We start from the raw sequence: 69,740 nt of genomic DNA on the forward strand, positions 1-69,740 counted from the left end.
CAAGATTAGACCCATTAGTTTAATAATATCCGAAATAGGACTTTTGGACACTTTTCGGACAAAAATGCCCCTGCAAGTCCATATATATAAAAAGCATCGGATTTCATCGGATTTTGGCGGATTTCATCGGATTTTGAACACAGATTTTGGGTTGAAGGTCATCAGAAAAATCCGATGAATCTCATCGGAGATCATCAGATTTCATCGGATTCCGATGAAATCCGATGATCTCCGATGAGATTCATCGGATTTTTCCAAGTTTTTTTTATCTCCGATGAGATTCATCGGATTTTTCCATAGTGAGAGTTTAGAAACTCTAACTATGGAATTTTCCCAAAAACGATGTGAAACCCTCAAAATCGAAGCTGAAACGACCACCGAAAGTTCTAACCCTAGCACAACCAATTCAAACGTGACAAGACTTGTGATGAAGAGGGTTTGAAATGAGAGAGGAAAATGGGTTATTTGAATTTCGGGGGCATTTTTGTCCGAAAAGTGTCCAAAAGTCCAATTTCGGATATTATTAGACTAATGGGTCTAGTCTTGATGTTTTGATAGTTTTTAGGTCTACAAAATGAAATTTCTCAAACAAAAACTAACAGTTAAATGAACATCTCCTTATAATTTGAAAAAAAAAATTTGCTAACAAGGTTCTCGGTATTATGAAAATCCGCCGAAATGAGCAATCACAATTTGGACGTATTTGATTCTTTTCTTTGTGACTAAATTATTGTCATTTTATTCTCAATTGTTTTAAACTCTTATCTATTACTTTTGATAAATACGATGTCGTTTTCAACTTCCAATTGTTGTTTCTATGATTCTATTAAAAAGATATTTCAAATTTTTCCTATTTTTGAAGAAGATATTTTTGTTTTTTGTCAAAAATATTTCAAATTTTTAATCGATAGTGCTTATTGTTTCTTCTGTACTTGATTTTCTCGGTGATCAGACAGAGTCAAAGCAGAGACTTAACAGAAAAAACAGAGATATTTATGCTTTTAATTTTTAAAATCTCAACTTAAACAATTTGAATAATTCAGAAGGCTTCTATTCTATGAATCATAAATTGATGGAACCTATATTTCACAGTCCTGACAAAACAATACCAAAACAATACCTTAAGCTTATTCGAATAACAACTTTGACTCTGTCTGAAACTTGTTTTTAAGTGTCATATTTGTTGATTTTGGAGTTGATCTCATCTTCATGATGAAGCCAAGTCAGCAGTGAAGCCACATCAGCAAATTTGTTAGTTAGTTAGTTTGTCAGGAGTGATTACTTGTGCATGAAGTAATCTGAGTGTATAGGTTCTATCGTGTAAATTGATTATGCTATGGTTTATAAATAACAAGGCAATGTACATTAGAGTCTAAGAAATAAAAAGAAAAGCTAATTAGAGACTTGAGAGAAGAGAGATTGGGAAAAACACTTTTGAGAGAATCTTTGTGCGGGTTTGGGAAAATGAGGAATCTAAAGAGAGAAGATTTTCTTGTATTGTTGATTTTGTTTTCATATAGTGGATCATCGTGACAGAGAGGCTGGACGTAGGCAATTGGCTGAACCGGGATAAATTCTGAGTATTCTTGTTTGTGTTCTTTCTTTTTGATCAGTTGTGTGCATCCTAAGAAATCTGTTCTTGGCTAGGTTGAAGAACTGGTTTGCTGCAACAATTGGTGATGTGGCATTCACTTGTCTAAGCACCAGGTTTTTCATGAGAGGTCTAAACACATTGATGTTAAGATGCACTTTGTGAGAGACGTAGTGAACAACGGAGACGTGAAAATACAGAAGATTTCTACTGAGCACAACCCTGCAGATATGTTGACTAAACCAGTTCCAAGCAATAAGTTCATACATTGCTTAGAGCTGGTTCAAGTCACACAACAAGGGGCTAAGGCCTAAGAACAGTTCTGTTGATCTACAGGGAAGTGAAGACGAGCTCAAGGTGGAGAATTTTTGGAGTTGATCTCATCTTCATGATGAAGCCAAGTCAGCAGTGAAGCCACATCACCAAAATTTGTTAGTTAGTTAGTTTGTTAAGAGTGATTACTTGTGCAGGAAGTAATCTGAGTGTATAGGTTCTATAGTGTAAATTGCTTATGCTATGGTTTATAAATAGCAAGGCAATGTAGATTAGAGTCTAAGAAAAAAAAAAACAAACTGAAAAACAAATTAGAGACTTGAGAGAAGAGAGATTGGGAAAAATACTTTTGAGAGAATCTTTGTACGGATTGGGGAAAGTGAGGAATCTCGAGAGAGAAGATCTTCTTGTATTGTTGATTTTTTTTTCATATAGTGGATCACCATGACAGAGAGGCTGGACGTAGGCAATTTTCCGGACCATGATAAATTCTGAGTGTTCTTGCATGTGTTCTTTCTTTTTGATCAGTTGCATGAATCCTAAGAAATATGTTCTTGGCTAGATTGAAGAACTGGTTTGTTTTAATAGTTGCTTTATATCCAAATACTCTGAGACGTGTTATTACTTTGTGAAAATGATGGAAATACAATCCCGAGTATTTCCCTTTGTAGTTGTGATGAGAATATCAATCAATGTGATGGTTAGTAAAATCGGATTTCTGTGAAGAATGTGTTCTAGGAAAATCTGTCAGGGCTAGCTTCATCCGGGGTGTCCATAGAACTGAGGCTGTGTTGGAATATGTCCATTCTGATTTGTGGGGTCGCTCAAGGATTCCATCACATGGAGGAAACAAATACTTTATGTCCTTGGTAGATGATTATTCAAGAAAAGTGTGGGTGTTTATGATGAAACAGAAGAATGAAGCTCTACAAGTTTTCAAAGACTAGAAGATCAAAGTTGAAAATCAGACAGGGAACAAAGTCAAATGTCTCATAACTGATAATGGACTGGAGTTTTGTTCTGAAGAATTCAATTAGTTCTGTAGAGATCATGGCATTTCTAGACACCTAACTGTTGCTGAAACTCCTCAACAAAATGGTCTCGCTGAGAGATTCAACATGATCATCATGGAGAGGGTTAGGTGTATGTTGATCCATGCCAAGTTGCCTAATTGTTTATGGGGTGAAGCTACTTCAACAGCCTGCTACCTGATAAAGCGGTGTCCTTCTACAACTCTTTGCCTCAAAACACCCATGGAGATGTGGTTTGATCACGAGGTCAATTACAATTGGCTCAAGGTGTTTGGATGCGTTACTTATGCATATATCAAGCAAGGAAAATTAGAGCGAATGGCTTTTAAGTGCATTTTCATTGGTTATCCTAAAGGAGTCAAAGGGTATACTTTGTGTGCACTGAAATGGGTCACAAGAAGGTGTTCATTAGTAGAGATGTTGTGTTCAAGGAAGACGATTTCCTGGGAAGAACTGTGCATGCTGAAAAAGAGTCCTTACTTGAGTCTAAAGATACCAAGATGCGAACATTGAGGTGGAGCTTGGTGGAGTTGACCAGCCTCAGGAGAACCACCTTCACCCTCAAGATGATCATGAAGACATTCAAGTTCAAGCACACCATGAAGGTATGCTCATGCTGATCTGATTTCTTTTGCTCTAATGGTTGCTTGTGAGATTGATGCAGAAGAGCCAAAGACTGTAAAGGAAGCTCTGATATGCAAGGATAGTGGAAAGTGGAAAAAAGGCCATGCAAGAGGAAATGGACTCACTTGCTGAAAACAAGACCTAGGAAATGGTTCAAGCTCGAAAGGGTCATAAACTTGTAGGGTCCAAGTGGATCTTCAAAGTGAAAGATGGAATCACTGGAGTAGAAAAGCAGAGTTACAAGGCAAGGCTTGTGGCAAAAGGGTTTACTCAGAGGGAGGGAATTGACTACAGTGAAATCTACTCCCCGGTGGTCAAGCATATATCAATCAGAGCTCTCATTGCTCTCAATGTTCAGTTCAACTGGGAAATGGAACAACTTGATGTCAAGACAGCTTTTCTCTATAGAGAGCTGGATGAAAAAATCTACATGAGGCCTCCTGAAGGATATGATCAAGCAGATGGAAAAGTTTGCTTGCTGAAGAAGTCTCTGTATGGGTTGAAGCAATCACCAAGGCAATGGTACCTTAAATTTGATCAGTTCATGGTCACAAATGGTTTTTCCAGGAGTGATTATGAATGGTGTGTGTATTTGAAGAAGATTGGTGAAGATCATTTATACCTACTCCTATATGAAGATGATATGCTTCTTATCAGTCCCAACAAAGGAGAAATTGAGAAACTGAAAGGACAATTGAGTCAGTTTTTTAGATGAAGGATCTTGTTGTAGCTCAGAAGATCCTAGGCATGGAAATTTCTAGAGATAGGAAGTTGGGAAAGCTCAAGCTTCTTCAGAGACAATACTTGTCCAAGGTAATGAACAGGTTTGACATGGAATCAGCCAAGGCAGTCTCTACACCTTTGGCACAGCATTTCAAGCTTAGCTCTTCTCAGAAACCTGCCACAGAAGAAGACAAAGCCAAGATGGAAGGAATACCCTATGCTAGTGCAGTTGGTAGTCTCATTTACTCCATGATCAGCTCAAGACCAGACCTTGCTCATGTTGTGAGTGTAGTCAGCAGATACATGTCAGAACCAAGGAAAGAGCATTGGAATGCAGTCAAGTGGATTCTCAGATACTTGAGAGGATCTCTTGAAACTGGCTTGATGTATGAAAGGAAGGATATTACTGAAGTTAAGTGGATTCTCAGATACTTGAGAGGATCTCTTGAAACTGGCTTGATGTATGAAAGGAAGGATATTACTGAAGTCAAGGTAGAAGGGTGTGTTGATTCAGATTATGTAGGATATCTTGACTCAAGGAAGTCTCTAACAGGGTATATCTTCACAATTTATGGTGGAGCTATGAGTTGGAAGTCATCACTTCAATCAGTGGTTGCATTGTCCACCACTGAGGCTGAGTACATGGCCATTATTGAGGCTATTAAAGAGGCCATTTGGATGAAGGGATTGATTATATAATTGGGGTTCCCACAAGATCAAGTGGTGGTTCATTGTGAAAGTCAAAATGCCATTCACTAGTCTAAGCACCAGGTTTTTCATGAGAAGTCTAAACATATTGATGTTAAGATGCACTTTGTGAGAGACGTGGTGAACAACGGAGACGTGAAAATACAGAAGATTTCTACTGAGCACAACCCTGCAGATATGTTGACTAAACCAGTTCCAAGCAATAAGTTCATACATTGCTTAGAGCTGGTTCAAGTCACACAACAAGGGGCTAAGGCCTAAGAACAGTTCCGTTGATCTACATGGAAGTGAAAACGAGCTAAAGGTGGAGAATTTTTGGAGTTGATCTCATCTTCATGATGAAGCCAAGTCAGCAATGAAGCCACATAAGCAAAATTTGTTAGTTAGTTAGTTTGTTAGGAGTGATTACTTGTGCAGGAAGTAATCTGAGTGTATAGGTTCTATAGTGTAAATTGCTTATGCTATGGTTTATAAATAGCAAGGCAATGTAGATTAGAGTCTAAGGAAAAAATAAAAACAAACTGAAAACAAATTAGAGACTTGAGAGAAGAGAGATTGGGAAAAATACTTTTGAGAGAATCTTTGTACGGGTCTGAGAAAGTGAGGAATCTCGAGAGAGAAGATCTTCTTGTTTTGTTGATTTTGTTTTCATATAGTGGATCACCATGACAGAGAGGCTGGACGTAGGCAATTTGCCGAACCAGGATAAATTCGGAGTATTCTTGTTTGTGTTCTTTCTTTTTGATCAGTTGCGTGAATCCTAAGAAATCTGTTCTTGGCTAGATTGAAGAACTGGTTTGTTGTAATAGTTGCTTTATATCCAAATACTCCGAGACGTGTGATTACTTTGTGAAAATGATGGAAATACAATCCCAAGTATTTCCCTTTGTAGTTGTGATGAGAATATAAATCAATGTGATGGTCATGAACTCTCAAACCATCTTTGATTTGTTCAAGTTAGTGTGCTCTCGGACCCAAAGACTCGATCATTCTTGTGCAGTCTCTTCGCGGTGACTTCTTTGGAAACTGTAACATTTTATTACAAAGCAACTAGAAGTATATGGTATCAAATTGTGTTGCATGGTTTCTTGGTGGAATCAAAGGCATCAACTTTTATGGTAAGTTTGCAAAATTTAATTTCATACATGTTATGGGAATAGTTTAAAAGACTTGTTATTAACATGCGCGATGAGTGGATTGGCATAGCTTCTCTAATAATTATCAAAATTTGAATTCATATTGGACACTGGTTTTTTTTTTTGTAGTGGATCATTTAATATAGTATTAGTTGTGACTTGTGACTATGTCATGTCTGCCTCATTTTCTAAAACGATTACTTATTTGATCGTAAAGGCTCATTTGTTCGTTTTTTGTTTGACAAACTATCGATGTTTATTGCTATTATATCATGAGTTTGCATGAGATAGTAGCTATATGTTATTTAAGGGTAGTTTAGTCTTTTTAGCTCTTTTCTTAGTTGTATTATTCCAAATCTGAGGAACTCTCAATCATAATAACTTGGTTAAAAGAGTGTCTCAAATCTCATCTCTCTTTACTTAGAAGCTAACACCAACAAGTGTCAAAAAGAAGAAAATACACATCAAATGAAGAATAAAAAAATACCACAGGAATAATTATAGAGAATATCCAAAATATGCAACAGTAGTCATTCGAATATAATATCTTGATCTATTTTAAAATAATAATATTTTAAATCAAAAATTTTAAGTAGGGGTATTGCCATTTTCTGCTTCCACAATGTATGGTTGTTGGTCAACCCACAAGATCCCCTATACTCTTTCCTAATAATTGGAATGTTTCTTTTATTTCCTCATCAACTCAACTAGATCTAAGCTTCTGTTTTATTGTTTTTCGGGAAATGATCTCAAAAGTACTAGCAATTGTGCTGGTGGTTGGACATTTATTTGGCCCCTGAAATGCCTCCAACGATCACTTCTCCAAGAATCAGATTGAGTGATGGCAGGTTTTTAGCTTACACGGAAAAAGGGGTTCCAATAAACAGGTCAAACTACAGGATCATTATTGTCCATGGCTTTGGTAGCTCCAAGGAGATGAGCTTTCATGTTCCACAGGTACTAATATTTCAATTCAACAGACATGTCCTTTCATTTGCAATGTCGTAGAAGCGATTGAGTAATACTGGGTTAGCTTTTAGGAGCTCATACATGAACTGGGCATATATTTCCTGATGTATGATCGAGCCGGCTATGGCGAGAGCGATCCCAATCCTAACCGGACGGTCAAGAACGAAGCATCCGATATCGAAGAATTGGCTGATCAATTACAGATTGGACCCAAGTTTTATGTGATTGGAGTCTCAATGGGGTCATATCCCACTTGGGGTTGCCTCAGATACATTCCAAACAGGCTAGCCAAAAACAACTCAACACTGATTGGAATGTTAAGAGTGACAAAGTTACATATAATGAGAAAGTATTCTCTTTTGTGCTTTGCTTACAGGCTGTTGGGCGTGGCTTTCGTTGTCCCAGTCGTGAATTATCGGTGGCCTTCGATTCCTCCGAGCCTTGTGAGGAAGGACTACAGACCAAAACTCATCCACTGCGCCGTATTGCTGGCGAAGCACGCTCCGAGCTTGCTCTACTGGCTTGTCACTCGAAAATGGCTTCCTTCCGCATCCGTCGCGCAAAAGAACCCTGTGCTGTTCTTCAACGCCAGAGACTTAGAGGCCCTCAAAACAACACAAGGATTCCCAATGCTCACTCGGGTACTCAAAGCCATTCTGATTATTTATTTACTATGATATATATATAATTTTTTTTATTAATTGGATTGGTCGTAATCTATGTGTTTGGAGCAACAGGATTTGTTACGACAAAGAGGCGTTTTCGATACGCTGCGTGAAGATTTCACGGCTGCTTTCGGGAGCTGGGAGTTCAATCCGATGGAGCTGAAAAATCCTTTTGTGGACAACAAAAGGCATGTCCACATCTGGCAGGGCTACGAGGACAAGGTCGTGCCATTTGAGATTCAGAGGTATATTTCGAGCAAGTTGCCGTGGATAAAGTACCACGAGGTTCCCGACGGAGGGCATTTGATCATTCATTACGATGGTGTGTGCGAGAAGATTCTCAGGGCGCTTTTGCTCGGTGAAGAGCCTCTCATGTACAAACCTAGTGTCCCCACATAATTCTTTTATTTTCACGTTACACATTCATAGATAGGGGTTTGAAATTGTACAATTAGATTTTTGGTCTGAAAATTGGCTCCATGAATAAATGAATAAATAAACCAATTTGGTTCCTCATATTTCAATGCCAATTGTTTGTTTCTATAACTCTATTAAGAAGATATTTCAAATTTTTCCTTTTTGTGAAGAAGAGATTTTTGTTTTTTGTCAAAAATATTTCAAATTTTTAATCTATAGTGCTTATTGTTTCTTCTGTACTTGATTTTCTCGGTGACCAGACAGAGTCGAAGCAGAGACTTAACAGGAAAAAAAAAAAAAAAAAAAAAAAAGAGAGAGAGATTTATGCTTTCAATTTTTAAAATCTCAACTTAAACAATTTGAATAATTCAGAAGGCTTCTATTCTATGAATCATAAATTGATGGAACCTATATTTCACAGTTTTGACAAAACAATACCAAAACAATACCTTGAGCTTATTCGAATAACAGCTTTGAATCTGTCTAACTATTTTTTCTGTAGAATTGGGAAACTTCTTTTTAAATGTCATATTTGTTGCTTTATATCCAAATACTCCGAGACGTGTGATTACTTTGTGGAAATGATGGAAATACAATCCCGAGTATTTCCCTTTGTAGTTGTGATGAGAATATCAATCAATGTGATGGTCATGAACTCTCAAACCATCTTTGATTTGTTCAGGCTAGTGTGCTCTCGGACCCAAAGACTCGGTCATTCTTGTGCAGTCTCTTCGCCGTGACTTCTTTGATTTTCGGCGCTAATTTCATTGGCAGCGCTGTCATCGAAAAGGAATACAAAGAAGTACGTATTTTCTCTATTTCGGTGCAATTCATTTATCCTTATTCAAGTTCTGTGTTTTTGTTGCAGCAAACCAGTTCTTCAACCTAGCAAAGAACAGATTTCTTAGGATTCACGCAACTGATCAAAGGTAAGAACACAAACAAGAACACTCAGAATTATCCTGGTTCGGAAAATTGCCTACGTCCAGCCTCTATGTCACGATGATCCACTATATGAAAACAAATCAACAATACAAGAAGATCTTCTCTCTCGAGATTCCTCACTTTCCCAAACCCGTACAAGTTTCTCTCAAAAGTGTTTTCCCAATCTCTCCTCTTAAGTCTCTATTTTGTTATTCAGATTGTTTTTCTTTTTCCTTAGACTCTAATCTACACCGCCTTGCTGTTTATAAACCATAGCATGAGCAATTTACACGATAGAACCTATACACTCCAATTACTTCCTGCACAAGTAATCACTCCTAACAAACTAACAGATTTTGCTGATGTGGCTTCACTGCTGACTTGGCTTCATCATGAAGATGAGATCAACTCCAACAGTTTTGCAGAGACTTACAAGATGGGGATTAATAAACGGTTTGAGAAATGCCAAAAAACACCTGAATGCCAGGTTCGTCTATGTTGTACTAAAACCTATTTTTGTTCTCCAAATTTATTTATTTCGATGAGACTTTGATCTTTCCTCAGGATCAATGTTTGCCTTTGGGAACCGAGCCACTTCCGGGAGGAATTATCGTCGGAACGTCAAACTTGAAAATGCAACCTTTATGGGGATCCACCGATAAAAACAACAATGTTATTGAAAGAAAATGGGATAATGCTGTGAAGAACGATAGGTGTTGGGATAATGTAAACAACAATGACCTGTGGTGTTTCAGGTCAGGTTTCAGTCCAGCATTGAAATGAAAATGTTCAAGGAAAGATGGGATAATGCTGTGAAGAACGATAGGTGTTGGGTCGATCCCTTCCGACTACCATCGAACCAAACTCGCTGATTCTTGTTTTCTTTTGGGCTCGCTTTTTTGGCAGAAACACAATAGTTTGCTGATACTCGCCATCGCAAATAAACCACAGAAATATGCAAAGTTTACATAATCATTTATACATACATTTTTTTTTCTCACATAAGCTGTCAAAAGTACCTGATAAACAAAGGACATGGAAGACCAAGAATAAGTAAGTTTGCGAGGAATAACGACCAGAGGGTTGGACCTAAAATTATAGTAATTTTTTTTTATAACTGTATATGATATTACATGCTTTGTGTACCGTTGTAATTTACAGATTGCTTGGCAAGCGCTCAAACGATTGTATGTACAGCTTCTGTTTTATCTCAGAAGGATTTCATTTTTTAAAAGTGTAAAATATAGTGGACCTGGTCTGTTTACCAATTTTGCTTCTATTTGTATTGTATACATTTTGTTGTTAGAGTGGATAAATCTGTGTTTATCTACACTATCGAATTATGAATCAAACCAAGGGTTAATTCAGTCACTTGGTTTTTTTATAAATAAGAGAGCTAGCGTTTCCTCAATTTGCCTGAAGATTTTGGTCGCTATCATCTGCAACACACGATGGCATGAAGAATATAAAAGAAGCAACAGAAACAAGCTTGTAACGTTCCAGCTTTACAACTACCTTCTGTAACCAAATTATCCTCGTATATATTATTGTGGAAGCAAAACTTACAACACCATGAACATATAAATTATAATAAAACTCGCAAAACAATTTGTTTCTTTAATCAGCAGCCAACAAAAGTCATCAAAATTCTTACGCAAATGGCATCAGCAACAAAAGAAATCAGCCTCTGTTGCCCAAGCGTAGGTCCTCCTCCGCCATCGGATTCTGCCCCGGCCCACCATTGTAGACTCCGGTCCCCTCGTTATGCTGCCACGGCTGCGCCGCTGGTTGATTCGTCTGCGAGGAAAAGGAAGAATTTGCCGGTTGATGACTCTGCGACCAAGGTTTAGCCTCTTGTTCATGACTCTGCGACCAGGGCTGCGTTGCCGGTTGATGACTCTGCGACCAGGCTTGGGCCGCCGGTTGATGAGAATTCACTGGTTGATGACTCTGCGACCAGGCTTGGGCCGCCGGTTGATGAGAATTCACTGGTTGATGACTCTGCGACCAGGCTTGGGCCGCCGGTTGGTGAGAATTCACTGGTTGATGACTCTGCGACCAGGCTTGAGCCGCCGGTTGGTGAGAATTCACTGGTTGATGACTCTGCGACCAGGCTTGGGCCGCCGGTTGGTGAGAATTCACCGGTTGATGAGCCTGCGACCAGGGCTGAGCCGCCGGTTGATGAGTGGGCTGCCAGGGCTGCTGCTGCTGAGTGTGCCGGGGTTGGAAAGAATAAGAATTTGCGGGTCTCGAACTGGTGTGGATCCTCCTGGAGAAGATACCCTCGAGCTCTTCCCCACGGCCCGCCACCGAGAAAGCCTCCCCGAGCCGGAGCCTGAGGTCGTCGCCGATTGCGACCCCGTGCCTGACCATCTCCTCAACCAAGGCACGGCACGGATCCAGCGCCCCCGGCCCCGCATCGCAGAGCCCGCGGACAAGCACCTCGTACAGTGACGCCTCCGGCTTCGGGTCCTTCTCCCCGAGCTTGACCATCACGGGGACGCACTCCGCGGCCCTCCCGTGCCTCACCATCTCCCCGAACACGTGGGCCCCGTAGCCGGCCACGAGCCACAGCCCCGACTCCACCATCCTGAGCAAGGTCCGGAGGGCGTCGTCGACTCGCCCGCCCGCCAGGTAGGCGTCGATCAGCGTGCGGTGGCTCCCCACGTCCGGCGACAGCGACTTGGAGCAGAGCTCCTCGAACATGGCCTCCGCCTCCGCGATCATCCCGGCCTCGCAGTATCGCGAGATGATGTTGTTGTACCCCGCCACGTCCATCGAGAACGGCTTCGAGTTCGCCTTCGACCCCACCTTCCGGAACGCCGCCAGGGCCTGGGCTGGGTCGCCGCGGCGGAACCACTCGTTGACCACCGCGTTGAACGTGTCCGAGTTCACCGCCTGGAAGTTGGGCGGGGTGTGGTTGTCGAGCATGGTGTGGAAGAGTTGCAGGGCCTCGTCGTGGCGGGAGTTTCGGATGAGGCAGGCGAGGAGGACGTTGCAGGTGGCCGGGACCATCTTGAAGCCGCGGCCGAGGAGGGCGTTGTAAGAAGCCATGGCCTCGTCCGGGCAGCCCCGAGAGAAGTGGTGGTCCATGAACGTGGCGTGGACGGCTCCGTCGTAGACCAGGCAGCGTTCCTTGAGCTCGTCGAAGAGCTCGTCGGCGCGGGCTGAGTCGCCGGAGCGGAGGAATCCGGCGATGAGGTTGTTGTAGACGAGGGAGTCCGCGCCATGGCCTTTGCTGAGCATCTCGCGGAGGAGCTCCATGGCCTCGGGGAGGCGGCCGGCGTCCACCAGGCCCTTGGTGAGGTGGCGGTAGGTCACCGGAGAGGGGCTGAACGGAGCTCCGGCGATGATGCGGCGGTAGACGGAGAGGGCGTCGTCGACGCGGGACTGGTCGCAGAGGGTGTTGATGAGGTTGTTGTAGGAGACGACGTTGGGGACGAGGTTGGACTGGTCGAAGAAGAAGGAGAAGAGGGCCTCGGCGTCGGAGTAGCGGCGGGAGCGGAACATGGCGGCGATGACGGCGTTGCACGTGAAGACGGTGGGGCGGGTGGAGGAGAAGACGGCGCGGCGGGCGACGGCGGCGGCGGAGTCGAGGTCGGAGGCGCGGATCAGCGACTGGACGCGGTTGTGGAGGTTGAGGCGGGGGCCCACCAGCGCCGACGTGGAGTCCGGGAGGCGGAGGGCGTCGGGGCCGCGCGGCGGAGGAGGGCCGGCGTCGCGGCGGAGGGCGTGGAGAGGGGGCTCGATGCGGAGCCGGCGCTTTCTGCGCCGGCGCTCGGCCGCGGCTTCCTCGGCGGACGAGAAGGCCAGGCCTCGCCGTGGGACCAGCGCCGCCGATTGCCGGCGCAGCGATCGGAGCACCACGCGGTACAGGGACATCGCCATGGATGCTTGCCTTCTGCTGAGAGAGAGAGAAGTGTTTGGTTCGTTAAACCCTAAGAAATGTAAAACCTCACTCCCTCTATCTATCTCAGATGCGAGAACACAATACAATAACCCTTTGCCTAAAACTTAAAAGGCTAAAACCCTTCGAACTAATACAATAATGTAATGCTTTTGCAAATTATTATATATTATATACATATATGTTACAAAAAAAAAAAAAAAAAAAAAAAAAAAAAAAAAAAGATGTATATTTTGTTACTCCTTTTATATAATGTAATGCTTTTTTTTTTTTTTTCCTATCATGAACGTGAGCAAACCGATTAGGATTCCTTTTGTACAAATTTTTTTATATATTTTGAATAAATATTTATTATTACTATTTTAATAGATCATATCTCCAGCATTGAAATGCCTTTTTGTATAATGGAAATCATGAATGTTTGAGATGTATTAAATTCGTCTTCAGAATCAGATTTAACCAATACGTAGTGGCACAGCTTGTTACATTGTCCGAGTTGGGGCTATTCCACAGCCAACGCTTGTGATTCACCTTATCTCCACAGCTGAATAGACTATGGTTTCTCATGAATTGTAAATCATGTGATGTAAACAAATGTTTGACATACCGGCTGTGAACACATGTTCAATATCTGTTTTCGACATAATTTACTCTCGAAGTTTCGTCGGGTTTATCGGTCTCCGTAAAATCGAACCAGTCAGTATTGGAATTTCAAACCTTGGATGTAAACAAGTGTTCATGAGAGACAACAGACACATTACTTAGGTGTCAAAGACATGAAAATAGTAATGCATTTTAGGACAAAAGAAACCAAAACATTAGTTTCGTAAGTGATAAAGATTATTAGCAACCTTGTTCGAAAACTCAAAATGGTAACACAACCTTTATTGGAGAGCAAATTGGCCCGAAAAGATCGAATTAAACAGGAAAATAATTATAGAATTGCATATGAAAACTTTGATCAATGTTAAATGAAATGCTTTAACACAAAAAAATATACTTGGTGGTATAGACTTCAAACCAAGAAGCCTAAGGCTAATCAGCAGATCATGCTGAGTTAGAACTTAATAGTCTCTCGGCGAGCAATAGATCATCCGGGGTTGTCACCTGAAAAATAATATATGCATATTAAAACAAAAAATAAAACAAACGGAAAGAAGCAAAAAGTGTAACCTTTATGTTGGTGTATAATCCCTCAGTTATATACACGGGATGTCCCAAGTGCTCCACGATAGATACATCGTCCGTGACTTCTAGCCCTTCTCTGCTCACCAGCAAGTAACGTTTTCGCATAAGGAAATTTGAATTTAGGATCGAAACTATTGCAACAACACGACTAAAAGATCCGCACCTGTGTACTAATTCGAAACCCTTTTTGAGCAATTCAGGCTTCATAACCTGAAAAAAAAATGTATCAGGTCATAAAAAGCGCATCAGCGGGCATATGCTATTACTACATATCATGCTTTCGACAACATATAACCTGAGGTGTCTGTATTTCCCACAGCATTTTGCGGTCAAGTGTTCGAGCTACAAAGGACTTGCTGTTTGCCTGCACAAAACCGAAAGAATTTACATTCAATATTGGAACTCACGAGAAAGACTAAAATATGTTCCCAAAAATTCATTTAAAAAAAAAAGAATCAACAACCTCTTTGATTGTAGCTTTGGCTGGAACCCCAAGCACAGCCGCTCCGTGCAACATACCGTCTCTAAGAACCTGAAAATTAAAACAAATATGTAATCCAAACTCCAAACCAAAAAGCTCGTAAACCACAAGCTTGGCAATCAGTGTACCAGACAAAGCTGACCTTTTCAACTTCGGCCGTTGACACCAGAGGTCTTGCAGAGTCGTGGACGCATACAAGTTCCGAGTTCAAGTCAACTGCCTGTGGAGAGTCAAAGTCAGCGCTGCTACTAAAAACAAGCAAGTGAAATCATGAAAAGCTGTCCACCTGGAGTCCGCTGTAGACAGAATCTTGTCGTTCCTTGCCGGGCAGCGTGAACTTGAGATCGACGTTTATCTCCTCGGCTGTCTCTGAGAAGAAGATCATCACAGTCTCAGCACTGAATCGTTTCCCAAAAGATAGGTCGATGAGGTTGCGAAAGTACCTTCGAAAACGTCTTTGTAAGAAGGATCGCAAACGACGACAATCTCCTTAACTTGGGCCATCTTAGAGAATGTGTAGAAGCTGAAATGGGCAGACAAACAGACATGATTATCAACCCAAAAAAACCACAACATTTTTTTGGGAATTATAAATCACAAAAGACGGTTTACCTGTAAAGCGCGATGGGCTGGCCAAGCAGTGGAAGGTACTGCTTTGGCATGGTGGCCTGTAAAATATGCAAACAAAAACGCATTACTAGTCGCGAAACGAGCCCAATCGGAGCATGTAGCAAAGAAAAATATCGGAGAGAGAGAGAGAGAGTGAGGGTAGAGACTTACGCCCATGCGCTTTCCCTTGCCTCCGGCGAGAAGAATGACGGAGACGCTGTTATCATTAAGATTACCGGAGCATGAAACGAACGACTTTGGCTTCGCAGTTCTGGACTTGGCTCTCAGGGAAACGAGATTGGCAAAAGCCGGCGATTGTTGTGGAAACACCGAAGAAGATGAAGAACAACACAAAGTAGCGAATCCCATTTCTGTTTGTTGGACACCCACTCAATCAATCTCCTCCCCGTTTAATGACTCCTCGTTTAAAACATGTTTTTTTTTTATTTTTCTCCTTACCCAAAAAATACCGGGTGAAGTTTGGTGAACACTAATAAATTACTCGTAAAACTAAAATGAACATGAAATAGGAGTACATTGGGAATTTGGGACTTATCAACTTTCCTTTTCACCTCGGTTTTCGGGTACAATGGAATTACTCTCCTCTTCTTCTTCTTATTCTTCTTCTCTATTTTGATCTAAATTATAAATAACCCTCGAACTATTAATTTTGTAGTATTTTACTCATTTGTATAGCTATATTATTATTAATGGGTAGAGCCTAATATTTTCTTTCGTTTCAATTAACAGATAGTGTTGATACGTTGTTTTGTTGGCTTTATTTTTTAGTGCAAGTGGTATGGAAAGATGTCGGTTGTTATGTTTTCACTTCTGGTTTGACATCTTTCCTCCTGTGTGCAGACAGTATTTCTGGCAAGTTTCCAGTATTGACAGATTGCTTTGCTGGTAACTTATGCTGAGTTATTGCATCGCTGCTGTCTTCATTATATGATATCTGCCTCGCTGGAGCCTTCATTGCAAGATATCATTCGCTGTTGTTTTTCATTGCATGATATTCGCTTTGATGGAGGTTTTATTATGAGATATTCGCTTGAGGCCGGGTAAGGAAACCCGAGATATCTTCCAGGATTGTCCGCTGCTATAAAAGCCATGCGCTCTCCCTTAGCAGCTTCGACACTTTTGATCAAACACTCAGAGCTCTTAGACGTGCAAGACCGGCGGACTGGGAGGCTGTGTGTTTTGGTTTTAAGTGGTGTATTCTCTCAAACACTTTTCCAGATTGAGTGTATGTAAGAGTTGGGTGCTTGTGCTTTTCGTGATTGAAGGTTCACGTATCACTGAAGACTGAAGGTCATCCGAGCCAGGAGGTTGCTCGAAGAGTGGAATTGAGACGGAGCTCAAATTCAGGGGGAGTCCCTGTCTAGGTGATCACTGGTAGTAATAGTCTCTAGGTTTTATTGATTTGTTGATTGTAATCAGATATAACCTTGTGTGTACTATTGACTACGAGATAGTGAAAATCCTTTCCACTGGCAGCGTGCCCCCAGATGTAGGTGTGTTTCACCGAACTGGGTAACCATATCGTGTGTTCTTGTTTACTGCATTTTTTGTTGTTTATCCATATCTGTGTTCAAAGCAAGTTGTCGGACACATTGTCAACACATTGTGTGCGACATCTTGTCTTTACGACTAATCAGAATTTTCAATTGGTATAAGAGCGGGCACCTTAACCTTTTAGGTGGTTTCCTGGATTTTTTTTTCTGATTGCCTATTATGGATAGTTCCCGAGAGGGAGGTTCTGTCAATCGTCCTCCAGTACTCGACGGAACCAACTATGGTTATTGGAAGGCACGCATGACCGCTTTCTTGAAGTCTCTTGACAGCCGAACATGGAAAGCTGTGATACACGGGTGGGAAGCTCCTATGACGACTGATGACAAAGGAGCTCGTACTGGTACAAAACCCGAAAAGGACTGGACCCCCACTGAAGATGAGGCGGCCCTTGGTAACTCTCGTGCTCTTAATGCTATATTTAACGGAGTCGATAAAGATGTTTTCAGGTTGATAAACACTTGCACAACTGCCAAGGAGGCCTGGGAAATCCTCTCTGTTGCCTATGAGGGAACTACAAAGGTCCGTGAGCAGAAGCTTCAATATCTTACCACCAATTTTGAAGCCCTCACGATGCTCGAGGATGAATCTATTGCCGAATTCAACGTTCGCATTCGTGATCTTGCCAATGAATCTTATTCTCTCGAAAAACCCATGACAGATGAAGAGCTTGTTCGAAAAACCGTAAGGGCTTTGAGCTCTAGGTTTAAAATGAAAATCACGGCCATTGAAGAAGTTCATGACCTAAAGACGCTGAAGTTCGACGAGCTCATGGGATCCCTCATGACATTTGAGCTCTCCCTTCCTAAGGTGGAAAAGAAACACAGAGGAATGGCCCTCAAAAGCTCTGTTCATGAACAAAGGGAACAGGTATACCCAGACTCTGACAATGACATTGATGATACTATAGCTATGCTTGCAAAAAACTATGGCAGGGTCATGAAAAGACTAAACCAGATGAATGGGAAAAATGTCCCGCAAGATGTCAAGGACAACTTCCAACAACGATTCCAGAAGAATACTAATCCTCACAGGAATAGTAAAAGTGGTGAACGATCAGGCAAAGGCAAAGGCATTCAGTGTCACGAATGTGAAGGTTTTGGACACATTCAAAAGGAGTGTCCCAACTTTCTCAAGAAACAGAAAAAGGGTTACAACGCTACTCTTTCGGCTGAAGAAGATGAAGATAGCGACTCTGATCAGATAAGTAACTTTGTAGCCTTTGCTGCCTCTGTCCATACTCATGAGTCTACTAATGAATTTGGTGAATGTTCTTAGAAATATGTTCTAGATGAAGAACTTTCTGACGATGCTATGAATGAAGCATACAATACCCTGCATACCAAATGGGTTGAGGAATCCCAGATTCTGGATAAACAGAGTGCTCTTATTCTTTCCCTGACTGAAGACAAGGCAAGGCTTCTTGAGACAATTGTGGATCTGAAGAAGGAAGTCAGTCGGCTGAATGGTGAACTTGATCAAATGACTAAATCAGTCAGAATGTTGAACTCTGGGACTGACAGCCTCGACAAAATCCTCACCATCGGGAAACCTGCGAAGAACATGAAGGGGCTTGGTTATACCCATGGAGCTTCATCTTCCCAGACTACTTTCGTTCCTCAGAAGCAGTCTAGCCAGATGTCGCGAAACATGCCTCAACCATCTGGTAATAACAATTTTCCTCGGAATCATCTCTCTGAGCCAACCAGGTCTCCCGTCAACAGACCTCGTTGGGTTTGCCATTATTGTGGAAGGAAGGGGCACATTCGTCCGTTCTGCTATCGACTTTACGGGAGAAATGTCCGTCAGCAAAAGTCCAGATATAGGAACGCCCTGCCTCGACAACAACCTTCAACTCAGATGGAATGGAGAGTGAAAAATACGTCCTACCGTGCCAATATTGCCTACACATCTCTGAGTGCGTCCACCGGAAGTGACTGGTATTTCGACAGTGGTTGTTCTCGCCACATGACAGGTGATCCCACTTTCCTGACAAATGTGAAACCTTATTCCAACTGTCACGTTACCTTTGGAGATGGAGTTAAAGCCAAAATTATGGGTAAAGGTCGATTAAACTATCCTGGTATGTCTTGCTTGACTGAGGCCTTATTGGTAGAAGGACTTACTGCTAACCTTATTAGTATTAGTCAGCTTTGTGATCTGAGTTTGCAAGTCAATTTTACCCGTGAAAAGTGTGTTGTGATCAATGAGGAACAGGATGAACTCATGCGTGGAACCAGATCCTGTGGCAACTGCTATATGTGGTCTCATGCACCAAACAACAACTGCCTCTTGACCAAAGTTGATGAAACCAAACTGTGGCACCAAAAGCTTGGTCACCTGAACCTCAGAAGCATGCAGAAAATTGTCTCTGAGAAAGCCATCATCGGTGTCCCAAATCTGAAGATTATTGAAGGAAAAATCTGTGGTGAATGCCAAATTGGGAAACAGGTCAAGAAGTCCCACAAGATGGTGCAACATCTTACCACATCTCGTGTTCTGGAACTTCTCCATATGGACCTGATGGGACCGATGCAGGTCGAGAGCCTTAGAGGAAAGAGATATGTGTTCGTTTGTGTGGATGACTACTCCAGGTACACTTGGGTTGATTTTATTCGTGAGAAATCTGACACCTTTGCTGTTTTTGAATCTCTGTGTAAGAAAGTTCAGAGGGAAAAATGAGAGAGCATCGGCAAAGTAATCAGAATCCGAAGTGATCATGGGAGGGAATTTGAGAACATGAGCTTTGCTAAGTTCTGTACTGAGGAAGGGATAGCTCATGAGTTCTCTGCTCCAATCACACCTCAACAAAATGGAATTATTGAGAGAAAAAATCGTACCCTCCAAGAGATGGCTAGAGTAATGATGTTGGCCAAAGACATTCCACCACATTTCTGGGCTGAAGCTGTTAATACTGCTTGCCATATTCACAATCGAGTTACCATTCGTCCAGGTACTTCTGTCACTCATTATGAAATATGGAGGGGGAGAAAGCCTAATGTGAAGTACTTTCATGTCTTTGGGTCGGTTTGTTATATTCTTGCTGACAGAGATCCACGATGAAAGTTTGACCCAAAAAGTGATGAAGTTTTTACTAGTGACACAGAGATCAGGACAGGTGCTGAAAACTCTTTGGACGTCACTCCTACTGGAAACTCAAATGTCAGGACGAATGCTGATGACAAAGTAAGCGACATTGTTCCAGATGAAGGATCTCCCCCTGAGACTGAACAAAGAGTGTCTTCTCGAAGAATTCAGAAAAAACATCCTGCACATGAGGTGATTGGTGAAATCAGTGAAGGAATAAAGACTCGTCCAAAACCTCATGTTAACTATCGGGAGATGATTGGTAATCTCTGTTTTGTCACTAAGATGGAACCTAAGAGTGTCAATGAGGCTATTGATGATGAGTACTGGGTTAATGCTATGCAAGAAGAACTTGTGCAGTTCGAAAGAAATGAAGTCTGGGAGCTAGTTCCTAAACCTGACGATGTTAATATCATTGGAACTAAGTGGATCTTTAAGAATAAATCTGATGAACATGGTAACATAACTCGCAACAAAGCTAGACTTGTGGCGCAGGGCTATACACAGGTGGAAGGTGTAGACTTTGATGAAACCTTTGCACCCGTTGCGAGACTTGAAGCTATCAGACTCCTTCTTGGCATCTCTTGTCACCTACAGTTCAAGCTTTACCAGATGGATGTGAAGAGTGCTTTCCTCAATGGATACCTGAATGAAGAAGTCTATGTTGCTCAACCAAAAGGGTTCACAGATCCCAGCTTCCCCCAGCATGTCTACAAACTCAGAAAAGCTCTCTACGGTCTTAAGCAAGCTCCTCGTGCTTGGTATGAGAGACTGACCCAGTTTCTTGTGTAAAATGGCTACACTCGAGGTGGAGTTGACAAGACTTTGTTCGTGAAAAAGGAGAATGGCAATCTCATGATAGCTCAGATATATGTTGACGACATCGTCTTTGGAGGAATGTCAGAAAAGATGGTGGATCTTTTTGTCAGACAAATGCAGTCAGAGTTTGAGATGAGCATGGTCGGCGAGCTCAACTATTTCCTGGGTTTCCAGATCAAGCAAATGGAAGATGGCATCTTTATCTCTCAAAGTAAGTATGCAAAGAACTTAGTGAAGAAGTTTGGTCTGGAAAATTCTTCTCACAAACGGACACCTGCCGCCACGCACATCAAACTCACCAAGGATGAGCATGGAGAATCAATTGATCAAAGTCTCTACAGAAGTATTATTGGCAGCCTCCTTTACCTCACTGCCAGCCGACCAGACATAGCCTACTCAGTAGGTGTATGTGCGCGCTATCAAGCCAATCCCAAAGCCAGTCATCTGGCTCAAGCTAAGCGAATCATAAGGTACATCTCAGGAACTGCTAACTTTGGCTTACTGTATACCTGTGATACTTCTTCTACGCTTGTGGGATACTGTGATGCTGATTGGGCAGGTAACACGGTTGATAGAAAGAGTACTTCTGGTGGATGTTTCTATCTTGGAAACAATCTCATCTCCTGGTTCAGCAAGAAACAAAACTGTGTTTCCTTGTCCACAGCTGAGGCTGAATACATCGCCGCTGGGAGTAGTTGCACTCAGCTCCTCTGGATGAAGCAGATGCTCGCTGAATATGATGTTGGACAAGATGTCATGACATTGTTCTGCGACAACATTAGCGCAATCAACATCTCAAAAAATCCAGTTCAACACAGTAAGACCAAGCACATTGAGATCAGACACCATTTCATTCGAGATCTTGTTGAAGAAAAGAAGATCAATCTCGAATACATTCACACCGAGAAACAGCTCGCAGATATTTTCACCAAGGCTTTGGAGGCTAACCGGTTTGAAAATCTCAGATCTTCTCTTGGGTTATGCGTTATTGATCAATAGCAATTAATGTTTATCGGAGGTTTTTGTGGTCTTAACATATGTGCTAATTCTTCGCTGATTCATGTTCGCGTTACTGTTGTGTTCTTTCTCTCATGGGCCCATGTATCTGGTTGGCCCATTCGACTAGTTTGCCGGGCTAAAATGCCGATTGTTGTCTCTCTGGGCCTAAGAACTATCAAGGCCCACTACATGTCACGACGTCGTATTTCTCCATGCCATGTTCACACTCATGCAGACGGTTACTCTCCCAAGAAAGAAGGGGAAGTTATTTTTTGCTTGAATTTTGAAATTTCCCATTCTTCTTCGGCGCTCTTAATCTTTGTTTCCCATTTTTCCTTTCTTACCTCTTTTGACAGTTACCTGTGTGGCAGTTTCCTTATTTTTATTTTCAAAATGATGGGTACAAGAAGCGGGATCAGTACCACTACTCCCTCTGGAAAAGTGAAAGCCACAATGAAGAAGAAAAATGTCGGGACAAGAAAGCCTGGTGCTGAGAGCAACATGCATGGAGTTAGGTTTCGAGGTCTGAGACCCAGCATACGCGCCAATGGTCAGGCCGGAGGTGCGATCGCTGGGTCATCGGTGCCTCCTGAGAACCCATCTCTTTTCGCCGCCCGAAGCGTAATTCTCAAGAAAGCTGCTCTCTTCATCGCTGACATCACAGGAGAAGCAAGCTCCAGCAGTTCCTCCTCAGAAAAGAGGCAAGACAAAGCTGATCTCGAAGAAGAAGTTCGGTCTGGAGGATCCCCTATCGAGAGTCCTCATAAGATTGTTCGAGGTAACCCTAAAGCTCCTAATAATCCGGTTGATAGTTCTAAGGACAGGAATTCTCTTCCCCATGTTCATGAGGCTACTCCTGAGGATGCCATTGGAGGCATGCTGGGCTTGAATAAAGATGTCACGAAAGATGTGCCCACATCTTCTCTGGGGCAAAAGAGGAAGGGAGATCATGTTCAGGATGATGCAGATGACATTCTCGCTTCTCTGAAGAAGAAGATTCAGAGAGATGATGATGTTTGCTTAGCCACTCTTCTGTCGGAGAAGAGGAAGAAGAAAAAGTCTCCAGAAGAAAGCACCTCTGCTGTCCCCATCCCTGTCCAGAAAAAGAAAAAGGAAAAGATGGGCATGATTAAGAAACGGGTTAAGAAGCCGGCTAAGACTCCCTTGTCTCCTGTTGTTGAAGAACAGGTGGTTGAAGAAGAAGAATCTGTTATCCCTCTTGGTTTGGGAAACAAGAGGTCTGTAGGAGGGCAAAAGCTGCCGAAGAATATCCCCGCTGCTCCCATGGATAATGTCTCCTTCCACAAAGAAGATGGTGTTCTCAAGTGGAGATATGTGTACCATCGCGCCATTTTTCCTGAAAAGGAATTATCCTCTGAGGCGCTGAAGATTGATGCCATTATGGAGCTCCTTCACGACGCCGAGATGCTGAGGACGGTCACTGGCATTGGGGTGTTCTATCCGGCGCTGGTGAAGGAATTCATTGTTAATCTCTCCCCTTCGTTTGATTCTCCAGAAGACCCAGAGTTCAGGAAGGTCTTTGTCAGAGGTCACTGCTTTGAGATCTCTCCTGATGTGATCAACAAGTTCTTGGGTCGTGGGAAGATCATCACAGCTGATCGGGTACCTTCTCTGGACATCATCGCGCAAGAAATCACTGGAAACGAGACCAGGGTCTGGCCTTCAAAGGGAACATTGCCATCTGCCGAGCTTACTGTCAAATACTCCGTGCTGTATCGCATTGGCATCGCCAATTGGGCTCCCTCCTCTCATGGGTCAAGCATCACGGCAGATCTCGCTCGTCTCATTTTCCAAATAGGTACTCGCTCCTCGTTTGACTTTGGTGATTTTGTTTTTGATCATTTGGCAAAGCACGCCAAGTCTTTTGCTGTAAAGCTTCCCATTGGCTTCCCCTCTCTTATCACCGGGATCCTGCTTGATCAAAACAAGAACATCTTAAGAGGTTCAGATGTGGTGGGTAAACGTCCCAGTGCCCTCACCTTCAGTCCCAAGTTGTTTGAAGGGAAACATGCCCAAGATCTTGTCAGACCTTCTGACGAGACATCTGACGCCCCTGCGAGCAATGTTCACTTGAAATCCATGACAGAAGAAGTTCAGAGAAAGGTAGTGAAGGAACTTCTTGAAGAAGTCAAGACTCTGAGAAAGACAATCGAGAATCTCTCCTCCAGAAAAATCAAGTGCGAAGCTCTTATCAAGGACCTTACTGCCCCGAGCTCTGCTCAGCCAGGTCAAGCCGCTGGGTCTCATGTTTCTGAAGCCGCTGAAGAGTCTGAAACTGAAGATGATGAGTATGTCTCTGAGAGTGATCACGATATCGTTGGTTGATTCGTGTCCTTTTGTTTAAAAATCCTGGTCTGTAATATTCTTTTTTTCAAGACTTCTCTTGCTACTGCTCCTGTGTGTTTCAGACTAATGTGTTTCGTTTGGTTTGTAAGACAGCTTTCTCGTACTGTTTGATGAATGATATGCTGTTTCTCTAGTTCTCATTCCTTTTACAGGCTGTTGTTCCTTCCTCTGTGTTGAGTGTTCCTTGCCTTTGGTATCTTTTTGAGGCAATCAGGGGGAGAGGCGTCATAAGGTCTGGTCATGACGCTTGTATGAGAACTGGTCCTGGAAGTGCTTGCCTAAAAAATAGCCAAAGGGGGAGATTGTTGATACGTTGTTTTGTTGGCTTTATTTTTTAGTGCAAGTGGTATGGAAAGATATCGGTTGTTATGTTTTCACTTCTGGTTTGACATATTTCCTCCTGTGTGCAGACAGTATTTCTGGCAAGTTTCCAGTATCGACAGATTGCTTTGCTGGTGACTTATTGCTGAGTTATTGCCTCGCTGCTGTCTTCATTACATGATATCTGCCTCGCTGGAGCCTTCATTGCAAGATATCCTTCGCTGCTGTTTTTCATTGCATGATATTCGCTTTGATGGAGGTTCTATTATGAGATATTCGCTTAAGGCCGGGTAAGGAAACCCGAGATATCTTCCAGGATTGTCCGCTGCTATAAAAGCCATACGCTCTCCCTTAGCAGCTTCGACACTTTTGATCAAACACTCAGAGCTCTTAGACGTGCAAGACCGGCGGACTGGGAGGCTGTGTGTTTTGGTTTTAAGTGGTGTATTCTCTCAAACAGTTTTCCAGATTGAGTGTATGTGAGAGTTGGGTTCTTGTGCTTTTCGTGATTGAAGGTTCACGTATCACTGAAGACTGAAGGTCATCCGAGCCAGGAGGTTGCTCGAAGAGTGGAATTGAGACGGAGCTCAAATTCAGGGGGAGTCCCTGTCTAAGTGATCACTGGTAGTAATAGTCTCTAGGTTTTATTGATTTGTTGATTGTAATCAGATATAACCTTGTGTGTACTATTGACTACGAGATAGTGAAAATCCTTTCCACTGGCAGCGTGCCCCCAGATGTAGGTGTGTTTCACCGAACTGGGTAACCATATCGTGTGTTCTTGTTTACTGCACTTTTTGTTGTTTATCCATATCTGTGTTCAAAGCAAGTTGTCGGACACATTGTCAACACATTGTGTGCGACATCTTGTCTTTACGACTAATCAGAATTTTCAGATAGCAATGAGCATCTCCGAGAAAAAAGCAGTGGTAAGAACTGAACCTTTGCCAACTAGACTTCGAGTCTAGCAGAGGATGTAGATTATGTTTCTTTTCTTTTCTCAGCAACTCCAATTGTGTACACAGGGATGCACCTTCATGTATTATTACAATCTCCATTTATAGAAGAATCACAATAGGTTTTTCTAGAGAGGAATAAGAACTCTCCGATGGTGTGCTTGGTTCGAGATAACAAATTGTAATCACATTCATGAGAATTTCAATAAGGTAATCACATTTAAAAAAAAAAGTAGGATTATAGCTTTTAGTCGTACAATTTCATCTTTAAATAAAATCACGGAAATATTATATTATTATGTTTAATATGATAACATAACATAATGTCTAATAAAAATAAGCCAAATATATTTTCTTATAATAATTTATTAAAAAGAAATTTTTTTTAGTTGATCGATAGTTTTTTTGGTCGTAAGGATAACCAACAAAAATGTCAGATTTTATACACTCGTCAAATTCATGTTTGATATACATGTTTTTATTGAAACATAAACAACCAAAAACACGTAAATAAGACAAAAAATGATTTTTTTTCCCAAATAAAACATAATGAGATTATTTGAATTGAAGTTTTGAGGAAGGAAATTTATTAAGAAGATGTGTGGCATTTAATAAACATACTCCCAAAATGAGAGAGGTAAACCAGCCTGGAAACGTAACGATCGTGCGACATCAAGCAAGTGTCGATGTTTTCGTTCGAAAACTCTATTTTGTTGCGGAGTGAATATACAACTACACTGATGAATGATCTCGTGTTGAAAAAACCAAGATTTGAACTCTTTTGAAGTAAATTCGAGGCCGTTGTCAGATTGCACAATTTGTATTAGGGGGAGGAACATTCCACAATTACATATTCAATATGTGATAATTATGTAATAAATTGACGATTGACTTGGTTGAAAAAAACACGAATGTTTGAAAAGTTTTTGATTTGTGTTTCATTAGGCGCTGAGTAGCCTTGTTTCTCACAGATCTGGCAGGTTGGCTTGGAATTTCCTCGACCACCATTGCATTGTTGGAGCTTCTCTCCCTTCGCATTCTCTGAAAGAGGAGTTGTTCCTTCCGCGTCCTCGAGATCCGCCATTTCGATTCTCTGCAAAATTAGCCATCGCTTGCAATGAATCGATCACAATCGAGGAGTTCTTTCGTTCGATCCTCGTTTCTTGTGCCAATGCCATTCCTTGAAACTCCTGAACGGAGATCTCAAGGCCTTGAACTCCAGCCATCTATATGCGATTGCTCACAAAATAGTATGAAGTAGACATTGCGCCTTTCTTTTCGTTTGGAGTTGAACTCTCAAAGGAATTAGTCGCGCCTTTGACTTGACAGCGAAAAATTTCTCAAGAGCCACCCAAACTCCTTTGGAAGTGGTGATTCGAGTCATGTTGTGGAGGATCAATGTAGTCAGAGTCGAGAGAAGCCAGCTCAATAAAAGTTGATCGTCTCGATTCCAGTTGTCGAGATCTAGATTCGGAAATCTTTTCCTGCTTCATCGGTGGTGATTATGAACTACGACGTACATTCCTTCTTTTGAGAACCATGGTGTGGAGATTGTGGCCTTTGATTGCTGGAAAGATCCGAGATCGCTAAATCAGATAGTTGTTGACTAACTCAGCAACGCAAAGAAAGTAGATTAGGCATGACAGAGAAGATGATTTGCTTGTGACGACGATGCCGAATCGGACATATCAATCGCTATGAGTTGCTCTGATACCAAGAGAAGAATCACAATAGATTTTTCTTGATTGATTAATGAATAACTGTTACGGTAATGTTTATCTTTATATACACTCGACTAAATCCGTTTGACGCTTAACTATCCTTCTAACCAACCATATGGTTTGACGTGGCCATCCAACTCTTTAACACATTTGAATACTCGTACATCCCAACACAAACCAAGACAAGAGCATCCAATAGCTCCACTGTCTCCGAGCAAAAAACAGAAATAGCTCCACAAGTCTGTTCTGAGTAGTGAGTTTTGATATATAATAAACTTGCAAAGGCAATTCGTGTAGGTGCGCAAATATAAAAGTAGTGTTGATGCAAATATATATATATATATATATATATATATATATATATATATATATATATATATATATATATATATATATATATATATATATATATATAGAATTTGTGAGTTAACATTGGAGTTATGGTTCAGCCCTTTGTCACTGTAGTTATCGTATCATTGCTCAAACTAAGGATTGATATTTCGGGGAAACCGATCGGAAATCGGCCTGAAACCGTCTTACCGGAGAGGAGCGGTACCGGTTCGACATTTATCATTTTCGTTTCAATTTACTAATGCTTTTTGGTGGTTTCTGATGCTTTCCAATGGTTTCCGTGCTTTTCGAAGGTTTTCATTTGTTGCAGGTTTTTTTGTCAACTTTCCTTGGTTTTCGGTGAGTAAGTTTCGGGGGTTTCTCAAATTTTGGGATATTTTTTTTATTTTTTAATCATTTTTTACTTTAATCCATTATTTCAAGGGTTTGAGCAATGAATATGAGTTTATTAGTTGTTTTATATGGTTTTCTATGTATTTTTAAGTTTAATCCGAATTAAAATGTTGATTTTTAATCTGGATATAGAGTTTTTTGGATGTTGTAGATGATGATTTGATGATAAATATGATGATTATGATGTTTTTGAGTGGATGTTCTTGAGATGAATATGATGCTTATGATGATTAATGATGTTCTTGAGTTTAATATGATGATTTGATGATGAATATGATGATTTGTGATGATGAATTGATATCATGTATTCGTTGTATGAATTATGAAAAATATGTTTATTTTTCTAAAATATTTATTTGAATACTCATCGGTTTCCTACATTTTTTATCGGTTTCCTCTACGATAAGCGATTTTTAGCCGGTACCGATTTATTTTTTTTGTCCGAATATCTCTCATTATTCATCCAGTGAGCGATTTATTCCCAAAATTGAAGTCCCGTACTCAAACTGTACTTGATTTTTGTTTTTATTTTATTTTGTAGTGTTAAAAATCCAAGTACTATGCGCCATAGCTGCTTCTGTCGCCTGGCCCCTATTGAGGCACCCGCCAAACAGTTTGCCGCGGATTTCTTACAACAACCTCGATTCATTCACTCCTTTTTATTTTCAAAAAAGTTGAAAAGCTGTTGAAAAAGATAACATTTAAAAGGAAGAGGTGGAAAGACTCACACTCTGTTTGGGAGCCTTAGGGATACCAAGGTCGTTCCACAGACGCTTCAACGGATCTTCGAGCCTGATTTGGACAGTGCTTCTAAATGCTGAAGGTATTTGGCTATGAAATATGTAGATATCAACAATGTTTTAATCAAGAATTTCTCGTATCTGTAAATTAAATCTTCACACTTGATTTAGCATATCAATATTTGAGATACACACTGAAGGATGCAAAGGGGAGAAGATATTTGATTTATCTCTGACAGAGCCGATTATACATGCGACAATTGACCATAAGAGGGCTTCAACAGGTTAATTGGTTGAATTTGATGATTGAAGAGTTTATGGAGTGTTTTGGGTGTGTAAACAGGTAATTGTATCAGATGCTAATGAGACAGAGTCTTTAATAGCTAACGCAATGCTTAGGCGTCTCACCACTTCAACGAATTCTTATAGTCAATCAAGGAACTAGCAATCAGTTCTCGCCTTGTAATCATGCAAACTCTATAAGCTAATGCATGCACTTTTTGACTCAGCTCATCACTTACTCTTATTTTTTTATTTTTTATTTTCTTATTACCAACTTGTGAATGGAAGCTAATAGAATTTAATATTTTTGTTGGTTGTGTTTGATTCTTTTTATAAAAAATTTAAGAGAATTGGGTAGCTCATTTCCTTTCTCTTTGTAAGCTGCATTGTCGGTATTCATTTCACCCCTGCAAATGTGTTTTTGTGTGGTTGTTTTTAGTTCAGCTGTTACTCTGAGACTGTTTGACCTTGTTGCATTCTTAATACGTTTCTTTGATCAAAATAAGTCTATTATTTATTAATCATACTTTAGCTGCAATAATGCTGTTATAAGTATCATTGACCTTGCTGGAGCTGAACGAGAATAGAAAAATGAAAATAAAGGTTATTCGAAATGAATAATTTATTATTATTATTTTTGTGTGTAGTGTAGGTGTGGTAGACAAATAATTTTATTCTTCTAGATTGTAGGTCTTTGCTTAATATCTCTATTGCTCTTGTGTTGATAATTTAACTCTGATGACGAGCGCTTATCTGACCATCTATAACTTTATGGTTTATTATTTTGAATCATAGTCTTTGTTGGAGCATCAAAAGAACCCTAAGAAACCGTTGCAGAAGTACTTTCAGACCTCATTAGTAATGGTTTCCTGTTAAACTTGCGTGACTCATTACTTACTACTAAAATATTGTTTCCATAACCATATCACTAACCTATAAATTCTTATTTAATATCTTAGAAGGTTCTTAGCGGTTCGCTCGGTCACTCCGCCGCCGTTACAGAGCCTCGCCATCGCCGTTCGTCTCTGCCTCTACGCCCTTCGGGTACGAGTCTCTGTCTCGGTTTTCTGCTGAAAGCATGAGGTGATTTTGGTTATTTTTGTTGAGATGTATAATTTGTATGATTGTATGTGAAGTTTGCCCGGGAAATGGTATTTTGGCTCGTCTGTAATTTGTTGAAATTGTGGATTTGAACATCCCCGAGGGATTGATTTTGGCATTGACAAAAAAAAAAAAAAAGATAACGTTAACCATATTTTTATTCTGTTCTCTTTTGGTGTGTCGGGTTTGTTTCTGTGACCAGGTTGGTTGTTTTATGTGAAGTGACTCTAATGTATAATTTTTTATAAATTTGATCATGGTACATGAAATACAGGGGAATTTATGGTGATTTGTCAAAGTTTTAATGCATAATTTTTTATAAATTTGATCATGGTACATGAAATACAGAGGAATTTATTGTGATTTGTCAAAGCAAACTGTTATGAGTTTCATTTACTACAAAACCAAAAATGGACCTAGCATTCCTTTAGACAACTCTACATTGACTGTTTTGGTAAAAATATTGCAAGTTATAACTTTGACAGGTTCTTGTAGAAAGCTTAGGACTTGAACTTTGGTAAATGTTTTAGGACTTAGGACTTGGTATTTATAGGATAAAATAGTAATAAGAGTTAATAAGGAGGATTAAATAGAAAAATAGTAGAAGTTAGGTAGCCTATAAATAAAGGATATTAGGAGGGAAAACGGAAGGGATAAGAATCTGAAAAGTCGTTAGTGTTTTGTAAGGAACAGATTTCAATTTGGGAGAGCACGGACCTCTCGAATGTCCGATATCCTTTGTACTCCCTTCGTTCATATTCCCATCAATACAATCAGATATTCCGGGGGGCATCAATGTTGCTGTGAAATCTATGCTAGGAAATTAAGTTTGAAATTGACATGCATTTTGCCACATGATAGAATCGAACACAATCATTTGGTTGAGAATAAGTGAAATTCAGATTACAGAATACATAGAAACACGTCAGTGCCGCCCGAGACGTCGGAGAAATCATTGCCGGGGTGGCACTGGAGCTGCAGCGAGTACTGGAGGTCCCACAAGACGTCGCTCATGGCCGGGCGGTCCCAGCTGTCCCTGCGAAGGCACTTCTCGGCCGTGTCCCCAAACTTCCTGAGAGAGTTCGGGTCGATCTCGGCCTTGATCGACGCGTCCACGGCGTCGAGGAGCGATCCTCCTCTCTTGCACTTGATGGCCCACTCGGCCAGGCTGACCCGCTCCGCCGGGAGCGCCACGTCGATGGGCGGCCTCGCGCAGAGCACCTCGAGGAGGACCACCCCGAACGAGTACACGTCGGACTTCTCCGTGAGCTGCTGGGTCATGAAGTACTCGGGGTCGAAGTACCCCATCGTCCCCTTCACGTCCGTGTGGCTCGCTTCCCCGCCCGGGCCCGCCTTCGAGATCCCGAAGTCCGCCACCTTGGCCACCATGTTGCGGTCCAGCAGGATGTTGCTGGACTTGACGTCGCGGTGGATTATCCGCTCCGGCAATTCGCTGTGGAGGTAGTTCAGCCCTTTGGCCGCTCCGATGCAGATCTCGAGTCGCTGCTTCCACGACAGCTCGCGGAGGCGCTCCTCCAGCGTCCCCTTCTCCATGAACTCGTACACCAAGATCATCTCGTCCCTATCGTCGCAGTACCCTGCTCGGCATTTTACTTTTTTAACTGATTAACCGTTCAAAGAAACTAGAGTTTTCCTACTTTTACCTATAAGGGAGACGAGGTGGCGGTGGCGGATGCTGGAGAGCAGGGTGATCTCAGTGCGGAACTCGGCCAGGCCTTGGCCGGACTCCGCGCCGGCGCTCCGCTTCACGGCCACGACCGTGCCGCCGCGGAGAGTGCCTTTGTAGACGCTCCCGAACCCGCCCTTCCCGATCACGAGGCTCGAGTCGAAGCGCTTCGTGGCCGACTGGATTTCCGAGAGGGGGATCCTCAGCCCCAGGTTCAGTCCGGCGACGCTTCGACTGTGCGAGCTCGCTCCTCTGTAGCTCGAATACACAACTGCCTTTTTCTTCCTTCTGGCCACGAAAAGCGCCGCCGCCGCGGAAGCGCACAGAACAGCTGACACCGACCCCACAACAGCCACCACAGTATGCCTAGGCTTAGCTTCTTTCTCCGTGGGAACCAAAACGAGACCTTCCTTGATCTCGAATATCTCAAGCCCGTTCAAAAAGGCGATGCGTTGCTCGTTTTTCGTTGAAGGTCCTATGCTGATTTTCAAGACGCCTGAAGTAAGCTTAGCCACCAAGAAATCGGTGTAATTGGGCACGGCTGGCTGCAACGTGTAATTCCCCCGCTCCAAGGTCTCGTTTATGTAGAAATTGAAAAACGTGACGTCCGTGTTTGTGCTTTTGGTGTCGCAAAAATGAGCTCTCACGACGTGATCAGAGCTCTCGTTAACTTTGAAACTCCATTTTACGAGGGTGACGTTGTCTTTCATTATCCGGGCCGATTGGTACACCAAATCCGGGGCTCCGAGCTTAGCTTCTTTCGAAGGATATTTTAAGTCCCCACCGTAGAGTGGTTCAATAGGCGCATCTTTTGTCTGGAGAAACTTCTCATCAGATTCCCACTCTCTCCATATTATGCCGTCTTGGGGTTTGATCTCGTCGCCCCCGACATTGATTCTGTAAACCGTGCGCAAAACAGGACGGGACTTCAACATTCTGCGATCTAATTCCTCCTCGAAGTCGAACTCCGCCACCAGAGGAGCGGGGAAAAACTCGATGGCATTGAGAAAGGCGATCGACAATTCTCTGGGAGTGAAGTAAATCCGGAACTTGGTGGAGTTGGCCGTGACATAGAGTTCTTCGACCAATGGAGCTTTTTCGCTGTCTTTCCCGGAGAAGCTGGACAGCAATAAGTCCCCGGACGAGGCTGCGACGTCGAAAACAGCGTCGGAGAGATTGAATTGAGAACTAAATGCGAAAAAGTGAAGGCGTACCATATATATTGATGAGGGACCAGGATCGCGAACTTCGAAAGCGTACGAGGACTGCTGTCTAAAGATTCTTGCTGTCTTATACAGAGGTGACGTGTCGGTTAGAGGCTGATCAGCAGTTGCGACATAGCTGTTCTTCTTCGTATGCTTCTTGTCTCCGGTGAAGCTCCGGCCAGTATGGTTTACTGTTCGTCCCGACCCACAGTTGATGAAGTATTTTTCTGGGTTTTTGTAAGAGCATGAACAGATAAAGTGCATGAGGAAAAGAAGCAGAGATAACGGAGACATTTTGACTCTAAATTTGTTGCTATGCTTTTCCATCAATTACAGATTGCTCATTTCAGACTTTGGAAGACGACGATTTTGCACCAATGTTAATGACCTTCGTGGATAAGTCAAGTTCTCAGTTCTCCACACGTTGACTAGGTAGGAAGAATAAATGGTCGGGAAAAATCAAATATCTCAAGTGTATGACAACCACACCATAAAGAAAAGAAAAGAATTAATGACATTTGCTAGTTGTTTCAGTATAATTTTATATATATATAATAATAATAATAAATAAATAAATTAGATCTAGAAGAAGAAAAGAAAAAAGAAAAAAAAAAACTGAATAATGTTGACAATAGAACCAGATAAGAGAGGAGATTTTTATTTTATTTTACATTATGTTAAGAGAAGAAAAAGACATTTTCGTAATTCTCCTAGTTTAGGTAGCGTGCTCATTTGACTATAGAGAAGGGCTGTAATAATACAAAAAACTATAATAATAATAAAATATCTAACATTTTATATTACGAGAGACTTGTTACAACAATCGTAATTAAGTTGTAATTTATAAGGCATATATGTCATTAATTCTAAAAAAGGAAATAGTATGGTTTGAATTTCCATAGTGTATTTTATAATTGTCATCTATCCAAGAACAGCCGAATATATCTATAGGTTTGGCCAAATTATAACTTAAATTTTTAAATTACCAAACATCTTGAATATATTGTAAATTGGTGCAAAAAAATTAAGAGATTTATTAACAAGTAGCCACTTAATGAGGGAAAATAATAGCCAAAATTTGTGTTTTAGTAAGCAATTAGCCAAAAAAAATTAATTTGCCTAAAATGCCCACTCTCGATCTACCGATCACTACCAATCCAAAAAAATTTCCAACCACTATGAAACCAAATGATGTTAGGCGTTGGACCCGAACTCCATAGATGCCGAGCGAGTAATAATACACCCACCAACTCCGGTCTCTCTCGATGTTCTCGCTCTGCACGGTGTCGCTCTCCACCATCGCCGCCCACCGCCCCCGCGTCGTGTTCATCTCCGGCGAATCTCACTTTGTCCACGCCGCCAAATCGCTGTCGTTCCCGATCGGCTTCGTGGAGGTTCGACTCCAATCAATCGGTGAGAGAATCCAGGTCGCTCTGCATCCTTAGCTTGCCTTCGACTCTTTCGGGATTTGGTTCGGATTTTGGCGACGATTTCATATTTTAGGGTTTTCCGTTCGACAGTTAATCGGATTAATCGTCACAGTTAATCGGATTAACTTTCTGTCATAGTTAATCTGATTAACTGTCATGGTTAATCTGATTAATTGTGATGGACCTCTTCCGAAAACGATTTCGAACATCGGCGAGTCTCGCCGTTGTGCCGATCCGGCCATTCGGCAGTCGCAAGTCTAGTTCTGCATATTAAATGTGATAGTTAATCGGATTAACTGTGAAGGTTAATTCGATTAACTGTGACGATCCTCCATCGAAAACGATATTGAACGTCAGCGAGTTACGCGGCTGCACTGATTTGACCGTTTGAAGGTCGCAAGTCCAGTCTTGAAATCGCCGGAAGAAGCTAAGATTTGAGAGTTTCGTCGCCGAATGTCAAGGCCTCGTTTTCGACGTAGGCGAGCGAGACTTCGTCGGAGAATGGAGCAACGTTGGAGGCTATCCAGTTAACAGCGGCGCTCAGATCTGAAGCTAGAGTTGAAATTTCGACTTTTGAAACTTTGATGAAAACTCCGATTCCGGCGCCGGAGACGGCGGAGATGACAGTTAATATTATTTACTCTGACAATTAATAATAACAACCCTTAAGGGTATTATTGGAATGTTATTATAATAAATTGGCTATTTTCCTAAATATGTTAATAATTGAGCTATAATTTTAAAATAAGATGGTTGTTTGGGCTAGATACATAAGCCGCCCAAAAAATAAAAGCGTTTAATTAGATAATTTTACTCTTAATGAATATCGAATAAATATAAATTAATAATTGAGTATTGACTATTTTGAAAGGAAAAAAAAAACTAAATAAAACTTAATTGATACTTTGACTTAATTTTCTATTTTTAGCAATTACTCTCTCGCTCTCTATTAATAAATGTGTTTACTCTAATTTTGATAATGTGACGCTCATTTATAAGTTTTTTTTTCAATATTTATAATGATTAATATTAATGTTCTCTTTAGATATTTGAGATGAAATAGTTGCTTGGGAAAACCGTGTGGTTCCCTGGCAACCGGACGAGTTCCGACCCTCATCCCGGTTCAGTAAAGCCGGTCCGGTTCAGTTAATTATTTACTAAAAACCGGGGTATAAAATGGAATCCCGGACTTGAAATCTTCATTCACGCATAAATTTAGGTCTTCTTCTCCTCGTCACCGCGCAAGAGAATCTTCACGCCGAACTAGTCCTTCTCGCCGAGTTTCGTCCGATCCCGGCACCCAGACGTTGATTCTTCCATACTTCCCGGTGAGATTCCCGAGAAGTTCGTGGTTCCCCGTCAAATTCCGGCGTATGTTGAAATCTGAGGTTTTTTTTTTTTTTTTTTTTTTTTTAAAGAATTTGTTAGTTTTAGTTAATAATTTTAAGTCATTTTCATGTTTAGTAACATAAATTTGATGTTGGTTTCGAAATCCTTATATTTGTAATCTTAATTAGGGATTTTTAATCCGAAATTAGGGTTTTGAATGTGATTGGTTAATTTTGTTGAAATTTAATATAGATTTGTCATGGTTAAACTAAATTTATTTGTTTTGAACATGTTATTATAATTCGAATGTTGAATATGTGATATGGATTATTGGAATTATATTTAGAATATGTGATATGGATTATTGGAATTAAATTTTGAGTAGGTGATATGGATTATATATGATGTTGTTGAAATTTGATATGGGTTTTTGAAATTTAATATGAATTTTGAATATGTGATATGGATTATTGGAATTATATTTTGAATATGTGTATATGATGTTCTTGAAATTTGATATGGGTTGTTGAAATTTCATATGAATTTTGAATATGTGATATGGATTATTGGAATTATATTTTGAATATGTGTATATGATGTTCTTGAAATTTGATATGGGTTTTTGAAATTTAATATGAATTTTGAATATGTGATATGGATTATTGGAATTATATTTTGAATATGTGTATATGATGTTCTTGAAATTTGATATGGGTTGTTGAAATTTCATATGAATTTTGAATATGTGATATGAGTTGTTGAAATTAAATTTAGAATATGTGTATAAAGATTTTATGGATTATTTTAATTCTTATGAATATATGTTTTTGACTTGTTTATATAGTAGACTTGAAGAATGGCGCCACCCGACCCAGCAATGAGGTATTGCACGCCCGTTCCGGGAAAAACAAGTGCGAACACGTGCAACTTTTGCGGTCATGTAATGGGAGGAGGGGGGACACGAGAGTAAAAAATCATCTTACACATTTGGACTCTCAGAAGAATGTTAAAATGTGCGATAAAGTTCCTCCTGAGTAAAAGAAGAGATTCAATTAACTTAGGTTAACCTTTAACCGAAAATTTAGGTTAGAGGTTAACCGTTTAACCGATTTTTTTTAATTAGGTTAACCGAAATTAACCGAATTAACCGAATTATTTTAATATATTTTATTTAATATTTAAATTTATTTAAGAAATTAATGCCTTTAATTTCATTATAATTAAATTAATTAGTAAATTGATATAATTAATTTTTAAAAAATTATTATAAATTCGTATATAAATTTTAATAAATTTCAGTTTAACTAAATTAAATTTTGTTAATAGATATTATTAATTATAATTAAAGTTAAATTAATTAATTTAATTTGAAAAATAATATATTTTATTTTTTTATTTAATAAGTCTTATAATCTAGGTTAACCTAGGTTAACCGAAAATTAACCGGTTAAAATTAACCGAACGGTTAATTTTAACCGAAATCGCGGTTAAAATTAACCGTTCGGTTAATTTTAACCGGTTAATTTAGGTTAAAAAATAAATAAAAAAGATTAGTTTAACCGAATTTGCATCTTTACTCCTGAGGTGATGGAGGAGATGCAAGCTTTAATCCTCGATAATGTTGAGAAGAAGAAAAAGAAACATACATTTGATGAAACCATTCGAAGGACCATCAACAAACCATTTCACACTAACGTTGATGAAGAGGGTCCTACTCCTGATTACGAAGCAGAACTTCGAGCAGCAATGAAGAGGTCGCGTGAGGATGCAGCTTGGTCAGAGTGTGAAGCTCGGTTCCAATCGGGTCCCGGGGGGGCTCGACTGCAAAATCTCCACCCATCGCTCCATCGTTATATAAGTCTCCTAGTGCGAGGCAACCTAGAGTGGACGAGATGGTGAACCCGAAGAAGAAGTCGTGGCTCGGAAGAGCTATTACCAAATTCATCGTTCACCAGCACGTGCCCGCGAGCAAAGTCAACAGTCATGAATTCAAAAACATGACTGTGACAGCTCAAGATCTTGGTAATTCTCACACTTGTTCACTACAAGAAATAACGCATTTAGCGACGACACTATTAGCGACGACTAAATCGTCGCTAATATATCGTCGCTAAAAGGGTTATTAGCGACGATATTATCGTCGCTAATTCTTTGGTGCGAGAAATATTAAAGTTTGGCGGCAAAGATAATTAGCGACGACGTTATCGTCGCTAATTCTTTTTTGTCGTCGCTAAGTTCGCGGGAAAATAATTAGCGACGATAAATTAGTCACTAATTATTTCAGAATACATTTAGCGATGATATTTTCGTCGCTAATAACGTTGAATTAATTTCGAATTTTAAAGAGGGAAAAATCCCTCCAATGTAATTAAGACGAAAACATTTAGCGACGATTTAATCGTCGCTAAAGATTGTTTTATCGTCGCTAAAAATCCCTCCAAGTCAGTCTATTCCGACGCCGCAGCCTGCAGAACTTCAGCGCCAGCAGAAGAGCGTTTCTCGTCGAGGAGGGGGAAAACGAGTGGCGGGACGACAAAGCAAACGTCGCGACTAGTGGTTTATTAATTGTTTTGTGTATTTATTATTTACATATTTCTCGATAACCGAAAACGTACGTAACCGGATTTTATATAGTTGTTGATTTGGATAATATAATTTAGTTTTTATTTGATTTTTCATTTTAGAATTTCACAACAAAAAAACCGTAAAAATAAATAATTAACGACGAAAAAAAAATTATAATAATAATAATAATCATCGCTAAATATTATTCACACAACGTTTTAGCGACGACTTTGTCGTCGCTAATTGGCGCGGGAAAAATTCCCGCGTGAATTAGCGACGACATAGTCGTCGCTAAAACTCTGTTTCACAACGAAAAAAACTTCTCGTCACAACATTTAGCGACGACTTTGTCGTCGCTAATTGACGCGGGATTTTTTCCCGCGGTAATTAGCGACGACAAATTCGTCGCTAATTGTCTGTTTCAAAATGAAAAAAAAACTTCTCGTCACAACATTTACGGACGATTTTATCGTCGCTATTATCGTCGCTAAATATTTACCGACGATTAAATCGTCGCTAAATATATTTAGGCACGGCAAATTAGCGACGATTTTTATCGTCGCTAAATACATTTAGCGACGATTTTAGGGTTATTACCGACGAAAAAAATCGTCGGTAAATGTTGTAAATGTTGTAGTGGTTGTACTTCTATTAAGATATTTATGTTTGGAATATGATGTTCACGTGTATTGCAGGTCCTAAGATTCCTCTCTCATCGGCGTACGAAGTTTACAACAAGTACCTCGAGATGGAGGTCTAGATGCCGAGAACTTCGTGGAAGAGCAGAAGAAGCGTTGGAAGATGTATGGATGCATGATACTGGCTGATGGTTGGACAGGGCCGACCAAATTGAGTATCATCAACATAATGGTCTATTGCGCTGGTGCATCTGTGTTCTTGAAGTCCATAGACGCATCGAAAAATGTCAAGAGTACAGACTACATCTACTCAATACTGAAGGATGTGCTGAAAGAGGTGGGAGACATAATGTCATCCAAGTAGTCACCGACAACTGCGCCAACTACAAGAGTGTTGTGCAGAAATTGTTTCGGCGTCAGAATGTGTACTGGACACCTTGTGCCGCACATTGCTTGGATCTGATGTTTGAAGACATCGAAAAGAGAGACTCAGTAAAGGGGACAATCAAAGCTGCGAGGGACGCGATAAAGTTTATCTACAACCACGGCGCGGTATTGGTCAAGCTATGAGAAGTGGTCCCAGGTGAAATCATCCGTCCAGGGGCAACACGATTTGCTACGAACTACCTCGCCCTAAGAAGTTCTTCCTCAATGCGAATCTAGCCACAGTTCTGACTCCGATGACGGTAAGGGCGGTGATGGTGGCGGGGGTGATGGAGGTAGAGGGGGTGGTGACGATCGATGTACCTACGATGGTGGTGGTGACTACGGCTCTAGTGGTGCTGGTGGTAGTGGGGACGGACGTGGAGGCTCCTACAGTATCGGTGGTGGTGGCGGTGGATACGTACCAAGTGAGGAAGACTATAACCGTTTTCACCCGACTTTTTTTTACACAGGTTATGGGGGCGGCCATGGTGGAGGAATCAATGATGTCATGTCATTTACGTCTAGTAATGACGTTGATGATTTATCGACCAATTTCGGATCGGTGACAATTACTTCTCAAGACACGGGGTACCAGTATTATGAATGGTTTTTCTCTTACCGCAACAACGACTATTAGCCACCACCACAAATCATCAAGACCTCAATTCGACCGCAACAAGGTTATCCCGCATACTCTTTCTCTACAAGTATGACGCAATTGGAATACGACTACCATTTGGAGACGTACCAAATTGCATACGCTCATTTTTTGAGTTTGTACGATTATTGTATGACCGTTAGTCGAGGGATATTACCGGAGTAATCATTTTTAGCCTATGGTATGTAATAAAGATATTGTAAACTATTTTCTTTTTTAGCATATAGTATGTAAGAATAATATTGTAAACTATTTTCTTTTTTAGCCTATGGTATGTAATATGTATGACATTATATAAATTTGTTGTTCACTGAATACCCCCTCGGTAAGTCCGGTATTTGTCGGTAAACCACATCGGTAACGGTAAGTTCACCGGCACGGTTTACCCTCGTTTTCACTGGATACCCCGGTAAGTCAAGGGCTTCTCCCGGGAACCCTTCAAAATCGGAATCTCGGTACGGCATCGGTAACGGTATTCGATTCCTTGGTTAATACTATGTATTTGGTTAAAATATAGAAATTGTGTGCTAGTTTTAACTAAACTGTCATTTTACTCTCTCTCTCTCTCTCTCTCCCTCTCTCTCTCTCTCTCATTTCACCAGGAAGCAAAAGAGAACATAATCCTATCCTAAGCCATCATACACGCAAAATGACAAATGTCTCAGATTCAAGAAGACTTTGTTCATCAATATTTGTGATTTTGAAGAGGACTCGGCTTGAAGATCTCAGTTTGTAACGAGTATGCCATTTTTAGTTTTATCAAATGTTAATACGTATTTTTGTAGTGCTATGTGATAGATTTAACAAGTTTTACGTATTTCAAAAAAAGTCGGATAACATTGAAGAAGTGGATATAGTTAAAGGTTGCGGCAGCCTAAAGTGATTTACAGTAGCCTACAACAGATTTGCGGTAGGTTAAGGTAGAGTGAACAGGTCGCGGCAGATTGCACCAGATTGTGGAAGATAGAAAGAAAATGTTTCGAGAGAGCTCAAGACATGAAAATAAAGGTGCCGCCACATAAAAGATCCGTTGGACGTTCCAAAAAGGGTGTCGTCTACCATCGCAAGATGACATTATAATTATACATCGCAAATGCATAAATATGTAATCATAATTGTGATGATATTTCGATTTAGGCTTTTAATTCATTGTGTTATTTTTCTTATCCGACTTAATTTTCTTTTGATCTAGTTTTCTTCCTTTAATTTTTACGTTAAAAATGCGGTCAACTATGGTTGACTAGGTCAAGAGTTGACTTTTTGGCCTTAAAATTTATAAGATAAAATCAACAAAGTTTTTTTTTTTCATTTTCTACCAAAATAAATAGGTTCACTACGACATTCATTCAAAACCATACAAAGAAAACTTATTACAGTGACTTGTGATCACGTGCGGTCACTTGCGATTGACTACAGTGAACTGCAATATAGTGCGATCATCAAAGTAAAGAACCGCAGAAGACCGCAAGTCCGTATAACAAACCGCATTTATATTTGGTTGACCCACCACAGCGTAGAGGAGATTCTAAAACCCTATTATTATTAATAACCAATTCGAAACTCTCCATATTCAAACAAAATCGACTAAATCTAACAACATTCCATCAATTATAACAACATTTTATCGACACCTAACTAACTACCTAACATTTTGAAAATAAAAACTATCAAACTCAAAAAATCTCACATTTAAACTGTAAAAAAAAAAAAAAAAAAAAAACAATGATTAACCTTTCCAAGAAAAAAAAAATTCGAGAAAACGGGTGACATGCGGCGTAGACTTCTTGATGGCAATGTCGTGCGACGTGGAGAGGAGATGATGACGACTGCGTGCAACCAATACGTGAAAAAATAATGTCGGTTTTGAGAGAGTATGAAAAAAGAAAATAAAAAATTTGAAAATTATGTGTTAAGACAGAGTAGTTAAATCATTCTACATATAAATGATAGATTTTAATTATTCAATATATATATATATATATATAAGCGTAATTACTTGAACTATTAGTCATGATTTCCAAAAAATTTCCAACTAGATTTAGCTAGGTGCACATATAATTTGTGTGATAAAAAACGAGCTCAAGTTGTAAACGACGAATATAATATATAGGGTGGAAACAAATGAAAAATAAATAATATATTGTTATTTGAATTCTTGAGAGGTGGTGTGTTGTGGCGGATATCTCAAAGCAGTGACGCGAAGAGGTATTGCTTTTAGCAGAAAGCTTTGAGCATGTGGCACCTTACGTGTCTCCATTTCGCAGCCTCTCTCTCTCTCAGAGTGCATGGTATTAAAACCACGTGATAAATAAAGCCATATTTACAGTATTTTATATCAATTGCAGTTACTGATCGAGCTCTTATACACCCTCTGCGGACTCTAAAGTTTACTTTCTTTCATACATGATATCAAAGATCAAGGGCTTGAGTTTCAGGTAGAATATTCACTTCTATGAATTACGATTTTCTTATATATATTTGCATTTATTTCTTTCTTTTCTGTTTCATCAGGATCTCTTTCTTTACCTCTCTACTTCTTCATTCTAATATACACTAATGCTTATGGTTCTCGGTAGTATCGACAGTTTGTGTTGATTTTGAGGAAAGTCTATATCTATTTTCTGTTTGATTTTTTCGAATCATGCATTGTCTGTAAATAACATTTCCTGCAAATATATTACTCCTATTATTATTAAAATTTATAGGCAACTACTAAATAGATTTAAAAAAATAGAGTGATTTGACTAAATATCCGATTTAAAGTTAAAGATTTACAAAATAGTCCAGATTTACCTAAAATTAGAGGAATAACCGTAATAATCAAGTTTTAAAAATGAAATTAATCTTAAGATTAATATTTTTTAAAGTGATAAATTGTTTATAATAATTGTAAAAAAAAAATTAAGAGACAATTAGGTCAGTAACCCAATAACTCACTCTTTTTAAAAAAATAGTTAAAATTTCATTTTATTAAGAAAATAGCCCTTCAGAGCGAAGTAAATTAATTAATTGGTTAGATTAATTTAATTTACTTCGAAAAATTATTTTTCAAGCCAAAGTAAATTAATTAACCTGGTTTCTCAGGTCAACTATTTTTCTAATAAAATAAAACTTTTGCTAGATCATTAAAAAGAGGTAGAGAATTGACTAAGTGCAATAAATATTTGTAAATTTAATCTTGGTCTAAAAAAATTGATTACGTAATTTTGACTATTTTGCTGAAAATGTGAATATTTATTATTTTGTTAATCAATTAGTTTCAAATGACTATTTTGTATAATTTTTTTCAAAAATTATTGGTTGGAAATTATTTGACAAAATTATCAATTAATTGTTATTAATAAATTTAATAACTAAATAATTATAATTAATTAAATGTTCGTCTATTATGTAAACTTAAAAATTTTATATGACTATGAGAACCCAACATTATTCCAGCTATTGTAAAGATTCGGTTTGGTTGATAAATATAGCATGATTGATTCTACCAACCTATACAAAACACAATGTAAGGCTAAATAGTGTTTAGCGAAACAAAAATGTAAGGTTATAATTTTTGAAGTACACTATATATCAAAAGTACAAATCGACACACGTATGGACGGAAATTAGAGGGTAAAAAAAATTAAAGGAGGTAATTTGTAAATTTAATAAGGCTTAATAATGATGGAGAGTGAGAAGAAGAGAGACATGCATATATAATCAAAATATGTGTATATATGACTGGATTCTCATTCTTTTCCAATTTTCTCAATCCAAATATCACCACAACAACAACAACAAAAAATTAATAATACAAATGATATATATTATTTTTTTTCGTCGCCTTTTCTAGGTTATAAAGATACCTTAGTTGTAAATGCATTTGTTACCATAATATATGTATAGGTGCCAAGGCTCATTTCTTGGTTTTTATTTTGTAGGGCAGTTAAGTTACACTGGTCTAATTAATAAATCGACTCCTATTAGATAAGAGACAATGTTGGCAATCTCATCCGAACCCGAAATCATCTCCAAAGTGGATAATGAAGAAGGAATAAGACAGCCGAATTTAGTCAAAAACAAGCAAAACCCGTCGATATTGGCGCTGACACTGGATGAGATCCAGTGCAGGAGCAGGAAGAGCTTTGGCTCCATGAACATGGAAGAGTTCATCTCCAACATCTGGAGCGTCGATCAACTAGAAGACGCATCAGCCGTCGGATTATCGTCCGACGATAACAACAACATCATCAAAAGTAGTAGTAATAGCAATAGCAATGGTAACTGGGGTGGTGTGTGGACGGATGGGTCTTTTTCAATACCGACCCCACTTTGCGACAAAACGGTCGATGAAATATGGTTGGACCTTCACAAGGAAGCAACCGAAGAAGAAGAGGACGTGCGAGAAAGAGAATTAGGAGAGCAAGAAGGAAGAGAAGCGGATTTGCGTCGTCAACAAACACTTGGCCAAATGACTTTGGAAGATTTCTTACTCAAAGCCGGCGTTGTTCGGCTTCAATCCACAAATAGTAATAGTAGCAACCCCATGATGATGAGTCCGATGCCTAATCTCTATGGGCTCACCAATGGAAATCATCATCATCACCACCATCATCATGATAGTCATCATCATCAAGTAGTTGGCGGGAGTGGGGGAGAATCGAGCGGTCGCAAGAGGAGGATCATCGATGGCCCGCCTGAGGTACTCGTTGAGCGCAGGCAACGCAGGATGATCAAGAATCGTGAATCCGCCGCGAGATCTCGAGCCAGGAAGCAGGTGATCATTATAAGCACTCAATTAATTAAAGGGATTGTTCTAAAAGTATAATTAAATGGACTCATCCATTAGCAAGGTTTTTTTTTTCAATTTTATGACGAATATGTCAAAATATATATAATGACAACTACTATAGTCATAAAAGCAGAATAAAGTCTTCCTAATAAATAATGGGAAAAGGTCTCTCAATTAGACATATTTTTTTAATAAGTGCTTAATTAGAAAGTAACTTTTTCAATGAATAAAAAAATATATAATTGATGCTATATGTTTGTTTGTAGGCCTATACTGTGGAGCTAGAAGTTGAGCTTAATCAACTCAAAGAAGAGAATGACAAGTTGAAGCAAGTTTTGGTTCGTAGTAATATATATGTTTTGCAACATATTAGCCTATATCTAATACGTAATAATTAATTAACTGCTTATAAGTTGGCTAATTGTTTCGATCTTTGTGCTCAACAGGCTGAGGCGGAGCTTAAGAGAAAAGAGGTAGCAATTCTTACTAAAGGAAACAATGTTCATTATATCTCCTTCGAGTGGTCATTGAATATTTTTCTTTGATTCATTAATTTGTTTTAGGTATTGATGAAAAGGAAGCAATACACAACCAGGGCCAAAAAAATGGTAGAACGGGTAAGGAAGATTAGGCGAGCGGCGAGCTTAACTTGGTGATAGAAATAAAGAGAGAAAAAAGAGGTACTCAATGTATCATTCTATGCACATAGCGAAGTACGTAAGAGCTCAAGTAGTTAATTTCCGAATCTTCCGTCTCTAGAAATTGTTCTTTTTTATATTTGTTTATATGGCGTGATAGTGGTAAGTACTGTACGTTGTTGGTGGTAGTAATAAACTGTTAATACAGTGTAGGAATTCGTCATCGCTATGAATTCATATGATGTTACACCATATTTGTTTTATCAAAACGTTAATAATAAATAAATAAATCTAAGCCTACTTGTTTGTTTTTGGATTTTCATTTGGCTCTGACTAATTTTTTTCTTTTGATAAATAACACATAAAAGTTTGTATACGCAACTACTACTCATGTATGAACAAAAAATGAAGTTTCTGTATCTTTACAAAGAACTCGGTTTGTGCGGGTGACATGGACGTGTTCTGTAACAAAAACAAGTTTGTTCAGACGGTCAGTCAATTTCAGCATGAACGTAATCGACAAACACAAAATTCTTCTGTAATTCGTTCAAGGCATAAGCCAATCCGGCGCTGACAAGCGCTAATCCGCCTAAAACGACTCTGAATTGAATCTCCGAAGGAATGCCGGCAGAGGCGCAGAACACCACCGCCGCTCCAATCAGCAGCTTCTGCCACGTCATGAACGCCGTGTGGGCCCGCTTGCACGACGAGCACTTGAGCGTGTGTTGCTCAAATCGGTCCAACATCTATCAAATGAAAGAAAAAAAATTCATCCATGCATTTCACAATCATCTACTTAGTTTTCTGTTTGTTTTGAGATTAAGTTAACCACGCATTATATAAAGTCTATTAGGAAAATAGCCAACTTAAACGTTTGATATTGCTAAAGCCAACGTTTGATAAATCTTAGGTAAATAGTCATTTTCTTGTATTTATCTAAGATTCTGTAAATACAAGAAAATGGTTATTTACCTAAGATTTAACAAACGTTGGCTATTTAGCAATATCAAACGTTTAAGTTGACTATTTTCCTAATTTTCTGATTTATAAATTCCTAAAAATGAATTACATAATCAACATTTTTGTTACTTTTTGAGTGTTGATAATAGGAAAAATTATTTATGCTCATAGCATAATATCTACTTTTATTCGCTCATTTTAGACACAGCAAAAGTAATCCAAAATATAGATCAACGGATAAATTTTCAACAATAAATAGAGAACGATGATCGACTTTAAAACGCAATGTAGGGAAATGCAAATGTTTCAATAAAAATAAATAAATAAATAAATTCACCGAAATCAATGATGATTGTTTTACGGACCTGGCGTTTTGACAAGACGGTGGAGGGCGGAGGGCGGTCGAGGCTGGCGTCGAGCCACTCGGGCTGGCCGTTTCCGTGTCTCCTCAGCCAATTTCGGAAAGCAAGGACAAAGCGGTCGGCCTGGGTCGGTGTGAACGTGAGCTTCGTGTATTCCTTGTTTACGTCCGCAGATTTCGAGAGGAAGACCTTCTCTTGGCCTTGGAGGACGATCATGTCGCCATCGTACACTTTGTTCGAGGTCCAGTGCTCGTGCCACCTCGGGACCCACTGCCACCACGCCGGCCCCGGCATCGTCGCCTGGAAGAAGTTCCGAGCGCTGCACACGATCGAACGTGTCTTACCCGGCCCCATCGGAACGTTGAACGAACATATCCAAATCACCCATTTCTGGTCTCCAATGAACGGCAGTTTCGTGTCGATCTCTATTCTGAAACGCAACGATCCCGGATTTCAGAACTAACAAAGTAATACTGTTCTCAAGTGATTGGAATGGTTTTTTTTACTTGTTTATGTAATAACAAGGCGCGACGAATTTGGCGCTGATTCTCGGGTTCCCTTCGTTAGCTCCGGCGAAACCCCACTCGCCGCTCGACTCCAACTTGAACGGCAAAGGCTTCGCTCTGTCTCTTCTTCCCGTAACCTGCAGAGAGAGAGAGAGAGAGAGAGAGAGAGAGAGAGAGGTTAAAGCGTCGAGACTAAATGAATGAGGTCACGTTATTGTTTGTGGACGAGGGTAGGTAGACCTTATGATGAGCAAAGTCGATGTGGGAAGGGTCCGAAACGTTTTCCATTAGAGTGTCGTAGCCGTAGAAGAGATCGCGCTGAATAGTAACCGACGAAAACTCGGGCTTGTCAAAGTCATCGGGCAACCTTTTATCACAGCGAGCAAGTCCATGGAAAGACGAAAAGAGCCACGCTCAGTTTGAGCAAATAGCTAAGATATTCATTGTCATCGAGATTCAAGGGAAAAAAAAAAAAGGAGAGTTGGGTTACATGGGAGGTTGGGTGGCGGTGGCTCTTTCCCAGCCGTTTTGGTCGGGCCAAACGAAGAGCAAGCCTTGGGAAACCAAAGTCGGGAATTTGGTGGCACACGCTCTCGGGGATCGGACGGCGTTGGCCTCGGGTCCCACCGAGGCCGCCTGGGGAATCTTCACACACGATCCGGACCCCTCGAAGGACCACCCGTGGTACGAGCACTGCAATTGCCCTCCTTCGTCAATCCGACCTTCCTTCATTATAAACAAACACCATTACAATTCCCATCTGATACTCTTCATATTATATCTTATTCATCTTAAGCTCCCACTATTTAACAAATTCTACACTTGTTCATCTTTGGGTATTATTTAATTACTACACTATTTTACAGGACTTTAAAAAAAAGGTCACACTATTTAACCATCTTTGTCCATTAGAATTCCCATCTGATCTGATACTCCTAATTCAAGACTCTTCATGTTCATGTTACGATCCAGATGAAAGGACTTTTTTTTACACATATTTAAAATGTCATGCCCTTAAGAACACAAAGCACTCTTCATGCAATTAAAACCCCAAAGCCAAAGAACTTACAGACAAAGGAGCGAGTCTGTGTGGGCACTTATCGTCGAAAGCGATCCACTGGGCCGAATTCTTGTCGTACCAAATGACCAAATCGCGACCCAGAAGCTGAAACGGTGTCGGCGAATTGGGGTCCAAATCCTCGAGCAGAGAAACCGGGTACCAATGATCTCTCCACGAGAATTTGGCGGAGGAACTTTCCTCTCCCGATTCCTCCTCGGCTCCGCGGCTCGGTGGCTGTTGTTGGGTCGTCGGAGAAGCGACTCTCGGAGGAGATATTCTCGTCGGCCTACATGGGGTTTTGGGGTGGCTTGAAAGCTTGGTCGGTCTCGTCCGAGGAAAGAGAGCTTTACATGTGAAGGGCTGTAGCGAGAGAATTAAAGTCGAAGCAGAGGACTGAGAAGAGACCAGAAGTGCCATTACTGTGTTGATGAGTTTTCTGTCTTTCCTGACACTTATATTTTTTTTTTTTTTTTTTAACTTTATAATTGGAGTTTGCTATGGAGTGAAAAAGAACTTTGCGTACAAGCTTGAAATATCTTTTTTTTTTTTTTCTTTTTTTGTCTTGTGAGTCGTGACCATCTTCGTTTTCACATCTCTCTCTACTCAAATTGAGAAGGAAATGAGGATTACTGTTTTCGTTTCTTTCTATTTTATTTATTTTTTACACGCGTTAAACACGATTATTATAAACCTGCAATTATGTAAACCCAAACAAAATCTGCAATAATTATCGGAGAAAAATGCAGGTCCAAACTCCCAATTATTCACAGTTGGGAAAAATCTGAAAGAATACACCACACGCTTCTTTGGACCGGCAAAACACACAGTGGCACTGTATATCTCTGGCCTCTTAATCATGTTTCATAATAAAGATTAAGAAGTAAAACAAATATATTCAATAAGTCAAAATCGTTTTTTATTTCCAACTACCAAACCTACCAGAAAATAAAAAATAAAATAAAAAAAAAGGAAAAAGAAAGAACGAAAGATTCTGTCTCTGTCTCTGTGCTGCTAACCATCTCCGACCCACATGTCACAAAAAATATATATAGGGAGCTATAACAATCTAACCAAGTGGTAGCTAGCTTGGTCTAGCGGTAATCCCACACACACTTCGACGAAGAAGTCATGGGTTCAAGCCCTCATGGGATGCAGAAATGCATGCCCCTATGATTTATTCTAAAAATTATGTAATCTTGTCCAATAGTGTCACCTACTATGTAATCTTGGCCGATAATGTCACATGCGTTTTGCACTGCTAATATATCATGTAATCTGGTCGATAGTGTCCCTACTCAAAAAAAAAAAATCTAACCAATGTCAAATTTGATTTTAAGGAAATAATCAACGTTTTATTTATCTTGATAAATTAGTCATTCACCAAAATTAACGTATAAAAATACTAGAAACAATCATGTAAAAGAATATTTGATTAATGAAGTATGTTACCAAATATGACTATATTTTAAACATACTTAAACCGTTAGTTAGATTACAAATCCAACATTTCAAGTGGTCAGTAACATTTTTCAAAAATATATATAGATTACACAAAATATATTTCTCTGTTTTTAGTCTAATTTTGTTTTTCACGATGTTATATATAAAAGAAATAAATATTATGTTAAAGAAAAGGACGATGCGGCTATCTAGCCATTTTGAAGTTTGGGTTTAGCAAAATAGTCTAACTTTTACAAATTGAGGCAATATAGCCAAAATTTTATAAACCCCAAAAATATCCCTATTGCTTAACACCCCAAACCTCAGCTTTGTTCACCTCTGTTTGTCAGCGTCGTTGAGGCACTGGACGAACTTCTTGCCATCGACGTTGGACTGGTACAGAGTCTCCTCGAAGAGGATGGCGTCGGAGATGTAGTCTCCGGGGCCTGGGGTCTTCAGCAATAGATGCATGTTCGCCTCGTTGTTCTCCAAACCGATCGAACCCAACCTCTTTCCACACGTCGCTTTCGACTCATCGACCGCCAAGATTCCCCGCCACTCGTCGCAATCGATTTCTGCACTAATACAAAACAAATCAAAATAATCAAATTGTGTGAATGATTTTACAGAATCTAATACACAATCACTAGTTGAATTCATCAGAAAGTAATCTGGTCTGTCAAAATATGCTAAACAGAATCCGAAGATCTAAGAAAACAAAGAAAAACAGAGTGTTCCACGATCTTGCTGAAAGACCTTCAGCGCTTCGATTCGACCTCAGGATCTTGTTCCGTCTCATCGACATCATCATCATCATTATCGATTTCTTCGTATCAGTCGCGAAGCAGGCAGTTCGTGTTCGATCGCCGTCGGAGATCGAAAGTCGAGATCGTAGTCGAGTTTTTCTGTATCTTCTTCTTTTTCTTTTTCTGATTTATCTCACAGTGGATTAAAAACTTTGAATGCAAGATTAAATTTTTGGACATCTTATTCTTCTTCCTTTTCTACTTTTAGTTTATCGTAGAGTGGATTAAATTTTTTGACATCTTTTTTTTTTTCTACTTTTGGTTTATCGAAGAGTGGATTAAAGTTTTTGAAAGCAGGATTAAATTTTTTGACATCTTATTCTTCTTCCTTTTCTACTTTTGGTTTATCAAAGAGTGAATTAAATTTTTTGAAAGCAGAATTAAATTTTTTGGCGTCTTCTTCTTCTGGTTTATCGAATAGTGGATTAATGAAGAAAGTACAGTGGATTAAAATTTTGAAAGCTTAGATTAATTATATTGAAAATAATTAAGGGTATATTAGTACTGTTACATTATAAGTGGCTAAAATGCATCAACTTGTAAAACCTTGACTATTTTGCTAAACACTAAGTTTGAAATGGTTATTTCATACAAAAAATGAAACTTCAAAAGTTTATTATTCATACAACTCTATATTATAGAGTAAATATTTATTATTGAAGAAGAAAAAAAGAATATTTATTAGGGTGTTGTAGATTTGTAGTAAAAAATAAATTATAAAATTGAGATGTAGCTAACGTTTGTAAATGCTTAGAAAAATATTCAATGACAATTATATTTGACTTAAATATCCTCATATTAAACATGCTATAATTAACCAAAAAAATGAAAATAATTTAAAAAATTCGACAATTAATGACAAGTCTTATGGGCTCCAAATTTCAAGAAAATTTTTAACATACTTTCTTGATTAAAAATAAAATTTTCACAAATTTCGCTTCTTAGCTTTTCTCTATAAACACAAAAACCCAGACTAATCTTCATTAAATTTCCATTTATTTCCAAAAAATTTCGGATATTTTCAGTTATTTCCATAAAAAAAAAAAATTAAATAAATTTATAGTTTTGTATCACTAAGAAGAAAAAACAACGATAATGACGACCTTGAAGTTTTATTATGTCTTGGTCTTGAAAATACGGATCAAAAATCACCTCTCGCCGGTGAGCGGAAAATGTATCAATGGTTGACTCCGGAGAAAGACAAAGGGTCTATTTTTGAAGCTTTCATCGCCACGAATCTGTAGGATTTTAAATCACTCAATTTCGATGTCATATAAGGAAGATATTGATTTTTGAAGTTTTGATGAAGAAAAAAAACTGTACGAGAGAGAGAAAGATAGAGAGAAAGTGACGAATTGCAGCAAAAAATGATAAATTACATCAATACCCCTCAACTGTATCACTCGTAACGTTTCACCCTCTCAACTCTGAAATCGGACACCACAGACCCTAAAATCCTACAGCGTAACAAACACCTCATTCTGTCAAATTTTTACCAGACAGTGTGAAATCATTAAGGGTAAAAAAGTATTTTTGTTCTACATTGTTTTTTTAGTTATTTATTATTCAATTTTAAAAAATCAAATATATTTTTGTAAAAATTTCTAAAATGAATTTATTACTCTCTCTCTCTCTCTCTGTATATATAATTCTTTCCCTAATAGTATACATGTACTAACGTCAAAGAAGGAGCCGATGATTATGTGGCGACGGTGATGATTGTGATGATGATGGTGGTGGTGGTGGCGGAGGGGATTATTGGGTGTCGGTGGGGTGATTTGATTTCGATTCTCAGTTTGGTTCTCTGTTCCAGTGTTCCACGGCTGGTACAGTGTGTCGATTCTCATGCGACGAGTTTTCTGGGTTGTATGTAACTAATTTTTCAAGCCTCAATTATAGATGTGATTTTGTTGTATAGCTTCATTCATTTGGGGAAAGAAGTTTTTGCTAGAGAGCAATGGAAGTAACGAATCATTCAAAACCGATGTTTCCCTTGTGGGGCTTCGACGGTACGAAGCACAGAAACTCGCCGCACGGATTCGTTTCATGGAGTTTGTGCAGAGAAGGTGTTCAAAAAAATATGAGAGAAAGAGCAGTGAGTTTTGGTGAGAGACCTAATGCCTTTGTCTCGTGTTTTTGTTTTGAGTCCATTTTTTTTCCTTCTCGTCTATCTTTCTTAATCCATCTGTCTCATAAAATACAGCTTATAGAGTCCATAAACAAAAAATGGGTCTCATTTGGCTCCGAATTTTGTTTCTTCACTGAGAGCCAAGTTCGAGGAGCTCAGGCAACTCGACGTCTTCTTCCCTTCCTCTGTCTTTTTCCTCAGCCAAAATTCGAACGACCTCCTTCATTGTTTTGAGAGTTTTGAAGTGGTTCTTTTTTTTTTATCGGAAAAGTGGTTCTTTTTATCGGCGATTTTTTTTTAAATTTCAAAATGAATTTATTATTACACGTCAGTATTGAGAAAGAAAATAAAAATAAAAAGTTTATATAGGGGTATTTTCATAATTTCACTCAAATAACCATTCACGTGCTTAAAACGTGAAGAAAGTCTTTAACGTCCGTCACAAAAACTTGATAGTAGGAGTAAATTTGCTACAATGTAAGATTTCAGGGCATGTGGTGCACAATTTCAGAGTTAAGGGGGTGAAACGTTACGAGTGATACTGTTGAGGGGCAAATATGTAAGATTTCAGGGCACATTAACCATAACCAAACCTTCTCTAGTAGAGTGACTATGGGCTTGTCTCTTGTAGGAAATATTGCCGAGTTAAAAGATTAAAATACGTTGTTCAAGAGCATATCACATTTCACATCGATCTTGAAGTGTGATTTACTCCACTCTTTAGGATCCTTCCGCACTAGCCAATCATATGCCTTCTCATCCTCGTCCTTGAGCTCTGCCATCCTCTTTTTTAACTCTGGCTCTGTCGTTGTCTTAGCACATCATTTGTTTCAGCAATAATCCACTATGAACACTCTTGAAGTTTGAGTGTAGATGTCTAACACAGAATCTAGTTTCAGCTCCTGGGAACACATCTATTAAAGCTCTCTCCAACCCTTTCTGCCTATCACTCATTATTGTTAATCTACTCGGGTTCATAATCTAAAGATCTTCACTCAAAAGCATCATAAACCAGGTCCACGTCTGTGTATTTTCTTTCTCCACGATAGCAAACGCAATTGGGAACTGAGAGTTATTCGGATCGATACCCACATCAGTAAAACTATCTGCAGTATTATTTTTGCGGGTATTCAACTTAATTGTAAATTTTTTATTAATATAGAAAGCATACATAAAACAAAGGTCAATTACGCTTTAAAAAAAACAAAAAATAAACAAACAAAATAGGACTAATTATTGAACCCTTGTTTCATCGCACCCGATGCCCTAAAGTCGCACCCGAAAGTTTATCAATGAATAGTGATCATAATGTCATTCTAGACGTAACGTAAAAGATCTGATCTGTCAGACATAGAATTTCAATTTGGGACTTTACTATACGGATCAATTTGGTTCAATGATAGGACGGACCAACATGAAGAGTTGTTATAGGGTATATCTTTAGTTCTATAATGGTTAATCAAGTGCTCCATGCCACAACATACTAATGATGTTGTAAAAAGTCGTTTCGAAAGAGAGATGGTTCTGACAAATTCTGACAAATGTTGGTCCACCCGGATCGGCCCGCCGAAGCAGGCCTTTAGCCAATTCTGACAAATGTCTTCCACCCGGATCGGCCCGCCGAAGCAGGCCTTGGTTCTAAAAAGAGAGGCAATGCCCCGCCTCCAATTCACGGAATAAGTAAAATAACGTTAAAAAAAAGTGGTTCAATTTCGCCGAAAGCTCCCACTTATACTGGTCGATATATCAATGTTATTAGTGGTTCTACTGAGTATTAGAGCTAATCTACTGGTCGGTTCATCTATAATATTCATCTATAATGCTAATCTAATCAATATTAATTGTGCTTATATGATATGTTTAATTAGAATTAGTGAGCAATTAATTAGAATCAGTTTCCCTAAAAATATGTCATGTTAATAATGTAAAAATTAGTTAATAATAAATATGCTAATATGATTTAAGTTGTTAATAAGATATAATTAGTTAGATTTTGTCAGTTCTTAATGTAAATTGTAATTGACCTTGTACGCGTAATGTATCTTGAAGGACTGTTTCCGCATCCCCTTGACCAAATCACCCACATTAGGATTACTCGTTAAGGGCTTATCCAGTTTGATAGATTCACCCTCGGAAATAAGAAGTTCTAGTCTTGGAGGGATAATATCAACCACTTGACGTCCATCCAATGCATCTATTATGGTTATTCCATACCCCTTTTTTTCTTTTCGTATGATTTTGTTTACTATGCCCGCGGCTGTAGCGTTTACACTTGTGGTAAGTGTACGACCCGTACAGGTCTTCGTTGTAGAGGTGTTGTTTGAAGACCGTTTCGACACACTAACTAAGGTCACAAATGATGGTCACAGTGAGATTTGATCTAAATCCTGAAGCGATCATAAACACTGGATCCGGCGATGGCGCCGCGACGCTTCTAGTGGTCCAGCCTTGACTCCGCCCTGATTCGTTGCTTCAGGCCAATCTCGTCGAAGCTGTTTACCTCGCCGACTCTCTCGGCGAAATCCCATCAGACGCCGCACATTCCCACCACCGCCATCTCAAATAATGTTGAGATTAATTCTTTACCTTCTCCAATCATTAGAAGGGTGTTTCAAAGAACTAGGAAGGCTCCGGCCTTGAGAAGAGACAATATCTTCAACAACTAAAATATTCTATACACAACCGATTGTAAGTAGTTATATCGCAATTATTCTGAAAGAATTGGCTCACAGTTTCATAGAACACAAAAGGCAATACTAATACCCAGAATTTGAACCTATTCTTGAACTTACGCCACATTTTTCCAATTTTTTGTATTGTCGCAAGTCGATAAATCACGTCGATTTCAGGCAAAGGGGCAGCCATGCCTCGCCCGTCCGACCCTCCTGCCTTTAACGGCCCCTTGCCACGCCGGCCATGCCTTTCCTGGGCTGCCCTCCTGCCTTGACCGGCCCCTTATCATGCCGGCCATGCCTCGCCATGTCCCCATCCTCCTGCCTCCACACCAGTTTAGCAGAAAATAAGGGTAAGAGTCGCGAATTTGTCAGTAAAATTGTTCTATCTCAGTCTCATCCTATATTCAATGTTTAATTTTGATTTTATTCCATTTAATCCTGTAAGAGATGATTCTATTCGTGTCAACGTTACAAATTTCTCCCGTTCTATTTATTTTAAAAATAATAATAGAAATTATGTACATATAAATCGAATATAAATATTTTAGTAAAACCTCAACGATGGAATAATATTTTATTCTAAGAGTGATCTAAATAATATGTGTTTTTTAGTTCGATCTGAAGAAAGCTGTTGGAGAAAAAGTTGTTGGGATGTCCTTTTTTTGTAAGAATTGTTTAGTTACAATCGTTCAGATTTGTTTCTTTACGGAAGATAAATCTGAATCCTCATTAAGATTCATGTCTCAATTTTTTTACACTTTTGAGACGATATTAATTATATTATGCGTTAAGTTATATTTTATGAAATTTATGTTCCTTATTCAACTAAAGCCACCAGCTCAAACACTACATATCAGATAATTTGAATTTGGATCATTCTCTTTGTTGTTTTTTATAAAACATGGCCGGCCGGCCCCCTAGCGTGGCCAGTCGGCCATCTCCTTGACGCCTCACAGCCGGTCGGCCATCACCAAACAAAGTCTTCCCCAGCCTTATAAATACAAGGCTCGGCCCTCACCGAAAGGTAATCTAAAAATCTCGCATCTTGAGTCTCGAAACACTGTCGAACACCTAAGTCTCACGTTTCTCTCAACCGTGACGATCTAACCCTCTAAAACCTCTACACTCCACCTCAATCCCTCTAATGTTGAGCGTCGGAGAAGGAAACATATTTTTTGATTTATTTATTATTATTAATTTTTTTTTATACATTTTCTACGGATAAATTAAATAAAAGTATTTTTTATTATTATACGAAGAAATCTTGATATCAACATCATAAATTCAAAATGACAACTTTACTTGTCACTTGTTTATGATTTCATAGGGCCAATTTTGGCATATAACACATATCATGGCAACGCGTAATGAGATCCTCAAGAAAATACACTCCAACAAAACAAAATCTTAAGTCTCAACCCGAACACAAACGGAAATAAGGACTTAAGTCACCATACAAGGTGCATCCTAAGACGCCTCCGCGAGAAAAAAAATGCGGACAATCGTTAATCTTTAACGTAAACAATAATTACCAGGATACTCAGAATCATTCAACAAAAACCGATATAATACATGGGCAAACACAATCAACACAATACCATAACAAGATTTCGGTGTTCTCATTCGGAGGAGGAGTTTATCTCCTGAGGCATGTACTTTTCACCATGGTTCTAAACACCGACGAAAGTCGACGAAAATCAGCGGCGTTGTCGTTGCCGGGAGCTCAGCGGCCAACGAAGACAATAATTTTCGTTTTTCGTCAAAAGCCGTTCGAAATTCGAGGAAATAATACGTCGTTTTGCAAAATGATGACCGAGATCTGAAGAACGTGCTGCTGTTGAAGAACGTGATGCCGGCGAGAGTCGTCGATTTCCGGCGAGGCTTCAATTTAAAAAAAACAGATATCAAAAAATGGAAGAAAAAAATAAAAGAAAACGGGAGAGAGAGTGTAGGAATAATGGGTGAGAGAAACACAAAGTGGGTTATCAGAGAGAGGGAGAGAAACAGAGTTTTCTGGCTTTATATTTTTGGAGCACCGTGCAACTCTACTTTATATTCTGACCACTTTCTATTTTTCGTTTGACCACCTTGATCACTCACTTGGTCTCTTCCTGACCACTTTCTATTTTTCTTTTGAAAATATATAAATAAGCATTTTGAAATTATTGCATTAAATATATCATTTCTCCAAATGCAAATACAATATAATTAAAAAAAAATTGATGGTTGGTCTAATCGATCAGGATAGTAAAAAAAAGCAAGTATTTAAATGCCGTTTTCGTTGCTGTTTCGAGTCTCTTGATTTACGGAAAATCGTCATACCGACGGAAAACCGAACGGAAAAAATGTGGAAAATGGAAAATGAAATGCCATTTTTAATTGCCGTTTTCGATGGAAAACCGACGTGCCGATGGAAAATCGAACGGAAATAATGTGATGAAACAAACGAATACATATATATTTGTAAATATAGTCCAAATTTGAAACACTTCAAATCGTACATATCTAACATAGAAGATGAAATAAATATTGAAGGTTGTATTATATATATAATGTATATATTATATATATACATCCTTCAATTTTTAACCATATATAAAGAAAAAAAAACATTATGTGTATAACTTCTTTTTTTATATAGAAAATTGTACGTATGTATCCAATACACATACTGTATAAATATGTATACCTACCTATATATAAATTGTGACTAAATATATTTATACCTATTGCACAATTTTTTTTTGGTAATACATACACCTGCGTTTTTTTTAACAAAAAAAAAACTATAATATTTGTACCTCTTTAGTAAGAATAAGCAAAAACGTGGGCTGAAAGAAATTTGCCCAAATGAGCTAATGGGCCAAATTTTATTGCCAAATGAGTTAAATAAAGAGCCTTGAGTCTAGGGTTTTTTTCTCCAACGTGTAATATTCTCAGACTTGTCTTCCTTCTTCTTCATCGCCGCACAAAAACAAAATGTGTAATGGGTTTCGGATACAAACCTTAGACGACGAATCTTCGCCGATTTTCTCCGAAAATGTGTTGAATTTGTTCTCCGTCGGACCGAAACGAGTGGAAAGTCGTCGACCGCCGCCGAAAATTGCCGACAAACTACCTCCGCTCTCCTCTTTTTCTTCTTTCCTTCCTGATTTTTTTTTCTTTTCTCCGACTTTCGGTCGACAACCCACGACATCGAAGTTTTTTTTAACGCTATAAGAGTCTTTTGATGACCGAAACGACATGACCGAAACGACATACATTGCTGTCGCTCGCCGTTCAGTCACCGACAAGGAATTTCCATGCGACTTTCCCCGATTTCCGGCGACAATTTTTTCCTTGAAAAAAAGTATACTATAGGTTACATACACTTTATAGATATAATATATATATATATATATATATATATATACACAATGATACCATATATATATATATATATATATAGGTTACTAGCACAGTTACAATATATATATATATATATATATATTATATATATATATATATATATATATATAATTTTCTAAGAAATAAAAGTTATGTACAATGTATTTTTTTATATTTATAAAAAAATTGAAAAATATATGTATATATAGTATATGTATATTTTTTTTAATATATTCTGCAACAATATTTACGTTCGATTTTCCATCGGTTTGTCGGTTTTCCATAAAAAAAAATGGCATATCAATTGCCTTTTCCCACATTTTTTCCGTTCGAATTTCCGACGGCATGTCGATTTTCCGTAAATCAGAAGACTCGAAACGGTGTAAAAAACGGCATTTTAAACCTTGCTTTTCACACAAGAAAAATTCTTCCATCTTCTTTCCTCTCAATTCTCTCCTGGTGATGGTAGTTTCTGGCGTAAGTTCAAGTTCACCGGAGTTGAACAAGTTACCCTAGTCCGACAAGAAAGATCGTCATCGTGGTTTCCACGACGGATCGCGGACTATGCCGAGGCTGTTGGAATAGATCTAGGATTAAGAATAATTTATCGCTTCTAGCAAGCGGCGAGATATAAAAAAAACTCTTTAAAACATGTAAAACGATTTTACTACCTAGACAAAGTGCATGAACATATAATTTAAAATTTAAAAACTATAAAGAGTTTTCACTCGGTACCAACCTCGTTTGAAGCTTGAGCGTTGAGAAGCCTTTGGAAAGGTTGAATCGCTCGTCTCCTCACTTAACTTGTCTCCTTGCGTCTTCTTGAATCCAAGTAACCACGATAGTTTCTACCACTAGAGTTTTCGAGTTTATAAAGGATTTAGTGTGTGGGCACTATTAATTACACAATGACTCAAGAACTAATCTTAGGGCCAAAGAGCTAATACAAAACGCTAGGTCTAATGAGGGCCTAGGTGTCAAAACAAAAGAGCAAGAAGAAGAGAGAGAGAAGGAAAAGGGGGGGGGGGGGGGGGGGGCCAAGCTAGAGAAACTCTCAATCTCAAAAACTTTTTTTTAACATAGTGAATGATGTATGGTATTTATAGGAGAATGGATTGACTTGAAAAGGTAATTTCCTCTTTTCTATTGAATATCACATATTCATGAGCACAATCTTTATTTCTCATTCCTATCATAGTAATACCAAGGTTGGAAATTTGTTTCCCTTTTCTCTATGTTGGTCGTCCATCACATAGAACTAATCTTAGGGCCAAAGAGCTAATACAAAACGCTAGGTCTAATGAGGGCCTAGGTGTCAAAACAAAAGAGCAAGAAGAAGAGAGAGAGAAGGAAAAGGGGGGGGGGGGGCGGCCAAGCTAGAGAAACTCTCAATCTCAAAAACTTTTTTTTAACATAGTGAATGATGTATGGTATTTATAGGAGAATGGATTGACTTGAAAAGGTAATTTCCTCTTTTCTATTGAATATCACATATTCATGAGCACAATCTTTATTTCTCATTCCTATCATAGTAATACCAAGGTTGGAAATTTGTTTCCCTTTTCTCTATGTTGGTCGTCCATCACATATAGCATGGTGTTATAAATTTGTTTCCTCTTTTCTTTTTGGCAAGTATCTGCATACATCAATGCACAAAATAACTTCTCTTTCTCTTGATGATGGCCACGGTTTTGTCTTCTTGAACAAGCTTATAGATGTTTCTTTATTTGTTCATGACAATACAAGAAAAACCCATGTGGAATTTAAATTCAATCCTCAAGGCCCAATTCTCAATGTTGGACGTGTGGATCCATTACATTGTCATCATATGACAATGTCCAAAATCTTATTTTGGCATTTATATCATCTTATATCCTTATGGACAAAATTACCTTTTAGAAAATTTTCGTAAAATTCGTCTAGTTCAACACTTGAACTTGTTTTGACTTAGCTACTAGTTTAACAAATCATACTCTAATGACTTGTGGTAGTGACCTCATGGATCCAAATGAACAAAGTTTGAGCTAGCATGCTTGTACACAAAAGTTCACAAACCTTTTTTCAAGTTCTAGCTTAATGTCAACTGACTCCAACCAAAGACTTGACACTGAAAATCTCTCGGTTCAAATGAATATATTTTCTACCCAAAATTCTACTTAATTGTGATGAGTGGATCCATTGAATATTATCTATGTTTACCCTTCATGAATATCATCAACTAGGTGGGATTTTCGAAATTGCCATTTTACCCTTCTAGTTGTTATTTCCTCAACTCCTTTGTCACTTGTGAATAAGTTAGAAACAATGTATTGACGAGGAGCTAACAAGTCACATTAATTCATCCAAAAGAGTCATGACTTAATTTGGACACTGGCCAGTTCATTTATTCATATTCCAAGGAACAAAGCATGGGGTGATATACATTGCATTTCAGCAATCTAGTACATGAATTTCATATCTATGAGATCTTCACAAAGTTGTTTATGACATCTTCATAACTTAGTACTTCATCAATAGGTCTTGTCTATATCACATAGTGAATCTAGAACTCTGATTTTCTCAAATGAGAGTATGTAAGCTATGAAATACATGTCTCATTTCAGGATTTAGGTAAGCATGATGCAATTCATACATAGTGACTTTGAGACTAAAGAGGTTAAATGGTTTGTTCTTATACTGTCTCTAGAAGTGCACTGGTCAATTCAGTATCTTTAGAAGATATCTAGGAAGAACTATAGAGTCTCAAACTTTCTAGTCTCATAACCAGACATCATAGGTTTTCCTAACAATCATACTGAGATCAATAGCCCTTTGATCCTTAGATTGTGAATATGTTGTTTTAAGCAAACCATGAAGAGTTTGTTCATGGAAATCTATATTTGACTCTTGATTTGTTGTTAGCTTTGTTTAAGGACAAAAGCTAAGGTTTATCATTACTACAAATATTATTTTCCGGTGCGGAAGACATTCGGGTGCGACTTTTCGCACCCAAAATTTACACCAAATGAGTCTTTCAGGTGCGATTTGTCGCACCCAAAACTAAACCAGCATATAAAAAATTTCGCTGATTTTATTAAACTTTGGGTGCGACTTTTCGCACCCAAAAGTCCGTCAAAACTTTTGGGTGCGACTTAGTCGCACCCAATGCTTCATCAAAACTATTAAGTGCGACTTAGTCGCACCTATAGTCTTAAAACATTTGAGTGGTCAACTTTCCCTTTTTTTGTGAAATACTATTAGGTGCGACTTTCCGCACCCAAAAGTACTATTAGGTGCGACTTTCCGCACCCAATAGTACTATTGGGTGCGAATTTCCGCACCTAATAGTACTAATGTCTTAAATTTTATCGCTGTCAAATTTTCCCCCTCTTTTTTTGAAATACTAGTAGGTGCGACTTTGTCGCATCCAAAGGTACTGACAAATATCATTGGGTGCGACTTTGTCGCACCCAAAAGTGGCAAATTCTAGGTCAGGATATAAAATAAATTTTCACTGCAATTTTCATTCATTCTCTCACATTCCGAGCCCCTCTCTCTCTCTCTTGTTTTTTTCTCTTCCTGCTTCCTCTTCATTTCGCTCGAGCGGCACCTGCAAGAGAGAAGAAAAAAAAAACAAACAGCAACAATCAACCAGAGAATCGGCCGATCATCCACCTCTCCTTCTTCATCTTCTTCTCATCTTCTCCTTCCTTGAGCGCGCGCTATCCAGCCATCAAACCCGAGCACCGCGCGTCGTGGCCGAGGAGACGAGGACCGCCGCGAGCTCGCTGTGGCCGCCGCCCGAGGAAGAGACGTCGGGAAAGAGCGGATCTTACCCGAGTTAGATTTGTAAATCTAGGGTTTGAAATTCATTTTGGGGGTTTTAATATTCTAGACGTGATTTAGTGATTTTGAGATGGTTTTGGTGTTCTTGGATTGATGGTATGCTTGAGATTATGTGTAAGATGGATTGTTTGATTTTTTTGGATAAATTGGAAGTGAATTTTGGACTTGGTCGTGAGGTTGTTATTTTGGCCGTGTATGTATTCTTGGCCGTGTATGTATTTTTGGCCGTGTATTTATTCTTGGCCGTGTATTACCAGTCCAATGTGCCATTTTTTTTGGTGACTTTTTAGGTGCGACTTTAGGTGCGGAAAGTCGCACCTAAATATCGCACCCGAAAGTCAAGACTTTTGGGTGCGACTTTTCGCACCCAAGACTTTTAGGTGCGGACTTTCGGGTATGGAAAAGTCGCACCCAAAGTCGCACATAAAGATATCTTTGGGTGCGAAAATTGACTTTTGGGTGCGAAAAAAGTCGCACCCAAAGGTCTTTTTTGTACTAGTGTATCATAAAGCTTCAAACAAACAAGGAAGAATGAATGAAAGTTTCAACTCTTTATTTATTATTCAACAGTTACAAGCAAGAGTCTTTGTGAAACTTTATTACATCAAATGCATATAAGTAATAACTACTACTCTTCTTGTGGGCACCAATGCCAACAGAGACGTCAACGCCGCAGTGGTCAAGATGGCTGAGATTCTGATATCGGAGCTGAAGATCGAAGCTCCGGCGACGGAACCATGTTTAACCCGCTCGTCGGGTCGATGAGGCCGCTGCATCTCCAGACCAACGGCGAATCTCCGGCAAAATCTCAGCCGCCCATTAAAGCAATACGTGAGCTGGGTTCAAATGGATGAAGACGTGACTGAATTGGTCTAGTAACGCCATAGTAAGGCGTAAGTCATCAGTTCAAATCCGATAAGGGAATTTTGTTTTTCATAAAATTACCACGGGTATACTTCTTTTTCTTAATGTTTCATCTTCGAGGTGATGATCCTTGGTGATAATTTTTGAATTTTCGATTTTGACTTCAAAAATTCAAGTAGAGCCCTTGAAGTGCCAAATATTTGTAGCATCAGTCTTTTTATTTTCTTTCCCTGTAACTTTTCATGTGCAATCATAACACCCTAATCTAACTGTATTTTAAGGAAATAAATGCGGATATGGAGATATATGCAAATCTTGTTCACTAAATCACATGGCATTGTGGTGAATTTACAGGACTTGTAATATTGTGTTGATCAGAGTTCTTCGTTGAGCCTCCGAAGTTCGGCGACACTGATTCGCATGCCAAAAAATCACCAGAGAATAGCGGTTCTGAAAATAGTAAAAACAAAAAGGAAGATCTGAGATTCTTACACCCTCTTCCCCAAAGGTGAGACGCAAAGGTCTCAGAGAAGAGGGTGTAGCGCCGTAAAGTTGATCTTAAGAATGGATATCATCATATTAGAATGAAAGAAGGATATGAGTGGAAAACTGCATTTAAGACAAAATATGGATTGTATGAATGGTTAGTTATGCCTTTTGGGTCAACCAATGCCCCGTGTGATAAAATAGAAAATGAAATACATCAATAGAATCCTGATGGATAGCGGTTGATTTTCTTGAAGCTCGTAATATTGGCACCATGTGAAATGCCCCTTGTACGATTGCTGGAAGTTTTGAACAAGTTTGCCGTAGTCGGCTTGATCGTACTCCACAACTCCGAGCGACTCGTCAACGGTGTCAGACTCCAAGCCATTAATCTGAGAGACATTAAGCTTCCTACCCGTGAGGGACTTAAAAAGCGTCTTGAACTTCATCGCGATGTACTGAAATGCGCGGTGGAATAGATCTAGGGTTAAGAAAAGATTTATCGCTTCAAGCAAGCGGCGGAATATAATTTTTTTTAAAACACGTAAAACGTTTTTACAACCTAGACAAAGCGCATGAACATATAATTTAAAATTTTAAAACTACATTTAGTTTTTACTCGGTACCAACCTCGAATGGAGCTTGAACGTTGAGAAGCCTTAGGAAGGTTGAAACGTTCGTCTCCCCACGCAGCACGCCTCTCCCACTAGTCTTCTTGAACCTGTTGAGCAACCACGAAAGTTTCTATCACTAGAGTCTTTGAGTGTGGTTAGGATTTAGTAAGTGGGCACTTTTAAACACGATGACTCAAGAACAAGTCTTTGAGCCAAAGAGCTAAAACAAAACGCTAGGTCTAATGAGGACCTAGGTGCCAAAACAAAAGAACAAGAAGGGTTAGAAAGAGAGAGATGGGCAGCCAACAAGTCTAGAGAAAGAAGCTCTCAATCTCTAAAATTGTGTGTTGTGAGTTGTGAATGAGGTGGGGTATTTATAGGAGGAGGATTACCTTCAAAAGGTAGTTTCCTCTTTTCCATAGAATATCACATATTCATAAGCAAATATTTGCTTCCAATTTCCTTATGTCACACGTCCAAATAAGCTTCTAGAAGGTCTTGGATTTGTTTCCTCATTTGCTTCTCCCTTAGCATTGGCCGCCCATCTATTTCCTTGTAGAGGAAATTTGTTTCATCTTTTTTCTTTTGGCAAGTATCTTTATACATCAATGCACAAAATAATTCATCTTTCCTTCTCTTGGTTGGACGGTTTTGATCACTCTAGAACATACTTCCAGATGTTTCTTAATTTGTGTTGGAATCGATCTAGGGTTTGAGAAAATAATTAACGCTTCGGTAAGCGGCGGAATTTTAAAAATTTTCTTTTACAAGTAAAACAGTTTTTACTAACCTGGACAAGTGCAAGTACATGTAATTAAAAACCAATATGAGCTAGAAGTTTACTAACCTTTCTTGAAGCTTGAACTTTGAAGAAGCTTGTGGAAAGTTTGCAACGCTCGTCTCCCCTCGCAGCACGTCTCTCTTTCTTTCCTCGGCACCTCGAGCAACCACGAAAGTTTCTATCACTAAATCACTCGAAAAGAAGGAATCAGTGAGTGAGCACTTTTAAACACTACGACTTAAGAACGAGTCTCGAAGTCGCAGAGCTAAACACTAGGTCAAATGAGGACCTAGGTGCCAAAACAAAAATCGAAATTGAATAGAGAGAGAGAGGAGAGGGGCGGCGAAGCTAGAGAGAGAAGCTCTCAATCTCTAAAACTTGGAATGAATGAAATGTGAAGAATAAGGCTCCTATTTATAGGAGAGGTCTCACCTTCAATAAGGTAGTTTCCTCTTCTATAGAATATCACATATTCATGAGCCAATTTCCTTTTCTTCTCCTTATTTCACACGGCCATAGAGGATCCAAGATATCCTCATATTTGTTTCCTCTTTTGACTCTACTTGGGCGCCCATCTTGATTCCTCTTAGAGGAAATTTGTTTCCTCTTTTTCTTTTGGCAAGTATCTAAATACATTAATGCACAAAATAATCTCTCTTTCACACTAAGGGCTGCACGAAATTTGGTCTCCCATTCACTTGGGTTGGACGGCCAAAAGCCTTCTAAAAAGGCTTTCTAGGTTTTTCTTTAATTGTTCATGACAACATAAGAAAAGCCCATTAAGAATTTTCAAGTAAAATTCTATGAAATGAAATTAATTCACAAGGCCCAATAAACATGTTATGGCCGTGTGATATAATATGTCATCATATGACATTGTCAAAAAATTTATTGACATTCATTTCATGCCATGTCCAAAAAGACAAAATTACCTTTTTGACAATTTTCGTTCTTGTTTTGACTTAGCTTCCAGTTTAACTATTCCTATCGATGTGATTCGTGACAGTGACCTCATGGACCCAAATGAACAAAGCTTGAGCTAAACACTTGGACTCAAAAGTTCACAAACCTTTTCCAAGTTTAGCTTAATGCCAACTGACTCCACTAAAGAGTTGACACTGAAAATCTCTCGGTTCAAATGAATTTATTTTCTACTCAAGAATTCACCTAATTATAATGAGCGGATCCACTGAATATTATCTATGTTTACCCTTCATGAATGTCATCAGCTAGTCGGGATTTACTAAATTACCATTTTACCCTTCTAGCTGTTATTTCCTCAACTCCTTTGTCGCTTGTGAATAAGTTAGAAACAATGTATTGACGAGGAGCTAACAAGTCACATTGTTTCATCCAAAAGAGTCAGGACTCAATTTGGACACTGGCTAGTTCATTTATTCACACTCCAAGGAACAAAGCATGAGGTGACATACATTGCATTTCATCAATCTTGTACATGAATTCCATATCTATGAGAACTTCACAAAGTTACTCATGCAGACTCACAACTTAGTACTTCACCAATAGGCCTTGTTCGGAATCACATAGTGAGTCCGAACTTTGACTTTCTCAAATGAGAATACTAAGGTGTGAAATGGCATGTCTCATTTCAGGATTAAGGTAAGCATGATGCAATTCATACATAGTGACTTCGAGACATAAGAGGTTAAATGGTTTGTTCTTATATTGTCTCTAGAAGTGCACTAGTCAATTCAGTACCTTCGGAAGATACCTAGAAGAACTATAGAGTCCCCAACTCTCAATGCCTCATAACCAGACATCATAGATTCTTCTAACAATCATACTAAGGTCAATAGTCCTTTGACCCTAAGATTGCGAATATATCGTTTTAAGCAAACTACGAAGAGTTTGTTCATGCAAATCTACATTTGTCTCTTCGTAAGTTGTTAAGTTTGTTTATGGACTAAAAGACTAAGGTTTTATCATAAAGCTTCAAACAAAGAAGATTGAATGAACGTTTCAACTTTTTATTAATGAATAAGCAATTACAAGCAAGAGTCTTCGTAAGACTACATGACATCAAATGTACATAAATAGACACTACTACTCTTCTTGTGGGCACCATTGACAACAATTTGTTCATGACAACATAAGAAAAACCCATTTAGAATTTTCACATAAAATCCATGAAATGAAATTCAAATCTCAAGGCCCAATATTCTCAATATGGCCGAGTGATCTAATTCAATTGTCATCATATGACAATGTCAAAAAACTTGTTTATTGACATTCATACCATCCCATGTCCAAAAGGACAAAATTACCCTTTAGACAATTTTCGAAAACTTGTCTAGTTCTTGTTTTGATTTAGCTTCTAGTTTAACTAATCATACTCTAATGACTTGTGGTAGTGACCTCATGGATCCAAATGAACAAAGCTTGAGCTAACATACTTGGACTCAAAAGTTCACAAACCTTTTCCAAGTTCTAGCTTAATGTCAACCGACTCTACTAAAGAGTTGACACTGAAATCTCTCGGTTCAAATGAATTTATTTTCTACTCAAGAATTCTACTTAATTGTAATGAGTGGATCCACTGAATATTATCTATGTTTACCTTTCATAAATATCATCAACTAGATGGGATTTTCAAAATTACCATTTTACCCTTCTAATTGTTATTTCCTGAACTCCTTTGTCGCTTGTGAATAAGTTAGAAACAATGTATTGACGATGAGCTAAAAATTCACATTGATTCATCCAAAAGAGTCATGACTCAATTTGGACACTGGCTAGTTCATTTATTCACATTTCAAGGAACAAAGCATGAGGTGATATACATTGCATTTCAGCAATCTTGTACTTGAATTCTATATCTATGAGATCTTCACAAAGTTACTCATGACATCTTCACAACTTAGTACCTCCCCAATAGGTCTTGTGTATATCACATAGTGAATCTAGAACTCTGACTTTCTCAAATGAGAATACGTAAGCTATGAAATGACATGTCTCATTTCAGGATTGAGGTAAGCACGATGCAATTCATACGTAGTGACTTCGAGACATAAAAGGTTAAATGGTTTGTTCTTATTCTGTCTTTAAAAGTGCACTGGTCAATTCATTACCTTCAGAAGATACCTAGGAAGAACTATAGAATCTCCAACTTTCAATGTCCCATAACCAGACATCATAGATTCTCCTAACAATCATACTGAGATTAATAGCCATTTGATCCTTAGATTGTGAATATACTGTTTTAAGCAAACCATGAAAAGTTTGTTCATGCAAATCTATATTTGACTCTTCATTTGTTGTTAGGTTTGTTTAAGGACTAAAGACTATAGTTTATCATAAAGCTTCAAACAGACAAGGAAGAATGAATGAACGTTTCAACTTTTATTAATAATTCAGCAGTTACAAGCAAGAGTCTTCGTGAGACTTTATTACATCAAATGTACATAAATAAAGACTACTACTTTTCTTGTAGGCACCATTGACAACAAAAGCATGGGAATCTCAGCTCTTGCAAAAGTCCCACATCGCTCACAAATGAAAAAAATATCTAAGTTAAAGGCCTATAAATAGGAACACAATGTGTAGTATCTCAAAGTGTGGAGACATATAAAATAGAGCCGGACCAAATTTCACCATGAGAGAACCCTTTCGAGCTCCGACATTGCTCCGATTAACCACGAGCGAAACTCATATCACAGACTGTTCGTTGGTTGTCTGACAGAGAGAGAGTTTGTACGAAAGAGAGAAGATTGGGATTTTCTACATGAAATAACGATACTATCAACCTAACAAGGAGAAAATGATACACATTTTATAATCAAAGCCATTTATATTCTTTTATTATCATAACGAATGGTAATAATTTATTTTTTTTATTATTAAAAGTCACTGAGATAAGCATGTTATACATTTTTATGCTATTTATCTATGTATAATTCTCATAATTCTATTATGTCGGGAATGTGGGACTTTTTTTTTCTTTCTAGTAACATACCCTTACAATATCCTTTGAGAAAACAACCATCAAAACATATAAAGGGCCTACAACCCTTATTAAATCCGTCCTTGCACGCTTTCAGGCAGATATAAACTCTTTCAAAAAACCTTTTATTACCAACAAGAGTTGTTTTCAATAAAGCAGTCGTACCTGAGTTTGTTGTTGTTAGTTGCTTACAGTAATCATCGAGAATCGCGTACTGGTCCTTCACGAATCCCTCCAAAGCTTCTTTTGCCTTCTTCTTTGCTCTATAGAACACATTCTTCGAGACATTGGTGAACTTTGCTGCTGAACTCAATTCCTTAAAATTCTGATAGTCCAAGTTGGGGTTTAGTATGAATTGGTCCAAGAAGTGATTGGCGAGCCATGTACTGGTCACATGCTTGTTATCAAATACAATTTCACATTCGTGCTTATCTACTAGCGTATTAATCCTCACCATCTTCTTGTCCGAATTCAGGATCTTAACATAAAGAACCCATTTACACCATTTTCCTCGACATTTGGCTCTAATTCGATTCTGATCATTGAAACAATATTGAAATTCCATTTCCCCTTTTATGAA

The 69,740-nt window shown here is 39.0% G+C and overlaps 6 protein-coding genes, 2 long non-coding RNA genes and 1 pseudogene across 13 annotated transcripts; 5 read left to right on the forward strand and 4 right to left on the reverse strand.

The window, feature by feature from the left end:
• The first annotated feature begins 6,663 nt into the window (after nucleotides 1–6,663).
• Nucleotides 6,664–8,353, forward strand: LOC149381253 (uncharacterized). 3 transcript variants are annotated; one of them, XM_089602072.1, is made up of 4 exons: nucleotides 6,667–7,043; nucleotides 7,127–7,338; nucleotides 7,432–7,696; nucleotides 7,793–8,353. In XM_089602072.1, exons 1-4 carry the CDS (start codon nucleotides 6,888–6,890, stop codon nucleotides 8,117–8,119), a joined length of 960 nt encoding a protein of 319 aa, XP_089458198.1. In that variant the 5' UTR covers nucleotides 6,667–6,887; the 3' UTR covers nucleotides 8,120–8,353. The 3 variants fall into 3 exon arrangements, with proteins under 3 accessions (XP_089458197.1, XP_089458198.1, XP_089458199.1); XM_089602071.1 differs by having other exon boundaries at nucleotides 6,664–7,043; nucleotides 7,127–7,696; XM_089602073.1 differs by having other exon boundaries at nucleotides 6,909–7,043; nucleotides 7,120–7,696.
• A 110-nt stretch (nucleotides 8,354–8,463) lies between these two features.
• LOC149381254 (uncharacterized) lies at nucleotides 8,464–10,482 on the forward strand. The gene is made up of 3 exons (XR_016293957.1): nucleotides 8,464–8,939; nucleotides 9,487–9,548; nucleotides 9,626–10,482. It is a non-coding gene; the product is annotated as an uncharacterized LOC149381254 (long non-coding RNA).
• A 45-nt stretch (nucleotides 10,483–10,527) lies between these two features.
• Nucleotides 10,528–13,087, reverse strand: GRP23 (glutamine-rich protein 23). The gene has a single exon (XM_089602069.1). The coding sequence runs from the start codon at nucleotides 12,947–12,949 to the stop codon at nucleotides 10,742–10,744; it is 2,208 nt and encodes a 735-aa protein (XP_089458195.1). The 5' UTR covers nucleotides 12,950–13,087; the 3' UTR covers nucleotides 10,528–10,741.
• A 642-nt stretch (nucleotides 13,088–13,729) lies between these two features.
• ISPD (Nucleotide-diphospho-sugar transferases superfamily protein) lies at nucleotides 13,730–15,832 on the reverse strand. Of its 2 annotated transcripts, none has more exons than XM_089602075.1 (10): nucleotides 15,418–15,832; nucleotides 15,250–15,305; nucleotides 15,081–15,160; nucleotides 14,924–15,000; nucleotides 14,780–14,857; nucleotides 14,620–14,688; nucleotides 14,452–14,520; nucleotides 14,320–14,366; nucleotides 14,142–14,232; nucleotides 13,730–14,075 (listed from the first exon to the last, which is right to left on the reverse strand). In XM_089602075.1, exons 1-10 carry the CDS (start codon nucleotides 15,613–15,615, stop codon nucleotides 14,016–14,018), a joined length of 825 nt encoding a protein of 274 aa, XP_089458201.1. In that variant the 5' UTR covers nucleotides 15,616–15,832; the 3' UTR covers nucleotides 13,730–14,015. The 2 variants fall into 2 exon arrangements, with proteins under 2 accessions (XP_089458201.1, XP_089458200.1); XM_089602074.1 differs by having other exon boundaries at nucleotides 14,924–15,006; nucleotides 15,418–15,819.
• Nucleotides 15,833–20,760: 4,928 nt separating this feature from the next.
• Nucleotides 20,761–27,553, forward strand: LOC149381257 (secreted RxLR effector protein 161 pseudogene; annotated as a pseudogene).
• An 852-nt stretch (nucleotides 27,554–28,405) lies between these two features.
• Nucleotides 28,406–30,098, forward strand: LOC149381258 (uncharacterized). The gene is made up of 3 exons (XR_016293837.1): nucleotides 28,406–28,915; nucleotides 29,650–29,712; nucleotides 29,814–30,098. It is a non-coding gene; the product is annotated as an uncharacterized LOC149381258 (long non-coding RNA).
• Nucleotides 30,099–30,607: 509 nt separating this feature from the next.
• LOC149381259 (putative receptor-like protein kinase At5g24010) lies at nucleotides 30,608–33,376 on the reverse strand. 2 transcript variants are annotated; one of them, XM_089630834.1, is made up of 3 exons: nucleotides 32,857–33,065; nucleotides 31,620–32,789; nucleotides 30,610–31,553 (listed from the first exon to the last, which is right to left on the reverse strand). In XM_089630834.1, exons 2-3 carry the CDS (start codon nucleotides 32,575–32,577, stop codon nucleotides 30,859–30,861), a joined length of 1,653 nt encoding a protein of 550 aa, XP_089486960.1. In that variant the 5' UTR covers nucleotides 32,578–32,789; nucleotides 32,857–33,065; the 3' UTR covers nucleotides 30,610–30,858. The 2 variants fall into 2 exon arrangements, with proteins under 2 accessions (XP_089486959.1, XP_089486960.1); XM_089630833.1 differs by having other exon boundaries at nucleotides 30,608–31,553; nucleotides 31,620–33,376.
• An 8,883-nt stretch (nucleotides 33,377–42,259) lies between these two features.
• DPBF2 (Basic-leucine zipper (bZIP) transcription factor family protein) lies at nucleotides 42,260–45,700 on the forward strand. Of its 2 annotated transcripts, none has more exons than XM_089630345.1 (5): nucleotides 42,260–42,328; nucleotides 43,817–44,652; nucleotides 44,934–45,005; nucleotides 45,114–45,140; nucleotides 45,231–45,700. In XM_089630345.1, the coding sequence occupies exons 2-5, from the start codon at nucleotides 43,873–43,875 to the stop codon at nucleotides 45,321–45,323; spliced, it is 972 nt and encodes a 323-aa protein (XP_089486471.1). In that variant the 5' UTR covers nucleotides 42,260–42,328; nucleotides 43,817–43,872; the 3' UTR covers nucleotides 45,324–45,700. The 2 variants fall into 2 exon arrangements, with proteins under 2 accessions (XP_089486471.1, XP_089486472.1); XM_089630346.1 differs by having other exon boundaries at nucleotides 42,303–42,328; nucleotides 43,863–44,652.
• ACD1 (Pheophorbide a oxygenase family protein with Rieske 2Fe-2S domain-containing protein) lies at nucleotides 45,701–48,762 on the reverse strand. Its single transcript, XM_089630344.1, has 6 exons — nucleotides 48,203–48,762; nucleotides 47,624–47,859; nucleotides 47,374–47,500; nucleotides 47,134–47,270; nucleotides 46,631–47,057; nucleotides 45,701–46,051 (listed from the first exon to the last, which is right to left on the reverse strand). The coding sequence occupies exons 1-6, from the start codon at nucleotides 48,608–48,610 to the stop codon at nucleotides 45,797–45,799; spliced, it is 1,590 nt and encodes a 529-aa protein (XP_089486470.1). The 5' UTR covers nucleotides 48,611–48,762; the 3' UTR covers nucleotides 45,701–45,796.
• Nucleotides 48,763–69,740: the final 20,978 nt, after the last annotated feature.

Source organism: Urtica dioica, chromosome 11 (genome assembly GCF_054948205.1).
Source record: "Urtica dioica subsp. dioica isolate 48M chromosome 11, U.dioica_male_clone48M_v1_H2, whole genome shotgun sequence".
Lineage (NCBI taxonomy): Eukaryota > Viridiplantae > Streptophyta > Magnoliopsida > Rosales > Urticaceae > Urtica > Urtica dioica.

Bases quoted from the DNA above. Each gene is read 5' to 3' on its own strand.
- LOC149381253 (XM_089602071.1), top strand. From the start codon at position 6,888: ATGCCTCCAACGATCACTTCTCCAAGAATCAGATTGAGTGATGGCAGG. The intron at 7,044-7,126 runs GTACTAATATTT...GTTAGCTTTTAG, and splicing joins TGAGCTTTCATGTTCCACAG to GAGCTCATACATGAACTGGG. The intron at 7,697-7,792 runs GTACTCAAAGCC...TTGGAGCAACAG, and splicing joins GATTCCCAATGCTCACTCGG to GATTTGTTACGACAAAGAGG.
- GRP23 (XM_089602069.1), bottom strand. From the start codon at position 12,949: ATGGCGATGTCCCTGTACCGCGTGGTGCTCCGATCGCTGCGCCGGCAA.
- ISPD (XM_089602074.1), bottom strand. From the start codon at position 15,615: ATGGGATTCGCTACTTTGTGTTGTTCTTCATCTTCTTCGGTGTTTCCA. The intron at 14,521-14,619 runs GTTGTTGATTCT...GGTTTTGTGCAG, and splicing joins CCAAAGCTACAATCAAAGAG to GCAAACAGCAAGTCCTTTGT. The intron at 14,233-14,319 runs GTGCGGATCTTT...GCTGGTGAGCAG, and splicing joins GGTTTCGAATTAGTACACAG to AGAAGGGCTAGAAGTCACGG.
- LOC149381259 (XM_089630833.1), bottom strand. From the start codon at position 33,174: ATGGAAAAGCATAGCAACAAATTTAGAGTCAAAATGTCTCCGTTATCT. The intron at 31,554-31,619 runs GTAAAAGTAGGA...AATGCCGAGCAG, and splicing joins CCACCTCGTCTCCCTTATAG to GGTACTGCGACGATAGGGAC.
- DPBF2 (XM_089630345.1), top strand. From the start codon at position 43,873: ATGTTGGCAATCTCATCCGAACCCGAAATCATCTCCAAAGTGGATAAT. The intron at 44,653-44,933 runs GTGATCATTATA...GTTTGTTTGTAG, and splicing joins GATCTCGAGCCAGGAAGCAG to GCCTATACTGTGGAGCTAGA. The intron at 45,006-45,113 runs GTTCGTAGTAAT...TGTGCTCAACAG, and splicing joins ACAAGTTGAAGCAAGTTTTG to GCTGAGGCGGAGCTTAAGAG.
- ACD1 (XM_089630344.1), bottom strand. From the start codon at position 48,610: ATGGCACTTCTGGTCTCTTCTCAGTCCTCTGCTTCGACTTTAATTCTC. The intron at 47,058-47,133 runs GTAAAAAAAACC...GTTGCGTTTCAG, and splicing joins CCTTGTTATTACATAAACAA to AATAGAGATCGACACGAAAC. The intron at 46,052-46,630 runs GTCCGTAAAACA...TTCATTTGATAG, and splicing joins CCGTCTTGTCAAAACGCCAG to ATGTTGGACCGATTTGAGCA.